Raw genomic sequence first — 71,439 nt, forward strand, 5'->3', positions numbered from 1 at the left:
CCTGGGGACCCTTTTGCCCAGACGGCATACTTAGTTCGCTATAGCAATCAACGAAGGGGTTCAGGCAGGGCCCTTTCTCTGTGGCATCTGCTTAGATGGCCCATCATGCTAGGGTCTGCCAGGGGCACAGCCAGACAGAGGCTCCCCTGACTCCCAATGAGGGATTGGTATGTCATCATTTACCATCTGGATATCTCCACCCTGTGTCCCCACCAGGCCCATAATGGGAGCTGCTGGTGGGCTTACTTCTCTGGTTCTGCCCGAGCAGCTGAAGGGGAGGGAAAGGCTGTTTTCATGGAAGACAGTATTGATTCCGTTTTTATTTTTATTTTTATTTTTATTTTTTTATTTTTTTATTTTTTTCGGTATGCGGGCCTCTCACTGTTGTGGCCTCTCCCGTTGCAGAGCACAGGCTCCGGACGCGCAGGCCTAGCGGCCATGGCTCACGGGTTTAGCTGCTCTGCGGCATGTGGGATCTTCCCGGACCAGGGCACGAACCCCTGTCTCCTGCATCGGCAGGCGGATTCTCAACCACTGCGCCACCAGGGAAGCCCTGATTCCGTTTTTAAAAAGGACTAAACCCCACGTCTGAAATCAGTCACTGTGGGAATGATTTGAAATGTGATATTTGTCTTTTCACCTCTTCTTTGCCTTCTGGAATGTCAAAGTTGAATCTGGCGATGGAAGCAGGTAAAGACTTAGCAAAGTAAGTTTGTAGGATGTTCCTTCTTACTTTTCCCTCTCATTCGCTTACTCATTCCCAAAGAAAAGTTTGAGGGATCTGTAGCCAGAAGACCTGGATCAGCGTCCCAGGTCAACACAATCTGGAGGATGTAGTCCCCCTGGGGGCCCCTGCAGAGATGCCCAACCCTTTCTGCTGCTTCTAGCCAAGCCCGAGCACAGGCAGTGAGAAGGAGGGCAGGATGGCCTGGCTGAGGACGTTGGCCTGTCGTGTTAGATCTCGCCGGGATGTACCACCGAGAAGCCAGTGCAGCTTCTCAGAACATTCCAACCAGCTGGGCTGGGGGTGGTGTGGGTGGAGAGCGGCCTCGTCCTCCAAGCTATGTCTGCGGGGGCTGTTTGATACTTCCTTAAATAGGCATCAAATTGAAAAATTTGAAAGATCCCTTAGGAAAGTGTTTCCATCTAAAATAGAAACTGCTTAATATTATTTTCAGCTTTCCAAGAAGGAACCCCAGATCCCCGCATGAGCCCCTTATCCAAGGAAGATGGGGGAAAGTTTGGGAAAGCAGAGACCCAGAGAGTTTGAGGTTATTCGTCTACTTTTAGAATCACAGGCTCCCCAGGTTAGAAGGACCCCCACCCTCGTTTTGGACAGTCCTCAGCCTCCAGGCAAGAACAACCTTAGCAGCGGAGGAGAAGGGCCTGTTCCCTATCCAGTACATTCGGTTAGGCGCCCGTGATCTGGGGGCTGCCGCGGCCTGTCATGGGAGGAGTCTGCATGCACTCTTGCCGTCTGAAACTTTGCCTGCGTCAGGTTCAAATCCTCCTGCCTCGCCACCGATGCCTCCTCACTCCTCTGCAGGGACACACTGGCAATTCCCTGCCTCTCCTCCACCAACCCGCAAACCCACAGTGCCAGGCAGACAGCAGGCGCTTAATCACCACTTGCTGACCTGAATCAGCCCATGTACCAACCAGGCCAGCCGGCTGCAAAGCCTCTCCTTGCACTTACCAGCTGGTCCTCACTTCTGAATCACCTGGAGCTGGTCAGCACTCTTGGCACTTCAAATCCTTGCCCCACCATCATTTCCAGGACCTTTGCCACCAGCAGGACACAGAACCAACTCCAGGGACCCCAGAAACCTGGGCAATTTCAAGAAGGAGAGGTCTCCATCTGGGGACCCCCCCCTGGAGGGCATGTTGGGCCTCCAGGCAGAGGAAACCTGAGGACACCTTCCCACATTACCTCTCCTGCACAGCCCAGATCCGAGTCCACTTCCACAAGGCGGCCTGGTGTGCACGCATCAAGGACACCTGCACAGTCCTGGCCTTTCTGACAGAGCTGTGCAGGGGATGCAGCCCAGTGAGATTCCAGCTCCAGCGCTTCCAGGGCTGCCGTTGGCACTTGCGATACGGCCACGGGAGCCACATGGCCTGGGGGTGAGGGGGAGCAGAGAGCATCACAGCCTCAAGAACTTCAAGCAGTAAAGAAGCATGTACTGGGGGCTTCCCTGGTGGCGCAGTGGTTGAGAATCCGCCTGCCAATGCAGGGGACACGGGTTCGTGCCCCGGTCCGGGAAGATCCCACATGCCGCGGAGCGGCTGGGCCCATGAGCCATGGCCACTGAGCCTGTGCTTCCGGAGCCTGCGCTCCGCAACGGGAGAGGCCACAACAGTGTGAGGCCCGCATACCGGAAAAAAAAAAAAAAAAAAAAAAAAAAGAAGCAGGTACTGGGACTTCCCTGGTTGTGCAGTGGTTAACAATCCACCTGCCGATGGAAGGGACAAGGGTTCGAACCCTGGACCGGGAAGATCCCACATCCCACAGAGCACCTAACCCCGTGCGCCACAACTACGGAGCCTGCGCTCTAGAGCCCGCGAGCCACAACTACTGAGCCCGCGTGCCGCAACTACCAAAGCCCGCGTGCCTAGAGCCCGTGTTCCGCAACAAGAGAAGCCACCGCAATGAGAAGCCCATGCACCGCAACGAAGAGTAGCCCCCGCTTGCCGCAACTAGAGAAAGCCCGCACGCAGCAAGGAAGACCCAACACAGCCAAAAATAAGTACAAATAAATAAATAAATAAATAATCTCTAGTTAAAAAAAGAAGCATGTACTTGCACTGAGTCAGGGCTGAGGCCCCCCAGCTACCTTCCCAGCCTGAGAGAGTTGCTGAGTACAGTAGGGCCCATGAGGATCCTGGTGTAGAGGCAGGTAAGGGATGATGGGACTCGGAAGTAGGGTGGTTGAATCTCTCTAGTGAGAAGCGGCCAGGTCCAGAACGCATTTAGGAGGTCGGGTGAATAGAATTTGCTGATGGATTAGATTTGGAGAATGAGGGATTGTAGTGGGTTAAATAGCACCCTCCAAAACTCATCTCTACCAGGAACCTCAGAATGTGACCTTACTTAGAATAGGATCTTTGCAGGTGTAATTAAAGTCCAGCCATACTTGATTAGGATAGGCCGTAAGTCTCTTTATGGTCTTCTGGCATCTCTTCAGAATTCAAGGTAGAGAGAAGCAGGAAGGAAGAAGTGTCAGGTCAGCCCCATCTGCTGTTGTTGTTTTCAATCAGGAGAGCTGACGCCCTTCCAGGAGCCTCCAACACACTCCCCTTATGTTCACTGGCCAGAATTGCCTCACATGGCCACCCCTAGCTGCCCCACCCAGAGGCTAAGAAAATGAGGTGCTGCCTTGTTAGCCTTGAGAGCTGAATATGGCAAGGGAAAAAGGATGGGGACAGTTGTTGGGTCATCCATCCAACAGTCTGCCACAAGGATAATCGTGACCTCGAGCCTTCTATCTGTATATGCTGGCTGCCTTTTAGAATCCCACATTCCCCAGCTCTGCCAAATTACCCCAGCTTGCGAGGTGGGAGGACCAGACATTACTTATTCCCATTTTACAGGTGAGGAAACTGAGGCCCAGAGCTCAAAAAGGATTTGTCCAGAGTCACAAAAAGTCCATGACTGAGTCAGCCCTCAAGCTTGGTTTCCTGGTTTCCAGCTCTGCCTTACAGCACACCCAATAAAATGTATGAACTAGATCACCTTCAGACAGGTCACTGTTTCTGGCATACAACCTTGCAGGGAGACCAGCATGATCGTGGGCGAGCTCCTAACCGCCTTTTAACAGAAGCTCTGCAGTCCTGCTCCCTTCAACAGCGGGTATAGTCAAAGCATTTCCTGCCGCTTGATAGGCTAATTGTTTAATTGAGTTAGTGCAAATTCCTGATGTCTCTGAGAGTTGAGTTCTCTACAAAATAGGCTGACTTGGCAGGTCCAATAGGCCGAGGCAGGGGAGGCAGCAGCAAAGAGCACATGTATCAATACCCTCTGCCTGGGTTGCTGGAGGCCTTCGCTCAGGTCGTACTTGTATGTGCTCTTGGCTGCCAGGGTGGGCACAAAGGGTGCGGTTGGTGCCAATGCCCAGCTGGTCCAGGCTACTCACACATGTTGCCTGGCTAAGTCGAGCAAGGAGCTCAGAGGCGGACAGGGTGGTAAGAGGGTCATGGCTCCTGTTCAGCCTGCATGAGCACAGCACCCGGGCCTCTTTCTCCCCCATCCAACCTCCAGCCCAGCATGGCCAGCAAAGCTTCCCTGTGTTAGGACAAGAAAGGATGCAGGACAAAAGGGACTGAGAATCTATTCTCTAAATGTCTGCAGGGAACATGGTGCCTTGCCCTGCCTCTACCAGGAACAAGAAGTGGCTTATCTGTTCGTGGCATTGTGCAAAGACTGGCTGATTTGCACTCTATCGGACCATCCTGGCATTGACTTTGGGCTTGAGTTCAGGTGAAAAGAAAAATATCCCTAGAGGTGAATTTGGGTGACACATTGTTATGTGTTAACCAATTCCTGTGTCCTGGGTGCATAGTAGGACCACATTTCCCACCCTCCTTTGCAATTAGGCGTGGTCCATGCAACTACATTCTGACCAATGGCATAACGTGTTTACCACTGACATGCGGGGTTGCCTGTTCCAGCAGTAAGCTCATCCTGAGTTAATAGCAGTGACACTGGCATTTATCCTACTTTGTGGTAGGCAGCGTGCAGTGGAGGCTTTGGAATGAGGTATAGCAGGATTCATTTCTTGATCCTGCCACTTACTAGCTGTGTGACCTCAGGCAAGTTACTTAACCTCTCTGAACCTGTTTACCCATTTGAAAAAGAATAATCTACCTACTCACAAAGTGGTTGTAAGAACTCAGGTGATACGTATAAAGTTCTTAGCACAGGGCCTGGCACACAGACAAGCATATGAATAGTAGCTGCTATTATTTTACTGAATTGAAAAAATTAATTATTTTAAAACTTAACTCTCACTATTTAAAATTGTATGATTTCTTTCATAAATACAGTAGTCCCCTCTTATCCACAGTTTCACTTTCCATAGTTTCAGTTACCCGCAGTCAACCATAGTCCAAAAATATTAAATGGAAAATTCCAAAAATAAACAATTCTTAAATTTTAAATTGTGCGCCATTCTGAGTAGAGTGATGAAATCTCTCATAGTCCCAGTCTGTCTGGGAAGGGACGTGAATCATCCCTTTGTCTAGCTTATCCTGCCAGTTAATCACTTAGCAGCCCTGTTGGTTATCAGATCAACTGTCAAGGTATCACAGTGCTGCTGTTTAAGTAACCCTTATTTGACTTAATAATGGCCCCAAAGCATAAGAGTAGTGATGCTGGCAATTCGAATATGCCAAAGAGAAGCCATAAGTGTTTCCTTTAAGTGAAAGGGGATGTTCTCAATAAAGAAAGAAAAAAAAAATCATATGCTGAGGGTGCTAATATCCATGGTAAGAACAAATCTTCTCTCCATGAAATTGTGAAGAAAGAAAAAGAAATTTGTTCTAGGTTTGCTGTCACACCTTAAACTGCAAAAGTTACAGCCACAGTGTGTGATAAGTGCTTAGTTAAGATGGAAAAGGCATGAAATTTGTACAATAAAACATATATATATAGAGAGAGAGAACACATTCACATCACTCTTATTATTATTGCTGTTATAATTGTTCGATTTTATTATCATTGTTCTTAATCTCTTACTGTGCCTAATTTATAAATTAACCTTTACCATAGGTATGTGTGTATAGGAAATATACCCGAGAGTGTATATAGGGTTCAGCACTATCTGTGCAGATAAAAGGGGGAACTACTGTAGCATAAAAGGAAATTGAGACGACCAAAAGGAAAGCAGTCACTCCCATGGAATCCTGGACTAAGTTACCAGGCTGGGAATTCTAAAATAAACTGATTTTGGAAACAGCTTGTCCTGAGTTGTCCAAAGAGGCAGACCAGGGAGCCTGGCTTCTAGCTGTATCGCGGGCAGCCGGACCATGGCCGGCTCCACACTGCGGGTGGTGGGGCTGCTGGATGCCACAGTGGGTGGCCAGGGCCGCAGGGGCGGGCTCTTCTGGACAGGGACAAGTCCACTCTCCGGACTGAATCCTCCCAGCCTTGACTTCAGAACAGCTCTAGCTGGACACCCAGAGACGCCTCTCTAGCTGTGCGACCATGACATCACTCTTTGTCATTTTAGCCATTCCGATAGGCATGTAGGGATATCTCATTGTGTCTTAATGTGCATTTCCCAATGATGATGAACATCTTCTCATTAACTTATTTTCCACCTCTATACCCTCTTCTCTGAAATGCCTCTTCACGTCTTTTACCCATTTTCTAATTGGATTGTTTGTGGGGTTTTTTTACTGTTGAATTTTAGGAGCTCTTATATAGTCTAAATACTAGTTTTTTGTTGGATATATAGTTTACAAATATTTTCTCCCAGTTTGTAGCTTGCCTTTTCACCATCTTAATGGGTCTTTCGTAGAGCAAACTTTTTAATTTTGATGAGGTTCACGTTATCAGTTTTTCCTTTTAAGGATCAAGGCAGCTTTTGCTGCCAAGTCTAAGAACTCTTTGCCTAGCCCTAGATCACAAAGATCTCTCCTATTTTTGTCTAAAAATCTTACAGTTTTACATATTACATTTAAGCTCACAATCCATTTTGAGTTAATTTTTGTATAAGGTGTGAGTTTTAAATTGAGGGTCATTCTTTTGCTGATGGATATCCAATCACTCCTGCACCACTTATTGAAAAGGCTATCCTTCATCCATTCAGTTACTTTTGTATCTTTGTCAGAGAGCAACAGGGTATATATGTGTGGGTCTATATCTGGGTTCTCTATTGATTTCTGGGTCTATCGCTTGCCAATACCATACTGCCTTGCTTACTGTAGCTATATAGTAAGGCTTAATATTGAGTAGAGTGATTGTTCTTACTTTATTCCTCTTTGTCAAGATTATTTTAGCTATTCTAGATTTCGTGCATTTCCATATAAATTTTAGAATAAACTTGTTTAAGTCTACAGGAAATTTTGCTAGAAATTTGATAGAAACTGCATTTAACCTATAGAGCAATTGAGGGAGAAATGACATCCTTACTATGCTGGGTTTCTCAATCCATGAACATAGGATGTTTCTCTATTTCTTTAGGTTCTGCTACCTTAAGAAAAGAAAAAAGTAAAAACAAAATAGCTGTATTAGTTTCTTTTTCCAATTATGTAGACAAAAAAGTAATGAAACAACGTCTTGTGCATTGTAGGTGCACGCTCAATCTTCAGTGAATGAAGTCTGGTGACTTTTATTGGACTCTACGTGAGTGTCAGAACCTACTCATTTAATCCTCACAACAGCCCTATGAGGTGGGTACAATTATTATCTCCATTTTATAGATGAGGAAACTGAGGCTCAGAGAAGTCAACTTGCCTGAGATTCTATAACTCATAATCAGTAGCGGCCTAATATTCCAGGTTTCACCTACTTTCCCCAGGGTAGACCCTCCCTTCACCATTATGGTGAGGATGGGAGAAGTAGGATGGGCCAGAGCACTGGTATCATCTCAGAGCTAGGCGAGCAGTCACTTACCCACCAGCCACCCTCCAGCCAATGGCCTGGGTGTGAGAACCTCAAGGTCCCAGAAGACAGTCCCCACCTTCCACAGGGAGGAAGAGTTCAACCGAGAGAAAGCAGATGCCAAAAGCCTTAGTAAAAGCATAGACCCCAAATGAAGGCCGAGACTAGGACCCAGACAACTAGGATTGTCCTCACTGACATCAGCAAATCGCTCTGCGGTAGGTTTCCTATAATTACCTCTTATATCTACTCCTACCAAAACTCAGTGGGGAAGGAGTTATTACCCCCATTTTACAGCTGAGGCACCACGCTCAGGAAATTCGATCGAGGGAACTGTGCTGGGCAGGCAGACCACACCTTGCTCAGAGAAGGGGGTGGTGGGCTTGGCTTCTCAGTCCCTCTCCTGTGACCAGCCGAGGTCGCACCACTGGGCAGAGGCCCATCCAGCGTAAGGGCGGGTGTCCTAGGTCCAGAGACCCAGTGCTCACCTTGCCCCTCCCCCACCCGCAGCACACACCTACTCTTGGGCCTTCACTTCCGTGACCCCTGCGCCGAGGACGGCCAAGAGCATAAGAAACTCTGAGGGCACTAGAAAGTGGACCCTGCTCAAGAGAGCCCTTCTGAGCCCGAGCAGGTCCTGGCAAGGGGTGGCCTAGACACACAAAGGGTGGAGAGAGCGTGGGGGGTGCTCAGAGAGCCCCCAAAACACCCTCATTGGACAGATGACAGCCGTGGCAGCACACGTGTTTCTAAAAGAGCCCAGTAAGAGCAATTGCACCCAGGCCCTTCAGGCCCCCGCTGCCCAGCAAACAGCTCCTGCTGGCAGAGGTTCGTGGCTGATTTTGAATATTTGGGCGCCGTGAAGTTTAGGAAAAGGGAAGCAGGGAGGTACCTGCCAGGCAGAGCTCAGGGCTGGGGAGCAGGGGGCAGGACCAGCATCTTTCAGGGCCCTGGGCTCGCGTGTCAACTTGCTGCCCCTTTCTGGAATGGCCATGTGGGGTGGTGAGAGGCGGGGATAAATATTGGTTTGTTTTCATGGGTTTGGGGGTGGGGCAGGGGATCTGGGGGTCACTCTGGAAAATGCAAGGGTTGCAGAAGTTGAGTTGCAGAAACAGAACCTCTCTGACACTTTCTGGGTGCTGGAGGGAGGCACCAGGTCACACTTTCCACCGCCCTGCTTGGCTGTGCAGTTGTGGGGCGCTCATCATGCCTTCTGCACACACACCCCCAAATTCATTCACCACACTTTGCCTAGCGGTTGCTCTGTGCCCTGCCCCAGGCTGGCTGCTGGCCGATCGGCCCAGTTTCCTCTCTGACTCCTGACCTACTCCTCTGTGAAAGCTGAGAAGCCAAGCTAAGTGGCCAGCTCTGCCCAGGGCAGCCTCAGCTCACAAGAAGCTCCACGTTAGAGGCCTAGGGTCCAGAGAAGGGCTGCTGGTCACAGGACTGCCAGCTCTGGGTGCTCTGCAGGGAAAGACAAGTGACCTATTTGGGTTGGAGACTCTCAGTGATGGCCGGTGTCTAACCGGGTCTGACCCCTTCTCTGTGGGTGGTCATTGTGATTCCTGGGATACCAGACCTGCTTCCCCCAGACATCCACCAACAGGGCGCTAAATGAGGTGCAAACAGAGGAACAGTTTGAAGATTTGTGGATTGTTCTTTTCTGAGGGGATTTCAGATTTGGGGGCTTTTGCTACATTGAAGAGACAAAACAAAATCGTAATTAGGGGCTTCCCTGGTGGCGCAATGGTTGAGAGTCCGCCTGCCGATGCAGGGGACACGGGTTCGTGCCCCAGTCCGGGAGGATCCCACATGCCGCGGAGCGGCTGGGCCCGTGAGCCATGGCCGCTGAGCCTGCGCGTCCGGAGCCTGTGCTCCGCAACGGGAGAGGCCACAGCGGTGAGAGGCCCACGTACTGCAAAAAACAAAACAAAACAAAAAATCATAATTAGTCATCCCCCACCCCACCCCCAGGTGAGAAAATTAAGCCTCTGGAGGCAAGGACAGTGCATTCCACAGGCAGCCTGGTTCCTTCTCCACCCAAGTGAAGTTTAATTCGTTTCCATTCACAAAGAATTAATGTCTAATTATTCATTAACCCCCGCTGGCTATTTTATTCCTGAGTGCCAAATCCTCTTCATTCTGGGGCAGTAATTTGGGTGTTACTTCGTTTCTTAGACACTTCATTCACCTTGAACTTCTGGCAACACTTGTGGCTAACCCGGGGAGACCTTTCCCAATAGAAAGGCAACTCCTCCGATCCCTAGGCCTCCTGGGGGATGACTGGGGAGGATGGATCCTGAATTTAGCAAGTGAGAGTGGCACCTCTCACCCAAAGGCCAGGAGTCAGGTTTGGGAGCTGTTGCAGGAGAGCCTGGGCATGCTCAGACTTTGGAGAAAGACCCAAAACGGTCCTTTGCCCAGCCCCCTCGCTGTTCAGTGGAGAAACTGAGGTCTGAGATGGCCGAGGCGGGGCACTTGTCAAAGCTTAAGAGCATGGACTCCTAGATTTTGAGAATCTAAACGTAAGCTCTTAAATGATGGGGTGCTAATGAAAGAAGCAATGTTTTCCCAAGGAAATGCATATGTGCTTTTATACTCTGAAATTTGCACAAATGACAGGGGATTCAGACTCCTTGAAGTCCATCTTTGCAATCTAGGTTATGAAGTCATGATCTTTACAAAAAAACAAATAAAACAAAAACTTTTTTTATGGAAGTATAGTTGATTTACAATGTTGTGTTAATTACTGCTGTACAGCAAAGTGATTCAGTTATATCAATTTTTTAAATATTCTTTTCCATTATGGTTTATCATGGGATATTGAATGTAGCTTCTCCGTGCTATACAGTAGGACCTTGTTGTTTATCCATTCTGTATATAAAAGCTTACATCTGCTAACCCCCAAATTCCCACTCCATCCCTCCCCCAACCCCCTCCCCCTTGGCAACCACCTGTCTGTTCTCTATGTCTGTGATTCTGTTTCTGCAAAACAAAAACTTTTGAGGGACAAAAAACACCATAAACAAATTTAAAAGACCAATGCAAAACTAGGAAAAATATTTGCAACTTATATAAAAGACAAAGGTTAATATTCTAATAAATAAAGAGCTTCGAAAACTAAAGGAGATAAGGACAATCCAATTTTTAGATGGACAAATGGCTCATATATATATATATATATATATATATATATATACACTTTAAAAACTACTCAACTGTATTCATAGTAAGAGATATGCAAACTATTAACAACCCTGAGATACTAGGAATGAAAAATGTTACAACCCCACAAAGGGCAGTGTCCAGGAAAATTACATGTGCATTTATTCTTTGTCAGAAATCCCACTTTTAGGGATCTATCCTAAAGATACATTGGCAAAGTTACAAAAAAGATATATGCACAAAGCCATCCATTGTAGGACAATTTATAATACTGAAAGACTGGAACAAACTCAGGTATTCATCAGTAAAGGACTAGGTAAATGTCCATCTACAAAGTGGGTTATTATGCAGCTGTAACAAGGAATGAGGGCTATCTCCATTGACTGCTGCTGAATGATCTGTCACTATATGGTTCAGGGGAAAATCTAGGTGTAGATCTGGGTTTGTACTCTACAACTGTTTGTCCAATAAACGAGGAATACAAATATCCCTAGATTTTGATCTCACAATACCCATTTCCCACTAAAAGGAACCAAGGCCACTTGGAGAAATGGCTGATTCCAGGTCTGAGGTGGAAAAGGTATGAGAGCCTAAAGCTTCTTGCCGTACCAAAGCCAGGATGTACTGAGATTGTGTCAGAAGGATTCAAAAGCTAACTTGAATAAGCTCCCAGCAGCTAAGAATGCAACAATTTGAACATAATTAGGAAAATAACCCCATTGGATAAAAGTACACCAGACGGGCTTAAATCCATGAGCTGCCATGGCTGCTTGCCTGACCAGGGACTGCTGTGGGGGTCTTGGGCAAGGACCGCCCTCCCCATCATCACCAGGAGTGAGTCACTCAGATGGGCGCGCCGTCATCCCTGATCTTTACAGCATTGGCAGGAAGAATCCTCACCTTTCCTAAGAGACATTTCCACTAAGCTTCTTGTCGGATAACCTTTGTCAGTTTTTTCAAGACCTTTGGGGGTCCACTGAGCTCCTAAAAGGGGAGGGGACAGCCTTAAGCATATTGTTGTACCGGGGCAAAGGACAGAGGGGAACAGCACACCCCAAATCCTACGTGCTCTGCCCGAGCCCCGAATCCTCCAGTGCTCCCCTCTCTCCGTTCCCACCACCCCCTTTCTTGTGCAGCCCACAGTGGCCTCCCACCTGGACTACTGGGCAGCCTCCAGTGCGCGTGTGTTCCATCCCGCTTTCCTCTACCCACGGGCAGACTCGCCTCCTGATCTTGTTCTCACCCTGCTCAAAACCGTTCAATGTTTGCTCAGCACTCACGCTATTCCAGCAGCACCTTCTTTAGGAAAGATTTAGGCTTTAAATTACAAATGCATCCAAACAATGAACGTGTCCACCCTTCAGTCCTGTAAACACCAGGCCCAAGGCCGCCTCTGCATTTTTGTTCACATCGTCCTTCACCTCCTAAGACACCCTCCCCACTGCACCTGCTCAAACCCCACTGCAGGGGGAAGGCTGAGTGCCCTGTGCTGCCAGCCCGAGGCAGCAAGGTGGCCGGGGAACAGGAAGTGGTCTGCCAGGCCTAGGGGGGCAGAGGCCATGCTCAGACCCATTCTGGGCTCTGCAGCTGCTGCCGTTCACAGCTGTGCCTGCTGCCTGGCTAAGGAAGGTCCCCAGAACCCTGCCTCTTCCCGCCACCCCGCAAATGGAGCGCAGAGAGGTAGCTGCTCCCATGAGCTCTCCACCACCGCGCTTCCACCTCGGCCTCCCCTCTTCTACCCTGTCCACCACCCAAACCTTGCTCCGGGGAGTGACAAGGGGCATCTGGAAGCCCGTACAGTTCCTGAAGGCCAACACAAATAGTCCCGCTGTAGAAAACAGCATTCCGTGGGCAGAAATTAACAGACGCCGAGATCACATTTCAGAGCAGTTTGATGCTTCCTGAAGTGTGAGCTCCTGTCTCTGGAGGAGGGAAGTGTTTGTGCCAAGAGCTTGATGAGTTTCCAATGAAGCCACGAAATGCACAAAGCTGCCAGGCAGCAGCCTGCTTCTGAGCCAGGCACCCAACTGCGTGAGCCTTCCCTGAGCTTCCGGGTGACCCCAGAGCAGTGCCTGGTGCCCTGGCCCTGCTCTGTCTCTCAGTGGGAGTACCGCAGGTGAGGTACGGTGAGGCCGCAGGCTGGGTCTGTTCCTTTTGCCAGGACATGAGTGCAGCTGGACAGACACTTCTACTACATGTCCTTGGAATTGCTTTTGTCTTTTCATCCTAATGAAGTAGAAACAGAATGGAAGTGAGGGAGAGAGAAGGGGTCTGTGCAAGTCTGTCTCCTGAACAAACCCTTCCCCCATCCTCCACCCTCCTCCAGTCCTGGAGCTGCAGCCCCTCCCTGTGCCTGCAGCATGATGGCGTGTCACTTCAGGCATCAGCTGGACTGTAAAGAGATTAGTCTGTCCATCTCAGCACAGTGAGTCAACTAGCTCCTCAACCACAGAACACAGAGATGAGGAATTACCAGTTGTTCCTCCAGTGAATGCCAAAATGCCCCTAGGGAACTTGCAGGACTCCTCTCTAGAAATAGAAAATGTATGTTGAGGGCATTAGAGCCTCAGGGCCTATCTGTTAATATAGTGCAGTGTTACAGAGCACAAACACTAGAGTCAGAAGGTGTGGGCTCAAATTCCGCCTTTTACATTTACATGCTGTGTGGCCTTGGGCAAGTGACTTAACTTCTCTGTGCTTAGTTTCCTCATCCGTAAAAATGAAGCTACTCATAGTACCTACCACTTACAATTGTCTCAAAACAATTAATACGTGGATATACTTAAAGTACCTATAACAATACCCAGCACAGTAAGGACTGCACATGTTGACTAGCTTTGGGGGGGTCAGTATAACAGCAGTCAAGAGCACAGGCTCTATAGATTACAGGAATTTGGATCCTGGCTCTGTCCTTTTCTAGCTGTGTGACTTTGGGCCAGTTATTAAATATTTTGTGCTTCAAGTTTCTCATCTGTAAAAGGGGGGTGATACTAGCTAAAATAGTGAAGGATTAGATGGATCAATGTTTGCAGAATGTTTAGAACAGTGCCCAGCACTATTTTCACGATAAGTTCTGTATTGGTTGTTATTATTATTAGTACTATCACTATCATTTCTCAACTCTGATTATGGTCATGGTTGCAGATTGAAGCTACCATGGGTCCTCAATTTCCCAGGAGCCAGGACTTAGGGGCCCGGAAGGTGATGGACTCCTTAGGCGCTGGGCTTAGGGATGGGTCAACACCCAGCTTGGCTGGAGGGTCCTCATTTGCCATTAGAGCAGAAGAGGGACCCGCTCACTGCTGGGTCCCCCTGGAGGGGAAGTGTTGCTGCCTAGACCATGCCCATCTACACCAGACAAGGGCACAAACTCTGGAGCTCAACAGATGTAGTTTCAAACCCTGACTCTCACTCAGCAGCCCATGACCCTGGGTGAGCTACTTTCTGAACCTCAGTTTCCTCATCTCCAACTGGCGGGAAGAGCATTTTCCCTGTGGACACAGCTAAACTCCGGGCCCAGCACCCTGTTCAGTAAAAGTAGGTCCTTCACCTGTCCTTTCCCTACCCTCTTAACTCTGCAGTTTGGGGCTACAGAGGCTGTTGAGAGTTTTGGATTTAGGGAGCAGTCACTCATTTCCCTTCACTTTGTCCCTCAGGACCAAAAGCTGCAGGTCACAGTCAATTTGACAAACTGAGGAGCCGTTTGACTTTCTTCATCAGGATCTCAAAATCCTGAGGAAAGGCACCTTTGCTGTCATGTGGAGCGTCTATTTCTGATGCTGTGTTTCGTTTTTTACATAACCCATGGATAAATATATGCTGGTGGTATTCTGTGTCAAAGAATTCAAACAATGCAGGAGTATTTTGCGTAAAAAGTGAAAGTCCCGTCTTACAATTACCCCCCTCCCCCTTCCTTATACCAGAAACCATCGTTAATTATTTCTAGAACTTTTTCCTCTGCATTTGCAGATATATGTAAGTATCATTCTACTAATACGGGTCCTACTGTATATATTATCCTAAGACATCCTGTTTTTGCTTAATAACATGTCTTCAGCCATGTGGAGCGGCTTCCTTCTTTCAATGGCTGCAGATTATCCATTTGTGTGGATGGACAATTCATCGACCATCCCCTCCATTTTTAGGCGTCTAGGCATCTACACGTTTTGCTCTTATGAACATCTGTGTGTGTCTTCACGCACGTGTGTAAGCATTTCTGAGCGTTTCCTAGAAGTGGAATTCCTATGCCAAAGGACTGAAGGAGCCACAACTCACCCTACACCCGATCTCCATACTGGATTTATTTTTACTGATAGCATTTACTATAAATTATAGTATAGACTTACTCGTTTATTGTCTGCTTTTCTCACTAAAATATAAGCTTCATGGGAGCAGATGTCTTAGCTGTCTGATTCACTTCTGTGCCCCCAACGCTCAACTGCAATAGTGTCTGGCACATAGCGGACTCGGTAAATGTTTGCTGAACGAAAGAACAGATGAAAAGACATGTACATTTAAAATTTTTATTTTATTTATTTATTTTTGGCTGTGTTGGGCCTTCGTTGCTATGCGCGGGCTTTCTCTAGTTGTGGCGAGCGGGGGCTACTCTTCATTGTGGTGCGTGGGCTTCTCACGGCGGTAGCTTCTCATTGAGGAGCACAGGCTCTAGGCGCGCGGGCTTCAGTAGTTGCGGCACGCCGGCTCAGTAGTTGTGGCTCACGGGCTCTAGAGCGCAGGCTCAGTAGTTGTGGCGCACGGGCTTTGTTGCTCCGTGGCGTATGGGATCTTCCCGGACCAGGGCTCGATCCTGTGTCCCCTGCATTGGCAGGCGGATTCTTAACCACTGTGCCACCAGGGAAGTCCAACATGTACATTTTGAATGTGGATAGGTGTTGCCAATTTATTTTCCAAAAGGCTGACCAATTTATACTCCACCAAGACAGCAAGCGGTTGCTTCCCCATGCCCTTGGCAACGCTGGAGATTATCAACTTTTAAAGTAATTTTTCTCATCTCTAGGGGAAAAATGTTGCCTCCTCTTTTTTACCGTTGCTTTACAAGTTCCTCCTGAGTCCTGTCCGGCCTCTCACCGTGAGCGGGTGTGAACTGCCAGACTGATTTGGGAAGTTCTGTTCGTTCGCAGTGAGCGTACAGAGGCACAAGCGTGGAAGGCCGCAGGGAGAGCTGGGGAAGGCTGGGGCGGGGAGCAGGGCGTAAGGGGAGCTGCAGCCCGACGCGAAGGCAGGAAGCGGTCTGGACAATGTCACAGCTGCTGCCGCAGCAACTGTGGGTGGATGACGACAGCTGCTACACAACTGGAGACAGAAGAAGAGAAGCTGCCCTGGGTAGGGGCCCTTTGGGAGCCAAAGGGCAGGGGCAAGCATCCATCAAAGCGGACTGTGTGGGGGCGGGAGGGGAGGCTGCCAGGCCCGGCCAGGCCCCTTCTCCCAGAGGTACCAGGGTGCCCGGCTTTGACAAGCTTTGAGTCATTGACCTTCATCTTCAAAGGTCCTTCCCAGAGAACTCAGCGTGATTCTTCCCTCCCAGAGGGATCTGGTGTGACTACGAATGTCTCAAAGCTGCATTCTCGGTCTAAGCCATCTTCCCCGGCCCCTTTTGCATGTCACAGTGGCTCCCCAAGAAGGGAGAGCTTCTCTGAGGATCTGGGCCTCAAAGCGGAAACACCTCAGGGCCACAAGGGACCCTGCACCTCTTCAATGTGCTGTCCGCTGGGGACTCCCAGGCCCAGGAAGAAAGGCCCAGGCACCTCGGCCTGGGAGTCTACAGGTCATGAGACTGGGTTTGACCTGCACAGCTGAGCTGGCTTCTTCAACCTGTCTATACCATGGGAAGGATGGTATAGACTTAGTTTAAAAGAGACTTAAGAGATATAATGACCTAATGCAAAGCATGGATCTGGCTTGAATTCTGATTTGAGTAAACCAACCACAAAAGACAGTTTTGCTAGCACTGCAGAAATTTGAATGGGACAGGGTATTAGACAAATTAAGGAAATGTTCATTTTGATGGATGTGACAGTGATATTACTATGTAACAACTCTTAGGTTTTTTTTTAGAGACACAGAATGAAATATTTAGGTATAAAATGCATGTCAGTAGTTTGCTCTAAAATACTTAAGCAAAAATGTATGTGAAGCAAATGTTACAAAATGTTAATAACTGTTATATCTAGGTGATGGGTATAAACTGTCCTCTCAACTTTCTGTATGGTTAACTACTTTCATAATAAAATTTTTAAAAAGAAGATGGAGGAGGAGGAGGAGGAGGACGGGGAAGGTGTGTGACTCTGGACAAGGCTGGAGCTTAGCATATAGAGCCTGGGGTCAACTTTGGCCACCGACCACTGTGAAGACCCAGCCAGAGAGCCCTAGACTGCAGTCTGACCCAAGAAAAGCCTCAGGATGAGGCTGCCTATTTCTCTACGAGTCGTGAGTAAGCACTTGGAATTTGGAAGGACCCCTCCGCAGTGGGCCTGGTTTCCAGAGCTACGGAGCTGAGTTAAGGAATCACAGACTTCCAGTAGGGTCAGCCCTCTCCTGGGAACAGAGACGGACACCCCAAAGTCAGCCTTGAAACTTCCCGTCCTAAGGATCAGAGGTCCTCGTATTAACAGGCTGCTCCTGGTGCAGTCCTGCCTGGAGAGGGCCCTCCCGGGCTCTCAGAGCTGGCACCCAGCAGGAATGGTATCACAGTCCATGACTTTGGGGGCCTCCTTTCCAGGAACCCCAGCCAGGCAAGTGATCAGCAGTGGTGCCTTAAGAAGTAGCTCAACGATTCTGGGCAGAAAAGCTGAGGGCCTGGCTCAGCTGGACGCCCCCCCCCCCCCATCCCCAGGAAGCTGCAGCCCATGCCATCGGCAATGCTGCCAAGCATGAGTTAGCCTGTCTGTGTTTGCAAAAATCAAGACCACACAGTCCTTCCCAGACATCAGAATTGGCCCGTGGGAGCACTGAGGAGTCATTCACAGATCCGGCGGCAGGAGCAGGCGGGCCAAGTTGGGTCTTCACGGGAATAGGACGCTCCTCATCGGACCACCGGCTTCGAGCCCTCCGGGAGAGAAGATAGGCGCACTCCTGTTTGGGGGGCTTTTGGGGGGTTTCTGATAAGACTTTTTAGAGAAGCTTTAGATTCACAGCAAAACTGAGAGGAAGGTGCAGAGTTCTCATGTATCCCCTGCCCCACACGGACACATCCTCCCCGGCCATCGACATCCCCCACCGGAGTGGGACATTTGCCACAATCGATGACATCATTATAGCCCAAAGTCCACAGCTGACCTCAGGGCTCACTCTTGTGTTGTATGTTCTGTGGAGTTTGACAGATGTAAATTGACATGCATCCACCTTGTAGTATCGTACACAGTATTTTCACTGCCCTAAACAGCCTCTGTGCGCCACTTTACATCACCCCTGCCAACCCCTGGGATCCTTTTACGAGCTCTATGCTTTTGCCTTTTCCAAAATGTCATAGAATTGGAGTCATACAGTGAGTAGTCTTTTCAGATTGGCTGCTTTCGCTTGGTAATATGCATTTAATTTTTCTCCATGTCTTTTCTTTTGATATTTCATTTCTTTCTAGCATTGAATAATAGTCCATTGTCTGGATGTACCAGTTTATGTATCCATTCACCTACTGAAGGACAGCTTGATGCACACTCCCTGTTCACCATCTCCTGTCCGACACACCTGGAAGCTGGCATCAGCCCTGCCGCCCGCAAGGTTGGTAGCATGAGTTCCACGGGGATCTCCCTACCAAGAGCCTGAAGATTAGTGAGATGTCAGAGGGGAGGACTCTGTATTCTATCCACTCAGTAAGCATTCACTGAGTGCCTACTTACTGCTGTGACCCTCCTGTTGTCAGGCTGAGGGCCACAGAGATGAATACATTATGAGCCCGGGGGCTTCCCTGGTGGTCCAGTAGTTAAGAACATGCCTTCCAAGGCAGGGGACGTGGGTTCGATCCCTGGTCGGGGAACTGAGATCCCACATGCCACAGGGCAGCTAAGCCCACGCGCTCTGGAACCCACACACCACAACGAGAAAGAAGCCTGTGTGCCGCAATGAAGAGCCCGCGTGCCACAACTAAGACCCAAGGCAGCCAAAAATAAAAAAAATACTAAAACAAAAAAATACACTGTGGGCCCTTCCCAGGGAGGCCCACAGCCCATGGAGGAGTGGGTTTGGTGCAGAACCTTCCCAGCTCAGCGTGGGAGTCAAAGCACAGGATTCTGTCCTGTGGGGCTGAGCAGAGTGAGAGTACCTCTGCAGCCATGACCGGCAAGGCTAGTCGGCTCCTGGGGCGTGGGGCTCTAATAGAAGTTACAGAGCACTTGTCCTCAAAGTGTGGTCCCCAGACCACCACCAGCAGCATCCCCTGGGAACGTATTAAAAATGCAAACTCCTGGGACTTCCCTGGTGGCACAGTGGTTAAGAGTCCGCCTGCCCGTGCAGGGGACATGGGCTCGATCCCTAGTCCGGGAAGGTCCCACATGCCGCGGAGCAACTAAGCCCGCGTGCTACAACTACCGAGCCTGCGCTCTAGAGCCCGTGCTCCGCAACAAGAGAAGTCACCACAATGAGAAGCCTGTGCGCACCGCAAGGAAGAGTAGCCCCTGCTCGCTGCAACTAGAGAAAGCCGCGCGCAGCAACAAAGACCCAACTCAGCCAAAAATAAATAAATTTATTTTTTTTTAAATGCAAACTCCCAGGCCTGGTTCCAGGCCTACTGAATCAGAAACTGTGGGTGGAGCCTAGCCAACTGTGTTTTAACAAGCCGCCCAAGGGATTCAAATGCACGGTAAAGTTTGAGAACCACAGTACAGAGAGATAGGAGAGTTCTAGGGATGAATTTCACCCCCTTGGGTTGGGAAATGAGGGAGTTTTGAGGAAGCAGATTTCAGTTCAAGGGGAAAATGAACTTTCTGACAGCTGCTCAGCAATGAACCCCAAAACCTCAATCATGGTGAATTCCCATTCCTATAAGTTTGGAACACATGCTGGGTATATTAGCCAGTATTTGAGGTTCCAGTAGCAATTTCAATGACGGGAGGCTCCCCGCTCCACCACCACCAGGCAATGCTCCAAACACCAGCTGTTTACCGTACAATTCAACTCAATTCTGACACTACCTACCTGTAGATAGCATCAGATACCACAGGTTAAGGGCTCAGTTCCCCAAGATTGTGCCTCCCCTCCCCCCAACTTCAGACACCAGATGAAACCCAGGCTGTCACCTGTACTTCTGACCAACTGGCTATAGACCAGAGGTTTCAATAACTGCCCCCTTTGGGTTCGATTAATTTGCTAGAGCTGCTCACAGAACTCAGAAAAACATTTTACTTACTAAATTACCGGTTTATTACAAAATTGTATAACTCAGGAACAGCCAGGTGGAAGAAACGTGTAGGGCAAGGTATGTGGGAAGGGGCGTGGAGCTTCCCTGCCTCCTCTGACCTACCACTCTTCCCAAATCTCCACATATTCAACAACCCAGAAGCTCTCTGAACCCTGTCCTTTTGGGTTTTTACGGAGGCTTCATTACATAGGCATGACTGATTACATCATTGGCCATTGGGTATTGAACACAATCTCAAGTCCCTTACCCCTCCCCCAAGGTTGGGGGATGGGACAGAAAGTTCCAACTCTTTAATCAGCTGATTGGTTCTCCAGGCAACCAGCCTCCATCCTTAGATGGGGGTCCAAAAGTTGCCTCGATAACATAACAAAAGCCACCTTTTCAGCTTTCTGCACTTAGGAAATTCCAAGGGACTTAGCAGCTCAGAGGGGCCAGGAATGGTGAGGAAGACCAAATATATATCTATCTCTTATTATAAATCACAATATCACAGCCAGGACAGGCTATGTTATACTGTGGTAACCAATGGCTTCCAAATCTCAACAAGTTTGCCTCTCGCTCACACAAAGGCTGCTGGAGCTCTGGCCTCTCTCCAGGGCACTGTCCTCCATGCCATGTCTTTATGACCCAAGTAGCTTTGATCTGTGGCCCTGCCATCTCAACACACACCTGGCTGCACCAATGCTGAGAGGGAAGAGGGAAACCAGAGAAGATGACTTTTCGGGGCCTCTACTTAGAAGTGGGACACACGTTCCTTGTGCTCGTATTTCACAGGCAGAAGTGCCACTCGGCCCTTCCAAACTGCAAGGGTGCCTTAAAGTGAGGGATCCCACAGATGCCAGAGGAAAGGAGAAGCTTGTCTACCACGAGGACAAGCTTCCTTTCACAGCGGCAGCAGATGAGGAAGAAAGGAAGAAGATGCATGAGGCCGCTGTGCTGGAAGAAGATACATTACTTTAATAATCTCTTCCAAATGTGAGGTCCTATTTTTCTGTGATGCTTCAAATGTTCTAAGAATGCTTTAAATTGCTAAGTGCTTCTGTTTCCATGAGGTTCCATGGCTCCTGAAAGGTTTACTCATAATTTAGCCTGCAACGCTACCACAGCAGCACCCACAGGTCCCCGGATGCTGGGCTTCCAGAAAGCAAGGTGCCGTGGGTGATGCTGGCAGGGAGAGCCTGAGCTCATAGGTCTGGCAAACCAGGTGAGGGGCTGCAGCTGTGACAATTCAGACAAGTCCAGGGCAGAAAGCAGCCTTGTCCCCAAGTTGAACTGAGAAAGAGCAATGACAGTTATCTCCTCTGGAAAGAAAAAGAAGAACGGATTCAATTCCACGTCCCTGGCCCTGTTCCAGCCCATGAGTCAGTGACTGTGGAGCAGCGTAGCAGCTGCTACAGAGCCAAGTGCCTAGGCGCCAACGTAGTGCTAACCACAGGAATAGTACCCCTCTACCCCGACCCCTATCCCCCTACTCCTTCAGGGCAGCTCCACAACTGCACTGAGGGCACAGAAAACCAGGGGAGTGAACACCCCGTGCCGGCAGGGGCACCCCTCTCCTTGCAGCAACCTAGAAGGGGACTCCGCGGAGCAAGAAAGGAAGAGGGAGACGTTGAGCCAATCAGCACAGGCTCCTGAGGTGGACAGGTCCCCCCTTAAAAAGGAGAGGTCACCCCTTGCCCAGCTCTCAGCCCCGGGGGTCCACGTGCATCCTTCCCCTGCCCGAGGCTCTCTGCCCTCTGAGCCCATTTTAGCTGAGATATCACCATTAGGGGAGCACCTCCAGAGACGTCCCTAATGGGGTCAGAGCCCCTGGTGCTGATGGGGAATGCTTCTTCTTTCTCATGGAGACAGATGGGACTGATGGCCATTGTTCTTAGGTTAAGTCACTGTGCACTTTGCTGAAAGATAAATTGCATATCTGCCCCGAGGGAGAATGAATGACATCAATAACTTCCTTGCTTAAAGCTCATTTATTTAGGATCCTGCTTGAGGTTGTTTTTTAATAGATAGATTAGGGAGTAATTTTTTTAAAGGGACGAAAGGGCACAGAAATTGGGTTTCCCTTTGACTTAGAAGTTTTTTTCCTCAGAGAAAGTAATAGTAAAAAGGGCTAGGGTTCTGCTTGTTTGTTCAGACTGTGGCTTGGGAGTCCTAGTTGACAAGAGGTGGGTGGGGGGGAGGTGGGGAGAAGGGGAGGGAGGGAGAAGGAGAAAGAGTTGAAAGAAAACGATACAGAGAGCAAGCAGCAGCCCTGTGGCCCAGTGTCAGGCCTTCGGGCATCCACTCAACCCCTTCACCAAGCAAATGGGTGCAGTGGGGGAGAAGATGCACCTTAGCAGATCTGCATGACAGAGCAGGGGACGAGCCCATTTCCCGAGGCTGCCCGGGGCTCCATCCCCCAACTGTGCTGCCCCTTTCACATTTCAGTGTTCTGCAGGCTACCTGAGCCTCCACATCACGGGGCACCCACAACCCACGCTCAAGAAGGAATGGACATGAGTACCACCATCTACGAGCCAGGACCCAGGCATCAGGCTGACGCTTTGAGTTGCTGCTGTGGATGCTAAGCCAGCAGCCCTCAGGCCCCTGTCCCACAGGCCCGGAGACCTGGACCAAGCCAGACACCCAAGAGGGGGCCACGGGCATGGAGGGGAGGCCACATCAGAGCACAGCAACCTAGCCTCAGCAGGAACAAGCCTGCGTCCTGCCCGGGAAGCTTAGGACCCAGACAGAACCGTTTGCCTCTCCTGGCCTCGGTCCGCCTGGCTGTACAACACACAGGGTGGGCGCTAGTGTGGCTAGGCCTGCTGGGTCACCTCACCTGACTGCTAAAAAGCTGCACCAAGCATTTTAAAATGCAGCCAAGGTGCTTCCCTGGTGGTGCAGTGATTGAGAGTCCGCCTGCCAATGCAGGGGATATGGGTTTGTGCCCCGGTCCGGGAGGATCCCACATGCCGCGGAGCGGCTGGGTCTGTGAGCCATGGCCGCTGAGCCTGCGCGTCTGGAGCCTGCGCTCCGCAACGGGAGAGGCCACAACAGAGAGAGGCCCGCGTACCGCAAAAAAAAAAAAAAAAAAAAAAAAAAAAAAAAAAAAAAAAAAAAAAAAATGCAGCCAAATATGTCAACACTTCCTGGGCATCTCGGAGGAGCAAGATCTCAGATCTGATTAAGCTTGTCCTCCCTCACCTGGAAGCAGGTCCAGCAGGGCTGGACACTTCCCTCTGGCTGTGCTCCCGGGCAGGAGCCAAACAGGGGACAGGAAGTGGGTGTTTGTGGGGAGGCAGGCCGGCTGCAGGGCTGAGCAGAGGGACGGGAGCGAGGCTGCCTCTTGCCGACGCAGGCTGGCACGGCCAGACAAGAGTCTGGGTGCGCTCCGAGTCCTATCACCAGCCCGGTCTGCTTCACAGCCACCCTCCCCGACAGGCCCCCATCTGCCCACTGCCGGGAACTCGTGCCTGCACCATTGTCTCAGTTTCCCCAGAACTCAGAGTGTAAGGTCAGCCCTTAGATAGCTCTGGCTGCCATAACAGAATATCATAGGCAGGGTGGCTAAAACAACAGACGTTTATTCCTCGCAATTCTGGAGGCTGGGTGTCAGCACGGTCAGATTCTGGAAAGAGCCCTCTTCCTCGCTTGCAGATGTCCTCTCACTGTGTCCTCATACGGTGGGGAGAAAGCTAGCTCCAGTCTCTACCTCGCCTTATAAGGACACTAATCCTACCACAGGAGCCCTGACTTCATGGCCTCATCCAAACCTAATTATCTCCCAAAGGCCCTACTTCCAAATACCATCTCCTATGGGGTTAGAGCTTCAGCATGTAACTTTGGGGGACACCTACACTCAGGCCATATCCGCCTGTGGCTCTTTCTTCCCAAACGCACATCTGTAGCCTGAACCCCTCTCCTGAGTGTCGGGCCTTCTACTTGTTCTACCTGGTGGACGCAGGGAATCCGAAGAAACAAGGGGCAGGGACAGAGCAAGCCCAGATTCGGGGCCATCCCCAGAGCAACACCCCTCCTGACACTGGCCACACCGATAATTCCCTAGTGAACTTCCTACCAGTCCCATCCTCTGACTCCGTCCTAACAGCCTGTCCTTGTATGTTACACCCACAACTTCTTTTGTGCTGTCGTGGCAGGTGCGGTGGTCCTGTAGATGCCACTCGGACATGGTCACAGGTGAGCAGAAGCATCCCTGGCCTCCCTCAGGCTTTGATCTCCCGGAGCCTGACGGCCCCTGCTCCTTGCTTGGCTATCACGGCAGTTGGAGGAGCTCGTGCGTGTGTGGGCACCTCACACCGGGCTTGGCTCCTGGACAGTGTGCTCAGAATAACCGTCCACCTCCTCTCTGACTGCCCCTGCCACGTGCCCATCTTCCCAGGCCCCGGGAGGGACAGAGACAGGAGCAGAACTGGTGGGTTCCTCAGTCCGAGCCAAGCCCTTAGGAACGGCATCAAGTCTCTCTCCTGCGTTAAGTCCAAGTTCCCACTATCGGCCTGGGCTGGGGTGCCGTTGGGCGCCTCCTACCCCTCATGAGCGAAATGCTCCCCCCACCCCCACGTTTAGGGTTCTCAAGAGGAAGTGCCAACAGACATGCCTCAAACTGATGGGCACTTCAGTCTCCTCTTGGCTGTCTTGGGAAGGTGAGGGACCTAGCAGAGAGGCCAAGCAGCCCCAGAGAAGAATGAACGAGTCCGGGGTCTGGGCTTGGTACCCAGACAGGCAGGCAGGAGGCCTTTCAGAAGTGTCTGGAGCCCAGGCCCTGGGCCCTGCTGGGAGGAGGGGTGTTGTGGTTTCTGCTTTTACTGAAGCAGCAAAGGTCATGGAGTAGTTTAGTTCAGGGCCTTCCCGGCGGCTGAGTGTGTCAGGGACTCCCCTTTGCCAGGACGCACCCGTGGCCTTGGGAGCCAGAAAGAGCAGGGTGTAGTCCTGTGGGTTTCTGTGTCTGCCTTTTAAAAATAACAACGTCGGCTGCAGCTGACACCCCGTGTCCCTTGCAAGTCCTTCTCTCCTGTGGGTCTGCCTCCCTCCCTGTCCCATGAAGGCTGGGCCCAGGCATCCCTTGGAGCTGTAGGGGCTCCATTCTGGATCTGTTTCAACTTAAGAAAAGTTCAAGGGCTTCATGACCAGATATTTGGACACACATAAATCAGGACACATACCACACACAGGCAGGCACCCTTACACACACACACACACACACACACAAACATACACATGGATCACAATTCACTTTTCTAAAAAAAAAAGCTGAAATGGATCTCAAATGCGTAGGGCCACTAGCATTTTGAAAAACATTTTCTTTCCCCTTTTTGGGATCGAGGCCAGGGGACACTGTTCCCAGAGAAGCAAGTTAGGGTCACATAGGTCTCTTTTTTCCCTTTCGATGTATTACCTTCCTTAAAAAGGAAAGGAAGTTGGATGAGTTTATTCTCAACAGTGAAAAATGCTATCTCTTTCCTCCAAAGTAGCTGGCTCGATTCTATTCAATATTTGGAGAAGCCAAACGTGCCAAATCTTCATGAAGAGATGAAAGGACAAGCTTCTTGTTTCTAGCCTGGCCCTATAATTTACAGCACAGGGAACAGGCAAGGCTGTTCCCCGAAGGGATACTTCTTGGGACACCAAACCTGACCTTTCCTGCTTAGTTCTGGGGAGACATGTAGACTCCTGGAAGACTGAGAGAACACATCAAAATGACAGGTCAAGTTCAGAATGAAGGGCTATCACAGGACGATGGGGTTTCGTTGTCCCATAAAGGGATAATGCAAGACCTCTCAGGAGCGACAGGTCACTTCAGGTTGGGATGTTTGGGGAAGACTTTACGGAGGGGATAAAATTCTGGCTGGCCTGAAAGATGTGTGCTATTTGGACAGGTCAAGAAGAGTGAGGTAAAGGCAAGGAGACCAGGACTGTTTAAAGGGTCCCCTGAGTTTGGAGTCCAGTGAGGGGACCATTTGGACCACAGAGGAACATTCTGGGGGAAATAATGGAAGAACAGGGGTTGAACTTTATATCCAGGATGCAATGGGGGTGGAAGGAGAGGCATTAAAGATTTCTGAGTAGGAAAGAGATACAATCAACTAACATTTTAGGACAATAACTCTTAAGACACCAGCAGGTGGCCTGAAGGGGAAAAACACATCAAGCACTTTCACACACAATTCAAGATGAAGAAGATTTCTCTTCAAGGTTCTGGGTAGCCCCAAAGTCAGCTTACAGCCAAGGCTTGCCTAGAGCTAGGGAGACAGATGCGCAAACTCCTAAATCATACTCCTCTTTGTAATAGCTCTGGATGACAGTTTCTTATCTGTCTATTCATAACTTTTATTGAATTAGTATGGAAATACAATGTCCACTATTTATTTTCATTCAACATTTTAAACGAGACTCTAGATCCTCAAAACTATCATCATTGTATTTTTCATTATGACAGGTTTGATGTCAGCTCTCCTACTAGATGGTGAGCTCCTCCAGACGCAGAAGCTTTCATCTGTGTCTCCCTGACTAGCCCCTAGCACAGAGGCCAGCAGAAAGAACTAAATAGGTAACCAATTGTGAAATCACATAATGATCTTTTTTAAAAATTAAATTAAATTTATTTATTTTATTTTTTGGCTCCGTTGGGTCTTCATTGCTGCGCGCAGGATTTTCTCTCTAGTTGCAGTGAGCAGGGGCTACTCTTCATTGAGGTGCGCGGGCTTCTCATTGCAGCGGCTTCTCTTGTTGTGGAGTACGGGCTCTAGGTGCATGGGCTTCAGTAGCTGTGGCACGCGGGCTCAGTAGTTGTGGCTCGTGGGCTCTAGAGCACAGGCTCCGTAGTTGTGGCACAAGGGCTTAGTTGCTCCATGGCATGTAGGATCTTCCCAGACCAGGGATCGAACCCGTGTCCCCTGCATTGGCAGGCCGACACCAGGGAAGTCCCAGGTAATAATATCTTCATTACCACACTGTTTGCTCTGGTCAAGGCATTGTAAATTATTGATTGTGCTTTAGGGGTTAAACTATAAAAGAGGATATCCTTCATTCACCTTAAAAATAAGCTTGGACTGTCAGGCCCTCTAATCCGCAAATTGTTTTTTTAAAGAAAAGGCTAACTCTGGGCTTTCCTACTAAAAATATGTTTAGCAAAACTTTGTGGCAAAAAACGTCCTTTAAATGGGTAAGAGCCTAGAGTCCATCAGATGGATCCCGGGCTTCAGGCCATGCTGACTGACGCCAAGGACACAAGAATGCCTATCATTCCTTCTGGGGACGCCACCCTCTTACAGACATTGAAAGTGCTTACAGAAGCCTGCGGGTAAATCTACAAACCCCCAGCTAGTATTGTAAAACATCTTTGTCACAGGGGGTGTTTCCCAGAAAGTGGACTCTGGCATGGAGAACAGTGTGCAGGAAGTTTCCTAGGGAGTGCCTTCAGGGCGACCACCTAGGTGAGAAGGGCTGGGCAGGAGGAGAAGGTGGGCTGCACTGCAGTCCCAACAAGGCCTCAGCTGACCCCACAGGGCACTCTGAAGTTGGGGTAGCCGTCAGAGTTGTACCCAGCTGAGGCAAGAGCCAGGCCTGTCTACTTTCCCCCACAGATCAGTCACTGGAGGTGGGCTGCGCCCTAGAAGGGGCACAGCCATAAGCAAGGCCGCTGCCTTCAGCAGAGGGCAATTGCCAAAGAGGCCGTCAGCCAGCTGCAGTCCCAGTAACTGGGGGATAAGTCCTCCTGTCCCGAGTGGGGGTCTGGTGGAGCACAGCATCCACCAGATGGTCCCGAATGATCTGTGCAGGCACCCGGGTGCAAGTAGGACAGCCGGATGCTCAGAGACCAGAGAGGAGGAAGAAGTAAGGGGCTGGGAGACAGATCTGGATTCACATCTTGGCTCTGCCACTTACGATCTGTCAGCTTAGATTCATATCAAACTTTCTGAGTCTCAGCTTCTTCATCTGTAAAATGGGGATAATAATATTCACCTTATAGGGTTTTTTATGAGGATCACAGAAGTATAAAAAATGTCCTGGCACAGTACTACAAATGGTGCTGGTAAATGGTGACCACAGTAATTGTCGTTATTTTAGAAGCTGCAGGGTCAAGGGTGATTCCCTGGTATTGGTACCAGATGCTCTCAGGTGGGAGCTATGCCAAAGTCTGGGTCAAGAGCCATCAAGTGTATGGACTGCTGGGCTCTAGGGGTCTGTGAGGATGGCTAGTCATCTCCTTACATCTCAGGCCAGTGTCCTGCTGGGATCAAAGACACGGCCGTAGGCGTCGTCAGGAACAAAGGACAATACTGGGAAAGGGGTTTGGGCTGTCCTCACCAGCAGAGCACATGGCAGCCTCCATGTGCCAGGCACCAAGAGGTTGGACATGGAGGCGGGTGGGGCAGTCACTCTGCAGGCTGTGGGCGTCCCCCTTCTGGTGGCCTGTCCAAGGGGTATGACCACATGACAGGGTAGAAGTGTTTGCGTTCACTGTTTCCTCTTTCAAACAGCCAGCGTGTAGAAAACCATCAAGCAGGGCTGATTCCTGCGCATATGGGAAGTTCAGGGTGTCAAGGCCACCAGGAGTGGATGCCAGAGCTTTGATCTTCCATCCGATTGTGAGTTTCCCTTGAGAGCTTGAAGCACTTTCCCGGGCTGAGGTTACTCATTCTCACCGCCCTCCTAGACTAGAAGTCCCATATGGTACTGCACAGGCTCCGGAAGCAGAAAAGTCTGATTCTTCAGTTTAAATCCTGTCTTCATCTTTCATCAACTATGGGACTCTGGACAAGGGTCAGTGCCCTCCAGGAAATCCACCAGGATCACAGCTGTAGTTGAACAAGTTGGGTTTATTACTCATTGCAGCAAGAGAGAACGCACACCAGGGGTGTCCCAGTAAGAGGGTGTTAGAAAGAACCAATTACAGGGTTTGGATTTTGTTGGGCGGCTTGGAGTTGGAGGGGGGTCTAAGGAAGAGGGAGTCTGGATGTTGTTAGAAAGTGGAACACGTCTGGGATTGTGATTGGGTCTCTCTGTAAATCTTTCTACAAGGAGGGCTGTCGAGGATCAAGCTGTAGAGAAGCTGCAGTCACTCTTTGGGGGCACAGCGGAAGAGGTATTTTGTGGGTGACACAGCGGGGTTTTTGTCTGTGCTTAGACAAAACTACAAGGAGGTCTTGCTGGGTCCATCTTAGCCTAGTCTCAGGGTGCCCTGTGAGAAGCTGGTATCCTGTGAGATTGTTTCTGTCCAACAGGAGAAGAACACCCCTGGCTGTGAATGGGAACCTAGCTTCCAAATGTCAGGGGCTGCTCTGTTTCTATTTCTCACCAGGTTACTAAATCTCTCCATGTCAGTGTTTCTCCATCCGTAAAATGGGGGTAAGAATATCTACCCAGAGGGTGGTTTTGAAGAACAAATAAGATAACGCGGAGCTCAGAGCAGGAGGCCACTGCGTGGGTCTCCGTGATACCCCCTAGAATATCACAGCTGCTATGTGGTTATATGGCAGCTGCTAATATGGCAGCTGCTCAAACACCTGTTTTATAGATTAAGAAACTGAGACAGAAAAAGTCGGGGCTTTGGGGTGAACATCAGAGGTGAAATAGCCATTCACCAAAGCTGCAACTGAGATTCCCACTCGGAGTCACGGCCCAGGCCATCGGCTCTGGCACCTGAAATGAATGTCCTGAGTAGCAGCAACTAACTGCTGGCATTGATTGAAGCTGAGCGTCAGGTTCAGCCCACACTGGGGCCGGAGCATTGCCCTGGGGAGGAGGGGGCGTGGCCACCGTGGGTCCTGGAGGGCAGTGGTCACCATGGGGACGTGACGCCCGAGTTTCACCTGGCAGCTTTCACACTGAGCTTAGGGAGAGTGAGCGGGCCTCAGACGTGGAATCCAGGGAGGAGCCCGAGGAGCACAGTGTACAGCATGACTCCGAGCCAGGGACAGAGTCAAAACCAACTGCTTTTGGTTCCCACACGTAATCTTGTCTGATAATAGTAGAGTTAATCCCAAGTGGGATTTCCAGAATAAAGCCCACCCAGGCTGAGTTCCCCAAATTATACCCTCTCCCTGGTAATTGCTGAGCTGTTCGGGACCTGCATCTGCCTTACAACAGCATGTCTGTGAGGACCAGATTGAGTGTCACCTCTCATTTGGTGGAGCAAAAGGAAAATTTTACACTCTGATGGCCGGGCTTCCCCAGCTTGGGGCAGTGGAAAGGCATCAGGCATGGAATTACCAACCAGTGCCTTCCCAGCTATGTGGATTGGGAAACGCATTCAGCCTTCACGTGCTCAGCTATAAGATGGGAAGAACAAAATGTCACCGTCCTTCCTATCGCCCAAGACTGCTGCAAAGATCAAATGCCATACTCACATGTGAACAAAGAGCTCTAAAAACAATTATAAAATTTTTAAAAGTAAGACGTTTCCTATAAAATGACTTTTAACAGTATATACAATGGATTTGAAGCAAAAAGGAAAAGGTCATGTTTTAACTAGAATGTTCTACAGTGATATCATTAACGCTCTTCCACAATGTTTGCTAATGATGGTTATTTCAGGACCCTGGAATTTTATTTATCTTTTTTATAAATTTATTTATTTATTTGTTTGTCTGATTGTTTGTTTTTGGTTGCGTTGGGTCTTCACCGCTGCCCGTAGGCTTTCTTTTTTTTTTTTTTTTTTTAATGTCAACTCAAGAAACATTTATTGAACATCAACTTATGCAAAGTACTGTAAAGTAAAGTAGGATGATCGTTCCTGCCCTAAGAGAGCATACACTCTAGATTGTCTTTTTTTTTAATAGATCTATATTGGAGCATAATTGCTTCACAATACTGTGTTACTTTCTGTTGTACAACAAAGTGAATCAACCATATGCATACATATTTCCCCATATCCCCTCCTTCTTGTGTCTCCCTCCCTCCCACCCTCCCTATCCCACCCCTCTAGGTGGTCACAAAGCACCGAGTGGATCTCCCTGTGCTATGCTGCTGCTTCCCACTAGCTAGCTATTTTACACTTGGTAGTGTATGTATGTCGACGCTTCTCTCACTTCGCCCCAGCTTCCCCCTCCCCTCCCCATGTCCTCAAGTCCATTTTCTATGTCTATGTCTTTATTCCTGCCCTGCCACTAGGTTCATCAGTACCATTTTTTTTTTTTAGATTCCATATATATGTGTTCGCATATGGTATTTGTTTTTCTCTTTCTGACTTACTTCACTCTGTATGACAGACTCTACATCCATCCACCTCACTGCAAATAACTCATTTTCATTTCTTTTTATGGCTGAGTAATATTCCATTGTATATATGTGAAACATCTTCTTTATCCATTCCTCTGTCGATGGACATTTAGGTTGCTTCCATGTCCTGGCTGTTGTAAATAGTGCTACAATGAACATTGTAGTACATGTCTATTTTTGAATTATGGCTTTCTCAGGGTATATGGCCCAGTAGGTTTGCTGGGTCATATGGTAGTTCTATTTTTAGTTTTTTAAGGAACCTCCATACTGTTCTCCATAGTGGTTGTATCAATCTACATTCCCACCAACAGTGCAGGAGGGTTCCCTTTTCACCACACCCTTTCCAGCATTTATAGTTTCTAGATTTTTTTGGTAATGGCCATTCTGACTGGTGTGAGGTGATGGCTCATTGTAGTTTTGGTTTCCATTTCTCTAATAATTAGTGATGTTGAGCATCTTTTCCTGTGCCTTGTGGCCATCCATATGTCTTCTTTGGTAAAATGTCTATTTAGGTCTTCCACCCATTTTTTTTTTTTTTTTTTTTTTTTTTTTGTGGTACGCGGGCCTCTCACTGCCGTGGCCTCTCCCATTGCAGAGCACAGGCTCCGGACGCGCAGGCTCAGCGGCCATGGCTCACGGGCCCAGCCGCTCCGCGGCACGTGGGATCTTCCCGGACCCGGGCACGAACCCGTGTCCCCTGCATCGGCAGGCGGGCTCTCAACCACTGCGCCACCAGGGAAGCCCCTTCCACCCATTTTTTAATTGGATTGTTTGGTTTTTGATATTGAGCTCCATGAGATGTTTGTATATTTTGGAGATAAATCTTTAGTCCATTGTTTCATTTGCAAATATTTTCTCCCATTCTGAGGGTTGTCTTTTCGTCTTGTTTATGGTTTCCTTTGCTGTGCAAAAGCTTTTAAGTTTAATTAAGCCCCATTTGTTTATTTTTCTTTTTATTTCCATTTCTCTAGGAGGTGGGTCAAAAAAGATCTTGCTGTGGTTTATGTCAAAGAGTGTTTTTCCTATGTTTTCCTCTAAGAGTTTTATAGTGTTTAGTTTTACATTTAGGTCTTTAATCCATTTAGAGTTTACTTTTGTGTATGGTGTTAGGTAGAGTTCTAATTTCATTCTTTTACATGTAACTGTCCAGTTTTCCCAGCACCACTTACTGAAGAGGCTGTCTTTTCTCCATTGTATGTTCTTGCCTCCTTTCTCATAAATTAGGTGACCATATGTGCATGGGTTTATCTCTGGGTTTTCTATCCTGTACCATTGATCTATATTTCTGTTTTTATGCCAGTACCATACTGTCTTTTTTTTTTTTTAACATCTTTATTGGAGTATAATTGCTCTAGACTGGTATGTTAGTTTCTGCTTTATAACAAAGTGAATCAGCCATACATATACATATATCCCCATATCTCCTCCCCCTTGTGTCTCCCTCCCACCCTTCCTATCCCACCCCTCTAGGTGGTCACAAAGCACCGAGCTGATCTTGATTACTGTAGCTTTGTGGTATAGTTTGAAGTCGGGAGCCTGATTCTTCCAGCTCCATTTTACTTTCTCAAGATTGTTTTGGCTATTTGGGGTCTTTTGTGTTTCCATATGAATTGTAAACTTTTTTGTTCTAATTCTGTGAAGAATGCCATTGGTAGTTTGATAAGGATTGCATTGAGTCTGCAGATTGCTTTGGGTAGTATAGTCATTTTCACAATATTGATTCTTCCAATCCAAGAACATGGTGTATTTCTCCATCTGTTTATTTCTTTTTTTTTTTTTTTTTTTTTGCGGTACGCGGGCCTCTCTCTGTTGTGGCCTCTCCCTTTGCAGAGCACAGGCTCCGGACGCGCAGGCTCAGCGGCCATGGCTCACGGGCCCAGCTGCTCCGCGGCATGTGGGATCTTCCCAGACCAGGGCACAAACCCGCGTCCCCTGCATCGGCAGGCGGGCTCTCAACCACTGCGCCACCAGGGAAGCCCTGTTTATTTCATTTTTGATTTCTTTCATCAGTGTTTTATAGTTTTCTGAGTTCAAGTCTTTTGCCTCCTTAGGTAAGTTTATTCCTAAGTATTTTATTCCTTTTGTTGTGATGATAAATGAGAGTGTTTCCTTAATTTCTCTTTCTGATTTTTCATTGTTAGTGTAAAAGAATGTTAGAGATTTCTGTGCATTAATTTTTTTAACATCTTTAGTGGAGTATAGTTGCTTTACAATGAATGTTGTGTTAGTTTCTGCTGTATAACAAAGTGAATCAGCTATATGTGTACCTATATCCCCATATCCCCTCCCTCTTGCGCCTCCATCCCACCCTCCCTATCCCACCCCTCTAGGTGGTCACAAAGCACCTAGCTGATCTCCCTGTGCTATGCAGCTGCTTCCCACTAGCTATCTATTTTACATCTGGCAGTGTATATATGTCAATTCTGTGCATTAATTTTGTATCCTGCAACCTTACCAAATTCATTGATTAGTTCTAGTAGTTTTCTGGTGACATCCTTAGGATTTTCTGTGTATAGTATCATATCATCTGCAAACAGTGACAGTTTTACTTCTTCTTTTCCAATTTGTATTCCTTTTATTTCTTTTTCTTCTCTGATTGTTGTGGCTAAAACTTCCAAAACTATGTTGAATAAGAGTGATGAGTGGACATCCTTGTCTTGTTCCTGATCTTAGTGGAAATGCTTTGTTTTTCACCATTAAGTATGATGTTTGCTGTGGGTTTGTCATATATGGCCTTTATTATGTTGAGGTAGGTTCCCTCTATGCCCATTTTCTGGAGAGTTCTTATCATAAATGGGTGTTGAATTTTGTCAAAAGCTTTTTCTTCATCTATTGAGATGATCATATGGTTTTTATTCATTAATTTGTTAATATGGTGTATCACATTGATTGATTTGTGTATACTGAAGAATCCTTGTATCCCTGAGATAAATCCCACTTGATCATGGTGTATGATCCTTTTAATATGTTGTTAGATTCTGTTTGCTAGTATTTTGTTCAGGAGTTTTGCATCTGTGTTTATCAATGATATTGGTCTATAATTTTCTTTTTTTGTAATATATTTTTCTGGTTTTGGTATCAGAGTGATGGTGGCTTCGTAGAATGAATTTGGGAGTGTTCCTCCCTCTGAAATTTTTTTGAAGAGTTTGAGAAGGATAGGATTAGCTCTTCTCTAAATGTTTGATAGAATTCACCTGTGAAGCCAACTGGTCCTGGACTTTTGTTTGTTGGAAGATTTTTAATTACAGTTTCAATTTCATTACTTGTGATAGGTCTGTTTATATTTTCTAATTCTTCCTGGTTCAGTCTTGGAAAATTGTACCTTTCCAAGAATTTGTCCCTTTCTTCGTGGTTGTCCATTTTATTGGCATATAGTTGTTTGTAGTAGTCGCTGATGATCCTTTGTATTTCTGCGGTGTCAGTTGTGATTTCTCCTTTTTCATTTCTAATTTTATTGATTTGCATCCTCTCCCTTTTTTTCTTGATGAGTCTGGCTAAGGGTTTATCAATTGTGTTTATCTTCTCAGAGAACCAGCTTTTCATTTTATTGATCTTTGTTACTGTTTTCTTCGTTTCCATTTCGTTTATTTCTGCTCTGATCTTTATGATTTCTTTCCTTCTACTGACTTTCGGTTTTCTTTGTTCTTCTTCCTCTAGTTGCTTTAGATGTAGGGTTAGACTTTTTATTTGAGATTTTTCTTGTTTCTTGAGGTGAGATTGAATTACTATAAACTTCCCCCTTAGAACTGCTTTTGCTGCGTCCCGTAGGTTTGGGGTCATCATGTTTTCATTGTCATTTGTTTCTATGTATTTTAAAATTTCTTCTTTGATTTCTTCAGCAATCCCTTGGTTATTTAGTAGTGCACTGTTTAGCCTCCATGTATTTGTGGTTTTTACAGTTTTTTTTCCTGTAATTGATTTCCATTCTCATAGCATTGTGGTCAGAAAAGATGCTTGATACGATTTCAATTTTCTTAAATTTTCCAAGGCTTGATTTGTGATCCAAGTTGTGATCTATCCTGGAGAGTGTTCTGGTGCACTTGAGAAGAAAGTGTATTCTGCCACTTTCGGGTGGAATGTTCTATAAATATCAATTAAATCTATTTGATCTATTGTGTCATTTAAAGCTTGTGTTTCCTTGTTTATTTTCTGTTTGGATGATCTGTCCATTGGTGTAAGTGGAGTGTTAAAGCCCCCGGGCTTTCTCTAGCTGCAGAGAGCATGGACTACTCTTCATTATGGTGTGTGGGCTTCTCATCGTGCTGGCTTCTCTTGTTGCAGAGCACGGGCTCTGGGTGTGTGGGCTTCAGTAGTTCTGGCTTGTGGGCTCTAGAGTGCAGGCTCAGTACTTGTGGCACACAGGCTTAGTTGCTCCATGGCATGTAGGATCTTCCTGGACCAGGGATCAAATCCATGACCCCTACATAGGAAGGTGGATTCTTAACCACTGCACCACCAGGGAAGTCCCTGGACCCTGTAATTTTAGAAGTCACGAAAGAAAGTCTGTGATGTCTGAGCTCTGCTTACTGAGATAGAGAAGTTGACTCATTATATATGATTTGATCAATCCATTCAGCAAAGATGTATGGAGAATCTGCTCTGTACCAGCTTCAGTTCTAGGAGCTGTGGATAAAAGTTGGGAAAGAGAGCCATCAAGGAGTCCTGGAAACCAACTCTCCAGGCCGCACCATGAATTTGCCCTGCTCTGGTCCTGACCACTTGCGGCCCCTGAGAGGCCCGCAGCTGCCCAGCTCTCCATCAGGGCCCATCTACAGAGTAGCCAACATCTCTGCTACTCAGGGAATAGGCCTGGTGGCAGCAGCCTAGATGGCAGCCTTGGTCTGAGAGTGGCTGGAACAAAGATAGGGCAGTTGCTACTAAAAGGGTCTCCCAATCACAAGAGGGTCCTCACCCTGAATGAGGCAGTGGCTGAGTTTGATGGGCTTTTCCTCTTCACACAGACCCAGGGATGAACAGAGCTCAAGCTCAGATCCAAGACTCTTCCTGAGAGCAACTCCAGAGTTCCACCTCTACAGAGTGGATCTCCCTCCCTACTTGAGGGAAACCCCAAGCCATCTCCTTGAGTGGACACAAAGTGGTCTGACCTAGGATGATCTGCCTCTTCCACTTTCTTCTTTATTTAAGTAATCTGGGAGACACCATAATCCTTGGCAGTCTACCTTCCAGGCTGAATTATTTAGTGTAACTCTAGTCCAATGCCATTGTTGGCCTAGCAGGATAATTCAAGTTGGGCTACTGATCAGCGGGATAATTCACATCAGCCTTGGGCTTTGGGATACTACATTTGGGTTTTTTCCTAGGTTGTCTCTCCACCCATGTACAGGACAAATAGCCCCCTCATTCTTGTAGGTCATCAAATGGAGACACACACACACACACACACACACACACACTCTCTCTCCCAAGCACAAACATTAATTCCCAGAGTCATTACCGTGGTTGATGGGAAGTGTAAATAGTAAAAAGCATTTTTCTTTTTTTTTTTAATGACATGTCACTTTAAATTATTTATTTATTTACTTGTTTTTGCTGTGTTGGGTCTTCATTTCTGTGCGTGGGCTTTCTCTAGTTGCAGCGAGCGGGGGCCACTCTTCAGCGCGGTGCGCGGGCCTCTCACTGTCGCGGCCTCTCTTGCTGCAGAGCCAGACGTGCAGGCTCAGTAGCTGTGGCTCACGGGCCCAGTTGCTCCGTGGCATGTGGGATCCTCCCAGACCAGGGCTCGAACCCGTGTCCCCTGCATTGGCAGGCAGATTCTCAACCACTGCGCCACCAGGGAAGCCCAACAGCATTTTTCTAAGTGCACAGGCCTGCGCAGCTACCTAGCCCACTGCAGAGCAGGTGAACTCCACTTTGTTCTTCCTGCTTCTAGATGGTGCCCCTATTGGTGCATAAGAAACAGGACACATGAAAGAGTTATCCACCCACCCCTCATGCTGACCACTTAATCCCCAAAGACCTCACAGAAGCTTTTCTTATTTTCCCCTGTACTTACTAGGTCAGGTCACATTCTTGAGATCGTTTATACTCTTGTCCAAATAACCCCTAGGGGTTTGCTCATCCAGTTAGGCAGGCAATCAAAGAATCGTTTTCGCCAGGATTACTCTGCTGAATATAAATGTTGCTGAGTGGGTGAAAGTGCCTGGGAGAGTTCATTAAGGAACAGTCCAGGAAAACACCGCCCAGTCCTCCAGGGTCACCTCTGGGATGTCAGGGTCACACTGTGTTCCGAGAGTTCCCCCAGATGCGCTGCAACCTGGCCCAGCCTTGGCCTCTGCCGCTTACCTGATGCCAGCCAAATGGCCGGTGGTTAACCATGAAGTCTTACATGACACTGGAGCTGGGGTTCCTGCCCCAGCCCACTGCTTCCCTGACCATGGGCTCCTGTGACCAGTGGCCCAGAACACAGTGCTGAGTGAGCCTGCAGTCTTGAATCCCCAAGCCGGAGCCCATAAAATCAACGGCAGCAGGCAGTACAGTGGTTTGTACTCTGGTTATTTCTAAAACACCTAGAAAACCCTCTGCCTCCAGCTAGAATTTATGTTGAGAGGGGGGACTCAGAGAGGAATAGAGTAGAGGCCAGCTCTGGGCCGTCTAACCGAGCTCCCAGGGTGAGAAGATGCACTTATGGCAGAGTTTGCAAGGCAGTAGGTAGGAAATCCCAATCGCTCTGTGGCTTCCATGTTCCATGTTGTCAAGAACCCTTGAGGCCAGGGAGACCACAGCCCTATTTATCTCTGCTTTGGTCAGTCTGCGACTGGACTTTTTGGCTTTTGGTTTTCCAGCAGTTCTGGAGCTCAGCCTTTCAGGAGCCCCCTGTGCAGAGGAGGGCGAGGGTCTCACATCCACGTCTCGGAGGGGTGGCCAGGCACTGACCTGTGGATGACTGGCCTGGAGCACTATACACACCAGACTCAAACCTGCTGCCACAGGGCAGCAGACAACAGAGAGCCGGGTGAGCTCCCCGGCTGCAGGGCTGAGACCCCAGATTGACATTACAGGAAAGTGGCCTTTCCCCATGAAAGCTGGAAATGGTGCTCTTGTAAAGGAGCACATGCCCTATCTCTGGAGGAGTGCAAGCAGCAGCAGAATACTCTGGAAGGTACTCATCAGTGGGAACTTGTACTCAGTCGACTAGGATGTCTCTCCCACTCAAGGAGCCCTGGGTTCTGAGACTGTGGATGGGTTAACTTACTTACCGAGAGAGGATCTGGCAGCAAAGCCTCCTGCCTCTGCAGGGCATGCCTGAGAGGCCTTTTATCACTGGGCTTTGAAGAGAGAACTATAATCCCATGCTTAAACCAAAACATCTTGTGGTGGGACCTGTGCTGTGAACACATCCTTCATCCTTCCCGCCACCCGGCCAGCTCCCCATAGGGACTCTATGGGCTGGAAGTGGGGGGAGATGGAAGCTTGCCCAGCACCTGCCCCAGCCCCAGCTGGGGTGTCTCAGGCCCCTGTCAGAGGGGGCAACTGACATCTGGGACAGTCTGATCTGACTTCCAGTCGCTTAGAATCCTCCCTAACAGCTGTGACTTCCTGGGGTTCTATGAAGGAACTGCAGAGACCACGGCCGCCTTGATGCCTCTCCAAGACGTTATCTTAGGAGCAGTGACATTTCAGATGAAGTCACTTCTAAGAGAAACCCCTTCCCATTTTCTAGTTCCTGAATAAACTAAAAGTTTAAATGGTTTAAGGAATCCACTAGCCATCTGGATTAACTAATGAACAAGTTAAGCAAGTGGTTAAACTACTCGGGGTCTCAATTTTCTCATCTGACAAAGAAGAATCATATAGTCCAGAACTAACAGTCTGTGCTTCTAGAACTCGTTCTGCATGGGGTGTGTGTGTGTGTGATTTCACATATGTTCATGTCTAATCATTGGCACAGACGCCTCCATCAGCCAGGGAGACAGCATGCTCAGGGCCAGTGAATCCTCCTCCAGCTCTGGCTGGAAATAACACAGAGAAAGACACCTTTACCTAATGGGACACTGGGAATGTTCACTCCTCTGACTTTCAAAGTCACTGGACCAGAGCTGTCGAAGCCAGTGTCCTAACTGGATGTGTTGAAGGCAAAGTGATCTCTTGTAAAAGATACTATGGACGGGGCTTCTAGCTGGGGGCACACGCATCCACGTGCACGAACACACACACGCACACGCTTTTGGTACAAGTTGCCTTTGAGAGCTTAAACCGTATCTGATTCTACTTGGTATTCCTAGTACCGACCCCAGGACCTGGCACAAAGCATTTGCTCACGAAATTGTTGGTGATCAATGATGAAATAAAAGAGCGATACGGATCTTCCTCCACTTACCATGGGTTTGTGTCCCGATAAACCCATCATAAGTTGAAAATATTTTAAGTAGAAAGTGCATTTAATACACCAACCTACCAAATATCATAGCTTAGCTTAGCCCAGCTTAAACACGCTCAGACCATTTACATTAGCCTACAGTTGGGCAAAATCATCTAACGCAAATAACAAAGTGTTGACTCTCTCACGTGATTGGTTGAATACTGTGTTGAAAGTGACAAACAGAAAGGGTCTGAGTACAGAGTGCTCGTAAGTGTGTCGGCTGTTTACCCTCCTGAGCGTACGGCTGCCTGGGAGCTGCGGCTGCTGCTGCCCAGTGTCATAAGACGGTATCACTGCATATCACTAGCCCAGAAAAAAATCAGAATTCAAAGTATGGTTTCTACGGACCGTGTATCACTTTTACACCATCGTAAAAGTCGCAAAAGCCAAAGTCGAAGCACGGTAAGCCAGGGACCATCTGTACTCATAAAATCCGCTGAGGTTATACTGCCAACATGTCCTGGAAACCTAGCATGCCCTGCTCGGGCTACTGCGCAGATCTTTAACTGTGAATGTTCAGTTAATAACTAAAATATCTTAAGAAATTTATGTTGGAGAGCGAGCAGGGCCCTGGGAGGGGGGGGGTGTTGGAGGGAACCAGGTTTCTTACTTCTGCTCCTAACGAGCTGGGTGACCTTGGGCTGCCCCCCACCCTCCATGGACCTCAGTTTTCCATCTTTAAAATGAAGGGGTTGGACTGAATAACCTGTGGTCTCCCTCCCACTTCTGGCAGCGTAGAGAAATTTAAGGCACTTCCCCGGTGGTCCAGCGGTAAAGAATCCACCTTCCAATGCAGGGGACTCCGGTTGGATCCCTGGTCAGGAAACTAAGATCCCCAATGCCGCGGGGCAAGTGAGCCCACAAGCCACAACTAGAGAAAAGCCCGTGTGCCTCAACTAAGACCTGAAGCAGCCAAATAAGTAAATACATTTTTTTAATTAAAAAAAAAAGGAAATTTACAACAATAGTAACTTACGGGAAACAAATCTTAATTCTAGTAATGGCATTGACTTTGAAATTGTAAAAATCTACCTTCACAATCTTTGTTTTCTATTCATGAACTTGAATTCCCAGTTTTTTGTTTTCTAAGCAGCAAATGTTAAGAAGTACTCTGGGGCAAATTTAAAAGTCTGGCATGCACCTGTCCTGTTAGCGAGCCTTGACTTCAGCCAGAAAAGTTCATGATAAAACAATGCCAGGGACACACAGTCATGACTGCTCACCAGACAACCAGAGTATATCTGGAAACTCACCAAAGCAGCCTTTCAGGGAGGTCATGAGCCTGCTGGTTCCATCCTGGGCCCTGCCCCAGGGCAACAGGAAACAGTGGGCAACAGGGTCTGGGCAGCATGGGTATGGCTCCTGGGATCCCCTTTTCAAAGCCCAGCCACCCTAACCGTCTTGTGTTCTAGGGACAGGGGAGGGTGGCTTTTCTCAGGATCAAGCGTGACTCTACCAGTGGCCAGCTCATCCCGCCAGAGCAGCAGGTACGGATCCCTGGGATAGAAGGTGCTCTCCCTGTGAAACTCTGCCACCACGTGCCTTATAAGCATGACAACTCAGTGGTGTCCCTAAGAGAAATGAGCAGGGCTCTTGGCATTGCAGGAGGGCTCCAGCCCAGCAAGAATCAAAGACCTTGAACCAGAGGGAGAGAAAAATCACCCCCACCCTGAGATGGTGCTCCCGTTGTCCGTAAACTCATCCTTAGCTAGAAGATTCCTTGGATTCACCCCTAAAGAACTGGAAAATGATACTCTGGGGGTGCCACTCAATGTCCTCCAACCCAGGAGGCAAAATGCCCCAAATTCCTTGAAAGGGTAGGGTGGAGAGTTCCTGTTAGAACCATACTGGTGAGGCCACTGTGTATGAAGCATGCCATAAAAGGGTGCAGCTGGTAGGGAGAGAGTCCTCCCCATGGCGGTGACAGCGCAACGGAGTGACAGGAGGTGTGAGTCACTGGCTGTGGGGCTCTGCCACTCCCTGAGGTCACTTCAGGGCACATGGAACAAAACAACAGAAACAGCTGCAGATTTGGACCAGGCAGAAAAGAGGAGACAGCACCTGAATGGCTGCCCAGAGTTCCCCTGAGCTGTCCAGAGTCCACAGGGCAAGTCAGTTTGCCAGGTGAGTGCCCAGAGCCAAAGAGTCTTCCTTCCTTCCTTCTGCCCAGGCTATGGATTGACAGTACCCCCTTCTGCGGACAGAATCAGCTACGTAACCTGTGGATCCAATGCAAAATTAAAACATGGGCTCCCTGTTCAAAAATTGAGAATTTCGAGATGGCAACAGCATCACATTATCTAAGATCAGGGCTCTTCTGAGCTCTGGCTCTGTGTGACTGCACAGGTCATGGGCCATGACGCCAGCGCTTTCTGCAGGGATTTTCTGATTCTGTGTGTTTCCTGTTGGAGTTCACCTTCATAGGCTGAGGACAAGTTAATCGTCAACACCATTTCTATCCGCTTTAAGAAAACTGAACTATAACAACTAAAGTGCCTCCATTCCATGAATATTTATTGAGCACCTACCTTGTGCCAGGCACCCAGCAGTGAACAAAGGCCATGCCCTCGTGACGCTCACATTCTAGCAGGAGAAGAAGCATCTTGCTTCCGTCTCTCCCCAGACCTTTCAGACATGGCTAGCAGGCCAGCAGACTCTGAGCTATCTCCTTCATGAACCAACCGCTGGGGCAGAAAGCCATACAGTTCAATATTAAATTGTTCCTTGAATTATTTGCACATGTGCTATTTTTGCCTCCCCAGTAGGGCCACAAGCTCTTCGTCTTACATGAAAGGTCCTCATTTAGTCCGTCATTCAACAAATGTTTACTCAGCACCTGTGCCAGGCCCAGGTCTATATGCCCGGGATACAAGTCATTGTAAGTAAGATACGGTCTCCATACTCTAGGAGGTCCCATCGAAAATGAATGAGAGGGACTTCCCTGGTGGTCCAGTGACTAAGACTCCATGCTCCCAATGCAGCGGGTCCGGGTTCGATCCCTGGTCAGGGAACTAGATCCCGCATGCCGCAACTAAAGATCCCGCACGCAGCAACGGAGAGCCCACGTGCTGCAGTGAAGACCCAGTGCAACCAAATATATAAATAAATAAAAATAAAAATAAGATAAAATAAAATGGATAAGAAATGGTAGGAAAGGAACAATGTGTTTTGGGCAGAAGAGGAAGGTAGAGGAAGTCTGAGCCCTGCTTTGAAGACTTAGTGGGAACAAAACTCAGGCTTGTCTCTTCATGGGGACCTCTCCAAGGAGCACCCCTAGTAACTCCCCTCCCCGCCCTTCCCCTCATCCTGTTCTTCTCCAGCACCTGGGAGCACCTTCAGCAGGTCTTGCCTCCTGAGAGCTCTGCCACCTGATATTTGAATTCCCTCTATGACATTTTGAACTGGGGTCATCTAGCTGTGGCAAGAACATGTTCAGTGATGCAGAGTTCATGACCTTTGACTCATGTTCTGACCGCTAGAGTATCTTTCTTTCTTTTGAGCCAAAATCTGCCCCTTGAACTTCTTCTGTTGGTTCTTCCCTTGAAGCCCCGCATAGACTGGACCAATCAACTCGTTCACCCACCAGACCGTCCGTGTCCCAGCCAGCATGCTGGACGTGGTCTCAGCCCTCCAGGGCTCACAGTCTGCTGGTGACTTCTGGAATACAATGGTACGTGGTGGGATAAAGGTAAGGCAAGGCGCTGGAGAGCATGTAGGTGCGCTATCCCACCCAGTCTTGAGAGGTCAAGAGAAGGCTTCCCAAAGGAAGTGATATTTACCCCAAAGCCTGCAAAGCAAACCTGTCTAGGCCCCAGAGGCACAGAGAAGCCACCACCCACGAGAAATGGAAAGACAATTACCCTTTAAATACCATGTTTATTCCCAAGACACAAATACTAGAGGATTCTAATTTTGGCAGCCCTGCCCTCTATTCTGTTTATTGAAACACTCAGATGGTGAAGGAAGCGCTACCACAGAGAGCTCCTAGAGATGGGAATTTCACCCGGGGCTCACCCAGGCCTGGCACACAGTAGGTGTACAAACCATGCGTGTGAAATGGACCAGGCAGCCTTTGGGTGATTTCCCACACCTGGTCCTGATGCTCCCCAGCCAGCTTTGCTGTGAAAGGCTGATGAAGCCAGGGTAAGGGCAAAGACACAAGGGGGCGATGGGGTGGGCACCAGACCTTCGTTTTGGGAAGCAGGGGAGGGAGGGTGTGGCTTCCCGCCTTCCTCCTCCCACCAGCTCTGGGCCCGGAAGGATGAGCTAGATCAAGATGGGGTTTATGGGCTTCCCTGGAGGCGCAGTGGTTGAGAGTCCGCCTGCCGATGCAGGGGACGCGGGTTCGTGCCCCGGTCCGGGAAGACGCCACGTGCCGCGGAGCGGCTGGGCCCGTGAGCCATGGCCGCTGGGCCTGTGCGTCCGGAGCCTGTGTTCTGCAACGGGAGAGGCCACAGCAGTGAGAGGCCCACATACTGCAAAAAAACAAAAAAACAAACAACAACAAAAAAAAAGATGGGGTTTATCACTTGAGGGCACACAGCTGTGTTTGAGAAGAGGCAGGAGGTCTCCCCCAGAGAGGAAGCCCAGCTCTCCTTGAGGAAGAGCTCTCGAGGGTCCTAGCCCCGAGCCCGGAGCCCATCCTCCTGCACTCGCCCCAGGCCTGCTGCCCCAGCCCGCTCGTTAGCTGAGCACACTTCACCAGCCACGCACACAGGCAGGTCGCAGGGCCCATTATGATGGGGGGACCACATTAATTAGCAGGGATCAGGGGTCCAGATGTGAGCTGGATCAAATCCCACGTGTAGATCTTTAGCCTGTCTGTCCTTGTGAGGGAGCCCTCAAATTTTTTCATCAGGGCCTAACCCCATTCCTGGTAGCCCTAACTGGTTGAGTTTCTTGCTCTCTGATTCCTGGACTGCCAGGATCTGATGGCTACTCCCACCATATGGGCTAGTCCACCGCCCTTCAGAAAGCAAGTTCAGATCCAGCGCAAGTCCTGCCTCCGTGGACTCAAACGGCATTTCAGCCCTTGGCTTATTGACCAAGGAGGGACCTCACAAACCTTAGTGTGGTTTGAAGAGGATGTGCCATAAGCCAGCTCATCCTAATGTCTGCTTCCAGCCCAGTCTCTGAAATTAGACCTTGCTTCCAAAGATGATAAGGCAAGTGACCATCCCCGACCTCGCCTTCTACCACTTACTGCCAGAGTGCAACCTGCCCAGGCCTGGAGGTCACCAGACCACAAACCCCCAGATCTGGCCCAGACTCCTCAGAATCTGGAAGTTGGCACAGTTGAGCCGATTTAAGCATCTATTTCCAAGTCACCTGGAGAAAACCTGCCAAAGTGAGATGGGAACAAACAAGTCTCCGTTCAGCAGCCGGCCCTCCCCAGGACACTAACCCAGATCCCATCAAGGTCAGGCATTACCAGGAACTCAAGTGCAAGGTCAGCTTTCTGAAAAAGCCAAAAGATGGGAAGGGTGAACGGGGACGGATTCACCTTTGAATGGGAATTCCCATGCTGCACCCCTCCTCCTGTGCTTCCATCCCTGACTATACAGTCTGTGTTGTTGTTCTCACTTAATGAGAAAGTAAAAAAACAAACAAACCTGGAGCTCACTCTGAACAAAGGCCTCTGCTCCAGTCTAATCCTGCAGGCTAACGAAGCTTGGCTCCTACCTCCGTGCCAGGAGAACCAGTTTGCCCAGACTTAAAGCACTTACCGTACCAGCTCACGTGTGGTAAGTTTGGTAAACCCCCCGCAGAAATAAAGCTGTGGGCTCTTGCTCTCAGAGGCACCGTGATCAGATGATCAAGTCTCCTCATTTCTTTGTTTTCCCTTTCAGGGTGGGGTGTGGGGTCTGCTGGTTTTGCTGAGCTGCATAATCGGCAGGGACTCTCTTTCTCGGGTTACAAATGCAGCAGCTGAGCCCTGGCTCTTGCACACACAGGACTAATGGCTGGATCTTTCTAGCGTACGTTTCCCCATCACTTAGAGGTTGTCAGCAATTTTCCCGGTATTTGCTTCGCCTGGAGAAATTGCTGATCCTCCTTCGCTCTGTGGCCACGTCAGCAAGGCGAGGGTGTACAGGCTCTCCTTGGCTCTGCGCCCTGTCCAACCTGCTCCTCCTTATGTGTCACTGGGTCAACAGACTGGTATAGTGCCCGTACAGCCTCTGCTGAGGACACACAAGCACCGTGCTCCTAGGAAGAAAGCCTCCTGCTCCCCAGACCCCATAGCCTTTCCCTTTGGCACCCAGACGGCTCAGATTCTACCACCACATCCTCTGGGATCTGCACGGTGGGCACTTCCTCCCTGAGTGCGAAATTCACCCTATGCAACCCTGAGAACCTCCAGTTTATCAAGGACCCTCTGAACTCGAGCTTTTATTCAGTAACTTAGTAGTTACTAAGTACCTACCACGTGTCAGACCCCGCGCTGGATGCGAGGGCTTTAAAAATGAGTATAGGGGCTTCCCTGGTGGCGCAGTGATTGAGAATCCGCCTGCCAATGCAGGGGACACGGGTTCGTGCCCCGGTCCGGGAAGATCCCACATGCTGCAGAGCGGCTGGGCCCGTGAGCCATGGCCACTGAGCCTGTGCTTCCGGAGCCTGCGCTCCGCAATGGGAGAGGCCACAACAGTGTGAGGCCCGCATACTGGAAAAAAAAAAAAAAAAAAAAAATGAGTATAAGGTGATACCCTGAGGAGCTTACAGTTGAAAAAGTCCTTGACAAACAGAAGAGTGGTTATTCCTATACACTCATTTATCCAGTAAAGTTTATTCCACCTCTACTTGTGCTTACGGTGCTAAGAGGAGTCCAACAGAGGGAAGGGAATCAAGATTTATTGAGGACTTAGAATGAGCTGGGTCTGTGCTGAGTACTTGGTTTGATCTTGTTTAATCTTCAGAATTATTTCCATTGTACAAGTAAAGAACCTGAGGCAGTGGAGAGAAAAAATACTTGGGTCAAGAATGCCCAGACAGGGGCTTCCCTGGTGGCGCAGTGGTTGAGAGTCCGCCTGCCGATGCAGGGGACGCGGGTTCGTGCCCCGGTCCGGGAAGATCCCACATGCTGCGGAGCGGCTGGGCCCGTGAGCCATGACTATTGAGCCTGTGCGTCCGGAGCCTGTGCTCCGCAATGGGAGAGGCCACAACAGTGAGAGGCCCGCGTACCACACAAAAAAATAAAAATTAAAAAAATACAAAAATACAAAAAAAAAAAAAAGAATGCCCAGACAGTGAAGGACAGAGGGCTGCTGCCTGTAAACCTTGATTTTGCCACCATGCACACTGCCTTTACTGCAGGTGACAAAGATGAACAATACAGGGGGGGAAGTGACGTGACGGAATGGGGGACACATCTGCACTGCTCCACCCCTGTTCCTTTTTCTTGAAGTCCCCGGCAAACTCCCAGAGCTGCAATTTCTTCCCACACCCGCGATTTCTTCCCACACCCAGCTGAGGATGAGAGGGTTACACTTGCCCAGAGTCGGGCCTCTTCTGCACCGCACTCATGGCAGTGCTGGGCCTTCTGAATTCCCTTGGCTAACTGGTGAGACTGCTTACTAGTTGGTCACTAGGTCATGGACGGAGGTTGGATCCTATCAGCCTGCTAGAGAACTCGTGGCATTTGAAGCCCGATTAGTACTCTTTTTCCCTTTGAATTGTTTATGCCTTCACTGCATTTCATCTTTGTTCTCTCAGATTTGGCAGGTAACCAACTATACAGTCTGTAATTTCTACCATTACCCATGAAGTAAAAACTTTGAACAATTCTCCCTTGGCACAGATAAGAACAACTTCAGAGATCCCGGGCTGGTGCATTTATGTTGGTGTTTTCTTATGCGTGTCGGCTGGATCTCCATTTGGCCTACAATGCTCGACTTTCTTGGAGGAAATCTGTAGCCACAAAATTGCTCAACCAAGAGGAAGAGGATGGATGGACAGAACTTCTCATTTACAGAGCCAGCCTGGTTATGCGACCAGATCTCACACTTTCCCATATTTGGCCGTTACAGACAAGTGTGTATTTTACAAGTGACTTTTTTTAGCACTCATATAAATAATACTTTTTATTCTGTCAGAGTCCCATTTATAATCTCTCCAGAATGAAATAGCACATGCATTCCTGCATTCCTTTCAGGTGCCTCCAGAAGGTTTCGATTGTTTATCCAAAGGTTAAACAAGTTCTGGAATCAAATTAAATCAATCATTAACAAAGTGACGAGAAACTTGCTTCTGGGAACGTTTGTTTCTTCCCTTTTCAGGACTGAAGGGAGAAGAAAAATAGCTCCAAATGACAGCCAGAGGACAGAGGTCACACAGAGTGATAAAAACCCGAGGCTTAGTTGCATAGCCCTTAGAATTGTGCTTTCGGTGTTGTATGAAAGGAGAGAAGGTTAGAACTCCCCCTGACAAGGATGGAAGAGGCCCTTGGGACTGACAACACACATACGGTTAAGGCACTGCCACCTACTTTGGGCATCTAACTACTGTTTTGTGAATTGGGAGATTGGGATTGACGTACATACACTGTTGATACTATGTACAAAATACGTAACTAATGGGAACCTACTGTATAGCACAGGAAACTCTACTCAGTGCCCTGTGGTGACCTAAATGGGAAGGAAATCCAAGAAAGAGGGGATCTGTGTCTACGGAGAGCTGATTCGCTCTGCTGGACAGTAGAAACGAACTCAACGTTGTAAAGCAACTCTACTCCGATAAAAATTAAAAAAAAAAAATCTATATAAAGAGATCCTGACACATCAAAAGAAAGAAAAAGAGAAGAAAAGAACTGTGCTTTCGGATCATGGTTTCTAAAATGAAAACCGTGGCCAGCTGTGCCAGGCTCCCACCCCAGAAGTCAAAACTGCCCAGCTTCCTCTGATGCCTGAAGCTCAGCCCCGGCATCAACCAACCGCTGAGTACTGCTAGTCCCCCAGGGGACCCTGCAGAGGGTGGCCTGCAGCCCCAGAAATGTGCTTCCACCGCCTGCTCATCTCAGGATCACTGGGAGGACTCCCCCAGAGATCTCTCTGCACCTGAGGACCTTGGGATTCCTGCAGGGGTGGGGTCCAGAGAAGGCCTTCCCTCAGCTGGTGTTGTCAGCGCCCAAAGCCTGGCCTCACAGGAGCCCTTGCTTAACTTCCCTGGACTCAGCCCCTGCGCCAAAAACAGTTGGTTACTTGTCATTGCTGTGTCACACATAACTCATGTCAAAACAGAGTGATTTACCTGCTTGATTCGGAGCATGCAGTATCGGAGGACTGTTGGACCCTCCATGCAACGCAGTCTTTTTTTTTTTTTTTTTTTTTTTTGCAGTACGGGGGCCTCTCACCGTTGTGGCCTCTCGTGTTGTGGAGCACAGGCTCCGGATGCGCAGGCTCAGCGGCCACGGCTCACGGGCCCAGCCGCTCCACGGCATGTGGGATCTTCCTGGACCGGGGCACGAACCCACGTCCCCTGCATCGGCAGGCGGACTCTCAACTACTGCGCCACCAGGGAAGCCCACCCAGTCATTTTTTAACTGACCTTCCTCTCATTCCCCAGAGCAGCTGTTCCCAGCCTTTGTCACTTCCTTGGGTCTCTTAGAAGTTGGCACTCCCTAAATTTCTGTCCTTTCTTTAATCGATTCATTCATTCTACTACTACTTATTGAGATCCCTACGGAGAGGCCCACGTGGCAAGGAGCTCAAAGGAGGCCTTGGCCAGTGAGGACCTGAATCCTACCAGCAACCATATGAGTGGGCTGGGGAGCAGACCCTTCCCCAGTCAAGCCTGGAGATCAGCCGAGCTGCAGCCAACAGCTTGACTACGGTTTCAGGAGAGACCCTGAGCCAGAGGACTCAACTAAGCTGTGCCTGGATTCCTGACTCACAGAAATGGGGAAGAAATAAATGTTCTAAGCCACTAAGTTTGGGGATAATTTGTTATACAATGATAGATAATTAATACACACATAAAACAATACAGATGAAGAGCCTAGAACAGTGCCTGATGCCCACATTAGCTACTGTCATCATCATTATTATTTCTGTGCAGACACACATAGAGATTGAAAGCTCTGTGAGGGGAGGGACCGTGCCTGCCTATTTGTCTACTGAGTCCCAAGCTCCTAGCACAGTGCCAGGCACAGAGTCCTTTAGTCAACAATAAATATTTGGAAGGAATGAACTGGGGTCCTCTAGACAACTCTTACCGCCCAGCCCAGGGAAGGGGCTGCTGAGAGTGGAAGGGGCAGCCTGACTACCCACTTTCTCCGCTCAGCTAGAAGATGGACCAAGTAAAGTGGTTAAGGTCTGTCCCCCAACAAGCGGGGGTACGAGGTCCCTTTGTGGCGTCGCGGCCTCCTTGAGCCCAGGCTGCGCGTTTCCCAGGAGCGCAGTAATCACAAAGCCAGCCCTGTGTCTGCCCCCCCATCCCTGGGAGGCACAGAGAGAACAATGAAACCATCATCACCAACCTCTCCCGGCCTGTGTGTGGACAGGGAGGGCCGGGGAGCGGCGGTTTGGCTTGGCTGGGTAACATCATTTTTCTTGACTGAGGAAATGTACACCAGAAGGGCTAAAAGTAGAAGGTAGTTCTCACCCAAGAGAGCCTTATTGCCCAGAGGCCAGGCCCCACAGTAATATAAAGAAGCTGTATCTTCCATCTACACATCGCCCACCCCTGCTTTAAGACTTAGGTCAAATGTGTCCTCTTCCATGACACCCTCCCCACCTTCCCCTGGGCTCCTGTTGTGCCCTGGGCCTAACACCCCCATTTGAGCATGCTCAGTGAACGCATTCCCAGGACGGCCTGGCCCACCAGGGCAAGGATTGTATCCCGTTTGCTTTTGTATCCCTTGTCTCAGCAGAGCAGAGTGCTGTTGCGTTCTGAATTCGGAATGGTAGAAAGAAATCTCTAGAAGGGCATTAAACCCCCAGTTGCACAAGAATGTGGAGAAGAGAAGATAGGGGTTATGTATGGGTCATCCTGGGAGGGAAATTCTCTGAAAGTGTCGTGCTCTTTAAGGTAGGGCAGTCGGGACTACAGGGCACTACAGCCTCAGCCTCGGGAATGTGATTTACTTTCCTGCCGAAACGACCTCCCTCCTCTGTGCAATGACATGAACTCTCCTTTATTCTAAGCCAGTGTTTCTCAGAGTGTGGTGCCCAGACCAGCAGCATCAGTGTCACTTGGTCCCCACCCCGGACATACTGATCAGAGACTCTGGAAGCTCGGCCCAGCCATCTGTGTTTTAACCAGCCCTCCATGTGATTCTAATGGCATACTTAAGTTTGAAAACCACTGTTCTAAGTACACTGAAACACATGTGAAAAAGACTCTAGAAATACAATCCAGATTGATTTCAAATTAAGATTAAACAAGAACCCAAACCAATGCCCCTTGCTAGGAAATGCCCAGGATCAATGAAACCCTCCACTATTCTCCACGAAATCATTCAACAGGCAATTAAACGAACTCAGCACATTTATTTTAAATGTGCAAAATGAATTTTCATATCCTAAGAGTAACACCAGATGTTTTACCTCTTTTTTTCCTAATTGATTTTCCAGCCTACAGCAATTCGTCTTTATATTTTCCAGTTGGATCTAATGCAGCAAGAAGAGTGTGTTCCGGCAGGATTATTAAATGCCATGCATTTTAAAACAAGCATAACCCAGGCTGCCACGTGTCACCTGGGTTGTTGTCTTCCTAAAATTAAAAAAAAAAAAAAAAAAAAAAAAAAGGCAGCTATAGGCACCAGGCAGATTTGAGCAGGCAGGGAACCCAGAAAAGGCCCTTTCGGGGGCTGGGACTCCAGGCTCTTCGCTGGTTGCAAAGCTGAGTCCTGGGCATTGAGCCCAAGCTTGAGCTCTTCACAGAGTCGTGCACTCCCTGGTACCAAAGGATTTGTAAGCTGTAAAACTTGCAAATCAACATTTTGTTTTTCTGTGGAAATTTTTGCCTTTCAAATGAAGAAGAAAAAGTAGGTTGAGGGCTAGAGGTGAGGCCAGGAGCTGAGGAAAGGATGAGGCAGTGGCTTAGAGAAGCCAGCCTGGGTGGACCCTCTCCTTGCTCTGTGCCTGGAGCTGCCCAGACAATTCCCCTCTGTCCCGCCAATGAGCCTGGCTGTGCAGGAGGCCCTGTTAATGTTTTGTTTTGTTTCTTAAGTGGGTGAAAAGTCACCAGCAGCCAGGCTTGCCTCACTCAACAAAAGCTCTTGGGAGTCTAGGGAAAGACAGGGAAACAGAAGCCTCAAGTTTTAAAGCAAAGGGATTCAAAAGGGGCCTTCTCTGCTTCTGCCTGGAGGAGGCAGGCTGGCGGGGGGCGGTGCAGGCAGTGGCAGCAGGCAACTTAAGGGCTAGAAACGCAGAAAGTGTTGATTGCAAAAACAAAAACCACGTCTTTGGTAGTTGGGAGAGGTTGCCAGTATCTGCTACCTTTCCTCGAAGCTGCTGAGGCTGACAGATTTGAGCCATCATACCTGTAGTGGGATTTTAATACGGTCTCTGAAGATAAATCTGCCTGTCTGGTTCTGGGACCCACTGCAGCAGGCTAACTGTCTGAAATTAGAGCTCATCATGATTCCATGTCAAAGTGTGCCTGCCCCAGCTTTCAATAACAGCCACCCAAAACCTCGTGTTCTGTCCGTAACGCAGCCACTCCTGGCACTTAGAATAAAGCATTTTAGGCTCCATATAGACCTTCAGATGAAACTTTAACGATAGAAGAATCAGCTTCTGATCTGGGCTCTCCCCAACTTCCACCCAGGAGCTCAGGCCAGAGATAACACCCTACAATCTCAGGGGGTATTGTGTAACCCCATGAGGATCTGAAGGGAACCCAGGAACCAGTCTTTTAGACAGAGAGCCTGGTCCCACACCGTGACTAACAACAACAAAAAGTCATCTAAATTTTAAATGCACAAATGACACCTTTCCGAGTTTCAAAGAATAGGAAGCAAAGGCCCCATGATAGACTTCGACACAAGTGCTTAAGACATACAAACAGTACGTTAGGTCAAAGGTTTGGCCACTGGGTGCCGGGGTAACCTCTGGGACTGGGACGGGAGGAACCTGGTCTCCCATGGCCACGCAACTCCACACATCCTCGAAGGGATTTCATCCCCATTTCCTACAAACACTATGAGGGAAACTGAGTGGGTGGGACCTCCACTGCAGAATTCTGCCCTTGCCCCCAAATTCACAAGAATATTTTTACACATTATTAAACCACAGGAGCCGTTTTATAAATGTCATCATCATAGTCTTTTAATATTTTACATTAAAAAAATGTATACACAGCTTATAGAACTTTTATGTAAACATCATAAGCTCACCACTTTGTCATTTGTCAGTTTATTTAAAAAATAAAAAACAAGACAACAATTTAGTAGAAGTACCACTGGATGGGAAAGGGAGGGGGAGAAAAGACACTAGGGGCAGTGTCTACAGAGATGCAGAGAAAATTTCACACAGCTTTAGAGACTGCCTTGTGGGGGAAAAGAAAAAAAGATTTTAGATAGGCCCTAAGACTTGTTACTGCTCTTTCTCAAAAGAGTGCGCATACCTGCACAAATAAAATCGCAAAACAGAACAGTGTTGCCACTTTTTTCCAAAGAAAAAAAATTAGTGGTTTCTTTTTCTTCTCCTTGTTTTTTAAGTCATCATTTTTTAAAAAAAAACATCAGAAGTAGATGAGGTTACAGTGTACAAGTGTGGTCAGAATGCTACTGTCTTATGCAAATGACAAGTGCATTAAATGTCAAACAATGAAACAATTGTGCAAAGAATTCTTCCCCCCCCCCAAAAAAAAAACCACCCAAGTTTTAGTCTTTAAATAAATCAAATAACATCAGTTTCTTGGACTGAACGATTTTCACTTGTAGGACAGGCACAAAGTTCGCTTATGGCAAAAACAACCTGCAGCACACTTTCCCTCCTCCAGCCTGTGTCTGGTGAGGGGGTTCGCAGTGGGGGGAGGGGGGGCTGGCCGCAGGAGCCATGAGTCTAGAAGCTGTGTCCTCTCATCCCCAAGTCGGCTGCAAACGTCTTCCCCAGGGTTTGGAAAGATGGCCAAGGCTTGTTCGTGCTGGGATGGACGCCTGACCCAGACTGGGCCGGAGCTGTTCCAGCGCCCCGTCACTCCACCCACCACCACCATTAAATAACACCATCCTACCTCCGAAAATAAAATTATATCTATATTTATATAACACCCCATCCTCCCCAGCCCTCCCCTCCCGCAGTTCCCGAGGTCTATGTTACAGACAGGGGATAGCAGGCGCTCGCTGGTTATGGACGAACATCTGATGGGGTGCGGCCACACCCCGGTGCCAAGCTCGTCTCCGGGAGGCAGAGGCGGGCATGGGGTGAAAACCTGGCGGCGGGGAGTCGAACATACACACAGCCACACACTCTGAAGAGGCTTGACTCTTCAGTAAAGGGTGGTCAGGGGACCCTTGGCACTCAGCGGGGCGGCCAGGCCTGTGCAACACAGCCGGACGCACAGACACTTGGAAAGCGGGCGCCCGGTGCCTACCACGCGGATTCCTGGCGCCAGAGCCTGAGCCGCCGGGCCACATCTGCCGGGACTGAAGGCAGACACCAGCCAGTCCGGTGGGGTCCTTGGGGCACGCGGGTCTCCCCTTCCCCGGGCTCGTGGGGGCTGGGCCCGGGAGGGGGAGGCGAGCCGGCAGGGGCAGGCGGGGCGGGCGCGGCTCTCATAGCACCTTGCAGCAGTTGATGCAGCCGTTCTGGGAGCCATAGCGCTTCTGCAGCGCGGCGCGCGTGGCCGTCTCGAAGACCTCGCGCACGCCCTCCTTGGTCTTGGCCGAGCACTCGAGGTAGTCGTAGGCTTGGATGCGCACGGCCATGGCGCGGCCGTCATCCGTGCGCACCGGTTCCTGCTTCATGCGCGCCAGCTCTGTGCGGACGTGCTCGTCGCTGCGGAGGTCTTTCTTGTTAGCCACCAGGATGATGGGCACGTTGGGGCAGAAGTGCTTCACCTCGGGCACCCACTTCTCGGGGATGTTCTCCAGCGAATCCGGGCTGTCCACCGAGAAGCACATGAGGATCACGTCGGTGTCCGGGTAGGAGAGCGGCCGCAGGCGGTCGTAGTCCTCCTGGCCCGCCGTGTCCCACAGCGCCAGCTCCACCTGCTTGCCGTCCACCTCGATGTCGGCCACATAGTTCTCGAAGACGGTGGGCACGTACACCTCGGGGAACTCGTCCTTACTGAACACGATCAGCAGGCACGTCTTGCCGCACGCGCCGTCGCCCACCACCACCAGCTTCTTGCGGATGGCCGCCATGAGCGGGCCGGGCCCGGGCAGCAGGAGGGGGCCCGCGAACGCCTCGCTGCCGTCCCGCTCGCCGCTCACTGCTCACCTCGGGCTGCGCGCTGGGGGAAAGGGTTGCTAGCTGCACCCAGGCCCCGGGGTGGCGCGTTCTCTCGCTGTGCTCGGGCTGCCGCGGCGGGGTAGGTGGAGGCGCCGGGGCATAGACGCGCCGTGCGTCTCCGCGCTGCTCCGGAGCGGTGGCCGCTCGCCTCGTCCCAGGCCCGGGGTCGGCGCCTTTGTGCGCAAAAAGTGGCTAGAGCAGCTGACCCGGCCTAGCTCCCTCCCAGGTCCCTCTAGGCATCAGCAAACGTACAAGAGAACACACGATCGCAGCCAGACTGCGGTGGCAGATGCGGGCTGCGGCCCCAGTGCCCGCTATTTAAAGAGTTCGGCGACTTTCTTAATATAGCCGCCCAATGGGAAGCAAGCCGACTGAGCTCATCGCTGCGGAGCTTGGCTCTGATTGGCCGTTCGTTGCAGCCCAGGGGCGGGGCCTGGAGAGCTTGATTGACGGCCCAGGCCGCCGGGCTGGGAGAGGCGGCGACTGGGGAGTCTTAACGCCGCGGCGGCTGGCCCTGCGGGGCTCGGGCGGCACCTGGGTTCCCGTCTTCGCCGCAGCTTGTGCGCGCGAAGCGGGAGGGCTGGAGCTAGCCGCGCGGAGCCCGCGGAGCCTGGACGAGCGGTTCCGAGAGAGGCGGCACTTTGCGGGCCGTTGATGACTCCCTTCCACTCAAAATTGCCCCCTTGCTTCTCAAACTCCCAGCGGGTGGTCGGACCTGTGGGGGAGGGAGCGGCTCCTTTAATGTGGTTTTGTTTTTAAATACACACACACGCGCACACACACACAGAGGCACACATATACACACACACACACGTTTGATTCCAAGCAAGGTTGTCGGGGTTTTTTGTTTTTCATTCAGAAGCGGCCCCTCCCCTGGTCGAGTCTGCAGCCCCCATCCCTCCACCCGGTACTCGCCCTGAGCCCTGGGTTTGGAACTCCGAGAGGGTGGCTGTAAGCTGGGTAGGCCTGGGCCCAGCCTCTGGCTCTAACAAGTCCTGCCTCCTACCCGCTTCTCGGCCCCCAGGCTAGGTCCCTAGGTGAAGACTGGGGGAAGGAGGGGCAGTGAAAAGCGAAGGGCGAGGCTGGTTGCAGAACTTCAGGTCCACTTGGAGGAAGTTACCAGGCAGAAAAAGGCAGACTCAGCCCTGGTTTGGCAGGATTAATTCGGATCCTGGTCATAAGGTTGAGAACTGTCTGGAGTAAGTAGTACAATAAAATCCAACCACCCCACACCCCGTTGGGCAAGAATAGGCTGCGTCCCCAGGGAGTGGGAGGAGAAACTTGCAGGCTGGGACACAGCAGATTAGTGTGTGGTGGGGTGCTAGATCCCTAGTCTTCTGCCCCCACCAGGAGTTAATTCATCTATTCCTTGAATTCTGCAGGAGATGACACCTATGTCTGAGCTAGAAGAACCTAAGCCAATGGATCTCAATCGACAGAAGAGGTAGGAAGGGGGAGGGAGGGAGGGAGAATCTCCCAGGAAGGAGGAACAGCTTGAACAAAAGCAGAGATGTGGGAGACAGTAGGACACATTCTAGGAACAGGGAATAGCTTAGTGTGGCTGCCCTCGGTGGAGAGAGAGAGGTGAAACTCAGGATGGAGGCCAGTCATGGGAGGAACCAACTACCCAGGTTGGGCCATATCCATTCTGGAGACAGTGGGATGCTTACTGGTTTTTCAGAAAGGAGAGACCCACTACATCATGATGAGGCTATTGCCTCATATTTCTGCCTCCCCCTCTGACTGGAAGCTGTTGGAGGGCCTGGATTCTGTCTTATCTCAGCATCTTGAAGCCCTAGCACAATGCCTGACCCTATGCAAGAATCAGTAAACGACTGTGGAGAATTTGCCTAAATGCTCAGGAACTCAGTTGGAACTTTCTGGAGTCTCTTACCTCAGACTCCAGACTGCTTTACCAACCATCCCACCAAACCCGGGCAGCCAGCTGTAGCTGAGCCATGGTGTTTTCACACATGATTCGTATGTTGAGATGTAGGTCCCCGAATGGACACCGCAGATATAAATAATCCGGTCAAATACGACATTAGTGCTACTAACCCCCAGAGCCCATCCTCATTCAAGTGACCAAAACTGCTTCCCTCACATTGGATTATCTCCACTACAATGCCTAGCATTTTTGTTTTATTGATTCTCAGATCTAAGGAACTGAACTGTCAGTAAGTAAATAATTTCTCCAAGTGGAATCCCGTGGGAGAAGGTAAGGGTTTTTTTTTTTTTTTTTGATCATTTGTTTAGGGCTCCAATCTAGCAACTTTTTCTTTTCTTTTCTTTTAATTTCAGTTTGCCTGTTAGAAAAATCTAAAATTTTCTTCCTTTAATCAAAACCTTTTATAGCTGTACTGTTAACACTGCTTTCCTTTATCTTAATATAGCTTGGGAATCTTGGCTATGTCCTTAAGCTTCAAATATTAAGAAAGTATCAAACAATTAAAGTTTTCTACCATGTATTTTTTTAAGAACTGGAATACAAAGAATCAGGAAGAGGGATTCAATTCACTCATTTCCTGACTCTCAGACATATCATGTGAGGTGTTCCAAACTTGAATCTCAATATTGCAGTAATTTCTAAAAATATTCAGTTGGTAAATTATGCCAAAGTAAACAAATAGAAAATTCCGTGTTCTGCAGCAGCTTCTTTTCATGGTCTTCATTTTCATGTCCAGGATCCTTTGACAAGCTCTGTGAAGACTGGCTACTTCAAATACTGTACCACTCACGGGATAAACTCTCCCAAACTTGGGGGTGTGCCTAACGGCCTCCTCACTGCCTCTGCTCTCACTTCACAATACACTGGCAAAGGGTTGGGGTAAAATTGACTTGTCAAGGAGAGCAAATCATTTTAATAGTTAACTTTAGTAACCTATAGATTCGTTGTATGACAGATACCCACACTAGTGAGAGAGGGAAGTTATCCTTCAGACAAAAGGGAGATGTTAATCTACCTCCAATCTTCCTTCAGCTTTATTTATTTGGCCCTTTTTGTCCACTGTCTCCTACAGATCTCCTGTAAATCACCCCCCAACTCTTCGGAGACAAGACCAGCCAGAGACTGGAGTGTTCATTAGATTTTAGTGCCACCTTGTGGCAATCTTTACAGGGTTTTTTAAACATATATATATATATATATATATAAAATTATATTTAAATATTTTCTATATATTATATATATGATTATATAAAAACTTATCTAGCCAAAAAGCATGCATTTTATGACTATTTTTATTTTAAGATGTTTCACATGATGTAAAACCCCTATTTGTTTCACAAGCAGCTTCTTTAGAAATTCTTCACATATATATTTATACACACATAGCACTTTTGTCATATACACTTTAAAAAATTAATTAATTCCTTCCTAGTTAAATAGTAACTTCTAAAAGAGATTAGAAGAGATAACAGCTGTGGAACCTTACTAATTTATATAACAATGGACTTTCTTTTAACAGAAAGTTTTACAGAAAGTTGTAAAACAATTTGAACTGCAAAAATCATCTGCTTTCTTCCCCCCAGTTAAGAAAGCCATTATTGGATAATCTGGTATAACTGGAAGTAATAATAATTCACTTACCAATTAGCATTTACTGGAAACCAGCAATACCATAGACATTCCTGGCAGTCATTTAATTTTTAAATTATTTCTAATTTAAGCAAGTAGCTTAGGGTCTCTAGGAAAATTGTCAACCTTCTTTCTCAAGGCGATGAGTTTTAAAAAGGGAAAGGCTCTTCTAGACCTAACCGTACTATTTCACCTGGAAAAACCGAAGTGGTCCTATATGGTCCGTTTGGGCCCATTCAGCCATGAGTTACATAGCTGAGCCTTCAAACTGCTTTCTGGGGTCTTCAAGCTATAAGCAACAGCAGTTCAAACACCCCTCCCCTGTCCCGAGATTGTGACCCAGTTTGACCCAGGCCTAAGACAGAGAGGCTGTGCTCACAGAAGAATCATCATAGCTAGAATGTTAAACTTTGGAATGTAGGCATTGAACGCTGATCAGACTCCCTGTCTGTCCAGCCCAGGGTCATGCTAAGGGGAGTTGGCAGTGGGCAACAGGGCCTAGCTCCTGATCACTCTAAAACTGCACCATTCAATCCAGTAGCCGATAGCCACGTGTGAAATCCTGCTGATACCACTTTCAATGTTATGTAATTTTTTTGTTGTTGTTGTTGTTGTTGTTTTTTTTTTTTTTCGGTATGCGGGCCTCTCACTGTTGTGGCCTCTCCCGTTGCGGAGCACAGGCTCCGGACGCGCAGGCCCAGCGGCCATGGCTCACGGGCTTAGTTGCTCCGCGGCATGTGGGATCTTCCCGGACCGGGGCACGAACCCGTGTCTCCCGCATCAGCAGGCAGATTCTAAACCACTGCGCCACCAGGGAAGCCCAATGTTATGTAATTTTAATAAATTTAAAATTTAAAAGCTGATATTCATGGTAGAGGAAAAGGGGAAATGTTGGTAAAAGAGTATAAACTTCCAGTTAGAAGATGAATAAGTTCTAAGGATCTAATGTCTAGCATGGTGATTTTAGTTAATAATACTATATTATATACTTGACAGTTGCCAAGAGAGTAGTTCCTAAATGTTCTCAGCACAGGTTGGGAATTCTCTGGTGGCACAGTGGTTAAGACAATGAGCTCCCAATGCAGGGAGCTCGGGTTCAATCCCAGGTCAGGGAACTAGATCCCACATGTGTGCCACAACTGAGAGTTCGCATGCCACAACTAAGGAGCTGGCAAGCCACAACTAAGACCCAGCACAACCAAATAAAAGTAAATATTAAAAAAAAAAAGAAATGGTAGTGATGTGATGTGATGGAGGCATTAGCTATTGCTATACTGGTAATCGTTTTGCAATATGTAAGTGTATCAAATCAACACCACTGTTGTATACCTTAAACGTATACAATGTTATATGTCAATTATATCTCAATAAAGCTGGAGAAATAATTGATTTAATACTGATATAGTACTCAGAAAACTATAAAATACTGTTGAAAGAAATCAAAGATGACATAAACAGATGGAGAAATATACCATTTTCTTGGATTGGAAGAATGAATATTGTGAAAATGACTATACTACCCAAAGCAATCTACAGATTCAATGCAATCCCTATCAAACTACCAATGGAAGTCTTCACAGAATTAGAACAAAAAATTTTACATTTTGTATGGAAACACAAAAGACCCCGAATAGCCAAAGCAATCTTGAGAAAGAAAAACAGAGCTGGAGGAATCAGGCTCCCTGACTTCAAACTATACCACAAAACTACAGTAATCAAGACAGTATGGTATTGGCAAAAAAACAGAAATATAGATCAATGGTACAGGATAGAATGCCCAGAGATAAACCCACACACATATGGTCACCTAATTTACAACAAAGGAGGAAGAACGTACAGTGGAGAAAAGACAGTCTCTTCAATAAGTGGTGCTGGGAAAACTGGACAGCTACATGTAAAAGAATGAAATTAGAATGCTACCTAACACCATACACAAAAATAAACTCCAAATGGATTAAAGACCTAAATGTAAGACCAGACACTATAAAACTCTTAGAGGAAAACATAGGAAAAACACTTTTTGACATAAACCAAGCAAGATCTTTTTTGACCCACCTCCTAGAGAAATGGAAGTAAAAAGAAAATTAAACAAATGGGACTTAGTTAAACTTAAAAGCTTTTGCACAGCAAAAGAAACCATAAACAAGATGAAAAGACAACCCTCAGAATGGGAGAAAATATATGCAAATGAAACAATGGACTAAGGATTAATCTCCAAAATATAAAGACAGCTCATGGAGCTCAATATCAAAAAAACAAACAATCCAATTAAAAAATGGGCAGAAGACCTAAATAGACATTTCACCAAGGAAGGCATACAGATGGCTAAGAGGCACATGAAAAGATGGCTCAACATCTCTAGTTATTGGAGAGATGCAAATCAAAACCGCAATGAGCTATCACCTCACACTGGTCAGAATGGCCATTATCAAAAAATATAGAAACAATAAATGCTGGAAAGGGCGTGGTGAAAAGGGAACCCTCCTGCACTGTCGGTGGGAATGTAGACTGGTACAACCACTATGGAAAACAGTATGGAGGTTCCTTAAAAACTAAAAATAGAACTACCATATGACCCAGCAATCCCACTACTGGGCATGTACCCTGAGAAAACCATAATTCAAAAAGAGATGTGTACCCCAATGTTCATTGCAGCTCTATTTACAATAGCCAGGACATGGAAGCAACCTAAATGTCCATCGACAGATGAATGGATAAAGAAGATATGGCACATATATACAATGGAATATTACTCAGCCATACAAAGAAACGGAATTGAGTTATTTGCAGTGAGGTGGATGGACCTAGAGTCTGTCATACAGAGTGAGGTGACTCAGAAAGAAAAAAGCAAATACTGTATACAAACTCATATATATGCAATCTTAAGAAAAAAAATGGTACTGATAAACCTAGTTGCAGGGCAGGAACAGAGACATAGACCTAGAGAATGGACTTGAGGACACGGGATGGGAGGGGCAAGCTGGGGCAAAGTGAGAGTAGCAGGGACATATATACACTACCAAATGTAAGATAGTTAGCTAGTGGGAAGCAGCATCATAGCACGGGGAGATCAGCTTGGTGTTTGCGACCACCTAGAGGGGTGGGATAGGGAGGATGGGAGGGAGGCTCAAGAAGGAGGGGATTTGGGGATATATGTATGCATATGGCCGATTCACTTTGTTGTACAACAGAAACTAACACAGTATTGTGAAGCAATTATCCTCCAATAAAGACCTATTAAAAAAAATACTGATATAGACCACCAAAAAGTTTTTTAAATAAAAAATCAATAAAAACTGATATTCGATTCAGTTATTGGGAAATGTTTATGTATGTTTGAAACAACTTGAGTATATGAAGCTACTTTTTCTTACCAGAAATTTTTTGAAATCTAAATACAGATTGAGTATCTTTGATGAAAATTCAGCATCTGAATTGAGATGTGCTGTAACTGTACAATAAACACTAGAATTTAAAGGCTTAGATTGAAAAACATGTAAAATAGTCCACGAAATATTTTTATATTAATTACATGTTGACATGATGATATTTTGGATAGAGTGTATTTTTTTTAATATGTTAGATATATTTGGATATATAATTCAAACAAATTTTACCTTTTTCTGTTTGTTACTGTGACAACTAGAACATTTTAAATTACATATGTAGTTTACATTGTATTTCTCTTGGACAGTACCGCTCTAAAATGTCTACAAGCTCATGTGGCTTCCTGGCTACTCCCTCCCTCACCACCCTTTTGGGGAGTCACCTTTATATGAACCCCCTGGATCCCCTTAATCTTCCTGTGGGGGTTAGAGGTAGGAGTTCCTTTTGTTTGTTCTAAACTCACTGCTGGATTTCAGACAGGCTCAGACACTCAGATAAACAGTGTGCTTTGGGGCCATCTGGGACCTCCCTGTCCTACTTTCCATCACTGCTTTCCAGGCCAGGCACCTCTAGGACTTTTCATCTGTCCCCCTAAACCGCAGCCCCCTCCCCAGTCTGTCCAGCTCTCGCCCCAGCACTAGGCGATGTTTTCTTGAACACTAGAGGCTATCTGGGCCTTTTTGCACGCATCTTATTTTCCTTTCCAGAAAAGGGAATAAACATCTAGTCCTTGTCTGATTTTGGTAGAAAAGTGGCAGGTGTAGATTGTTTTCTGGAACTCTCATATCAACCTCAATTCTCTCAATTCAATTCAATAAATGTAGATTGAAAGGAGAGTGGAGATGGGGAGGTGAAGACACAAAAGATAAGTAAGCTTAGGACTAACAGGTAGTGAAGTCTTGTCCCTCCCCCACCATGGGACAAGACCTCACTAATATGTAAATGAAGGATGGAGCCAGCTTCACACCGGTGTTCACGGATGAGCAAGGCTTTGGGTAACCAGTAGGATTTTTCCAGAAGAGGTACCCATTTGCATCATCTGAAACATTTACTGCGTGTAATATGTGGAGAAATGTTCCAATCAGAGCCATCTGTTGAGAGGAAGAAGTAGGAAAATTTTCCTCTTTCCATGCCTGAGTTTGTCTGAAGACATTGCAGGGTGAGGTTTGTCTCACCCTGAGGAATGAGAAGGCAGAAAGGAAAGAGGAAGGTCACAAGAACTCACCCTTACATAAGCATTGTTATTACAAAATCCACCCCAGCAACGCTTGCTGTTTCTGTGACAGATGCTGAAATTTCACACAGATTTGTTAATTTCCCCAAAGCCACTGGAAAGTTGTGAGGAGATGTAGTAAGCAGAAGAGAGAGAGCCTCATACCCGGAACCTGGAAACCTACTTTTTAGGTCTTCCAGTTCCTAGCTGTACAGCCTTGGGCAAATCAACCTTTCCAGGTCTCAGTTTCCCCATTCGTAAAATGAGAGAGAGAACTCAGAGGTTGGAAACTCAAATGTCCACAGGGGTCCTGCAGTTAACTGTGTGTGAGACATAATGGCAGTGGTAGAAACTGTGGGGAACCAGAGAACATGCCCTATCTAAGCAATAAAAGTTCAGAATTTAAAAACCAACTACTGTGCTGTCCAAAAAAGGCACAAACAGAACAGGCTGGATTTGGCCAGGCAGAACAAGTCTGTGGCCCCTGAGTAGATGAATTTCATTTTTTACAGATCAAGAGGGCTCACCTGTAGAAAATAATATTGTTAATCCTTTCATAAACTGAAACAATAATTTTATAAAACAAAAAGTCCTTTTTCTTGAATTTTATTTTTCAAAACTTTCTTTTCTTTCAGTTACTTATACCGAGGTCCAAAAGATGAAATATTCCAAAGGATGGAAAGTAGGACTTAAGACTGTTTAGTCTTAAGTAAAAATAAGTTACTCTCGGACTTCCCTGGTGGCGCAGTGGTTAAGAATCCGCCTGCCAATGAGGGTTCGAGCCCTGGTCCGGGAAGATCCCACATGCCACGGAGCAGCTAAGCCCGTGTGCCACAACTACTGAGCCTGTGCTCTAGAGCCCGTGAGCCACAGCTACCGAGCCTGCATGCCTAGAGCCCATGCTCAGCAACAAGAGAAGCCACCACAATGAGAATCCCGCGCACTGCAATGAAGAGTAGCCCCCGCTCACCACAACTAGAGAGAACCCACACACAGCAACGAAGACCCAACACAGCCAAAAATAAATAAATAAACTTATTTTTTTTTAAAAAAGGAATAAGTTATTCTCACAGCTGTTAGCTGTGAGGGTTAGCATTGAACAGGGTGGGAGGTGTTACACCCTTATGTCAGTCCAGAGGGCAATAACACCAAGTTTTTTTCTCTTCCTGTTTTTTTTAGTCTTGAAAGCAAATGATCTAATCAAAGTATTTATACAGGGATGAGTCACTCCTTTTATTCTCTGATGATGTCAAAATTTTGCAATAGGGAGGAGTTGAATACACAATGGGTTTCCACACTCCAGTGTGTTATCACTGAAGATGGCTCCGTGACTATTTATAGCATGAGACAGAGCCTATATTAGGAGCCACTGCTCAGAACCAGGCAATCTAGGAAGCAGATGTCACAGTCGTGGGGAGTCTAAGAAGGCTACAGTTCACCCCACCATTCCAGGACCTCTGCTCTGCTCCAGCCACACAGGATGGTGGAACATCGCTCAGCAAAAAAGACTATTCTTCATGAGGGTCCTCAATCAGAAAGGAAAACACTGAAAAATCTCTTTTCGACAATTCTCTCATGGAACTGTTTCACCTCTGGAAAGTGGAGTTGTGTGATTTCTGATCAGCTTGGTCACAATGTATGTTTAAGAAAGAAGTTGATGCATTTGTAGCTTGGAAATCTCAGTGACATGCCTAGGAAATCCACTCACACATTCATTCATCCATTCATTCCACTAACATGTGTTAGGTGCCTCCTGTATGTCTGGACCTCGCTATAGGGCTAGCTGCCATGCTTTAAGGCACTCAAGGACCTGACATAGTTGGCGTCTCACAGCTGTTGAACTTCCTATGTCTAAATTGAGGTAGGGCTTGAACCAGGCAGATATGAAGGAGGTAATGACAGTTGCTGCTCTCATTCAATCATTTATTCTGCAGACGTATTCTGTGCCAGGGAGCAATTTGCCAGAGTCCCAGCCCTCAGAGCAGCTTCAGTCCATAAATACAAGTGGCAACACAGTACAATAGTCATAACAATTAAACTATTTCAATCTAGTGTGCTGAGTGCTATACATGGGTAGGCACAGGGGAGGGGCCAGAGTAGGCTTGAACTAAGAGCTATGTTGGTACTTTGGTGGCCCTCAATGAACCACACCCCCCCCCCCCAGTATTCATCTCCTTGTGTGGTCCCTTCCCATGATGAGTCTGAGCTTGACCATGTGACTAGCTTAAGCCAATGGGACATCAGCAAGAATGACGCAAGCTACAGCTTGATAAGTACTTGCATATAGGGGCTTGCCCTTTGGGAGTGCTTCTTCCTGGAACTGGGCTGCCATGCTTTATGGAAACTCAATGAGCCAAGTGGAGACACCCAAATGGAAAAGAATTGGGTCCCTGGCCAATAGCCACAGCTAAACTACAAGCCGGTGGCCAGCACCAACCCTTCCTAACATTCCAGCCAACACCATGGGAAAGAGAAGAACTGCCTAAGTCAACCCACAGAATCGTAAGAAATAATACATTGTTGCTGTCTTAAGCCACCATGTTTCAGGATGGTTTGTTTCACAGGAATGGATAACCAAACAGGCTGTCTTGATGGCTGCGTACAAGTTAGCCAGACCAAGAAAGGAAAAGAAGGGCATTCTAGAGTAAGGAGGCATGAGATAGCACAGCATATTCAGGCACTAGATAGATCAGTGTGGTGGGAATGTGGGGTATACGGTGGAGAGAAGCAGGCGCTGGAACTGAGGAGGCTGGCCAGGCCCAATAAGAGCATCTGAGGATGGGTTGGGAATCCCCAAGGTGACAATTCACTAAGAGGACTCACAGGACTCAGTGGTTAGCTGTACTCACAGCTGTGAGTTATTAGAACAACAGGAGGCAAAACAAGATCAGCAAAGGGAAGGCACATGGGGCGAAGTCAGGGGGACACCAGGTGCAAGGGAACTTTTTCTTGAGAGTATGCAGTCAGAGTCCTCTCCCAGGGACCCACACAGGACACACCTACTTCCCCCAGCAATGAGTTATGACAACACGCATAAAACACTGCCAACCAAAGAAGCTCGTTAGAGACTCAGGGCCTGGGATTTTTACTGGGAGCTGTGACGGTTAACTTTTTATGTCAACTTGGCCAGGCTACCATGCCCAGTTTGGTCAAACACCAGTCTAGATGTTGCTGGTGATGGTATTTTTTTAGAGGAGATTAACATATAAATCAGTGGACTTTGACTAAAGCTGATTATTCTCCATAATATAGATGGGCTTCATCCAAACAGTTGAAGACCTTAAGAACAAAGACTGAGATTTCCCTAAGAAGGGAGAATCCTCCTGAAGACTGCAACATAGACATCCCGCCTGTTGCGCTGAGAATATGGGCTCAAGGCCACAACATCAACTCTGAATTTCCAGCCTGCCAGTCTCCCCTACAGAGTTCAAACGTGACAACCCCACAACTGCACGAGCCAATTCCTTAAAATGAATCGCTTGCCCCCTCTCCATCAATATATCCTGTTGGTTCTGTTTCTCTAGAGAACTCTGACTAATACAGGGGCTGATCCCAGAGGCACCCTCTGCCTGGCACGTACCCAAATTCCAGACTAGAATTTGGAAAAGGAAAGCAGGGGTTCAGCATGAATCATATTGGCTGTTTCTACAGACAATTTAGAGACAAGGAGCCACTCTTCTCAGTTAATGTGTAGGAACGCCCCCGACTCGAAATCTCTGTCCCCAGATGCCAGACAAGAGGCAGCCTGGTGAGCAGGTCTTTCTAAGGATAAGCAGTCAGACCTAACTCCTTTCTGTATGGAAATTAAGTAGTTTATACTGTGGGCAATAGAAAGTCTTTGAATTTTTTTTTTTTTTGGCCGTGCCACGTGGCTTGTGGGATCCTAGTACCCTGACCAGGGGTTGAACCCATGCCCCCTGCCTTGGAAGCATGGAGTCTTAACCACTGGACCGCCAGGGAAGTCTCTGAGTTTTTTTTTTTTTTTTTTTAATGTAAATATGTTATTCCATTAGAGATTTTAAAGTGTAGATGGCATGTTATGTTTTGTGTCATAAGGCCATGCTAACTGCATATGGGAGCCAGCCCAAGTAGGGGAAGTAGAGAAGCAGGCTTCAGATTAGGAGGCCCCTCTGGTCATCCAGGCAGAGTAAGGATGGAGTAGAAGGGGGAAGTTTGAGAAAACAACAGGACCTGTGGGAGGTGTCACTTCCCAGGCTGTCACCTCCTCTCCTGGTCAGTGGGAGCCTTGGAGAAAGGCCTTCTGCAGGAGAGGTTGCCATGTGCACTCTGTCTAGTCCCTGGAGAGATCTGGCCTGCCAGGCCCAGCAGGGGTTGGGTATGTGTCTGTGTCTATGTACCTAGGTCTGTCTGTATATGTGTGTCTGTGTGTCTATTTGTGTCTGTGTCTATGTGTGTCTGTGTGTGTCTGTGTCTGTGTCTGTCTGCATATGTGTGTCTATATCTGTGTGTCTGTGTTTCTATGTCTGTGTGTATCTGTGTGTGTGTGTGTTTGTATGTGTCTGTGGTGCGTCTATGTGTGTGTCTATCTATGTATGTGTGTCTGTCTGTGTCTGCGTGTCTATGTGTCTGTGTGTTGGGGCCGGCTCACCTCCCACGGCCACCCTCCTGGGAGAGGTATGCCCTAAACCGGGCACCTGCTGTGGCTACGAGAGGAGTGGAGGGGAAGGCTGGCTCTGTGTCCGTCTAGAAGGAGGGGGAGTCCACTCTCTGGAGACCTGATGCCCCAGGGCCCTTGCCCTGCTCTCTTCCCTCCCACCACAATCCAGACAGGGCTCCAGCTCTCCTGGATGCCCACAGGGCCTGAGGGCACACGTGAACCTTATAGCTGCGAAGGATTCTGTGGGCTTCAAGGCTTTTGCTACTCAAAGTGTGGTCAGGCACCAGTAACATTAGCATTTCTTGGAAGCTTGTTGGAAACGGAGAATCTCAGGCCCCAACCCAGCCCAGGCCCCTACAGACTCAGAATCCAGAGTTCAGCACGATCTCCAGGTGATTCATTTGAACATAAAGTCCGAGAAGCACTGCTTGTCCTCACCTTATGTTGGAGGAAGCATGGTGGCCGTGGGTTGATGGAACGTGTGCTGTGGCCAGGTTGCAGCTTTCCTCCTGCTGACCATTGTGTGATCGGGGCAGTATCTCCCTCTGCCTCAGTTTCTCATCTATGCATCGGGGCATTAGCACTGCCTCCCTCACTGGGCTATTGCAAGTTAAATGGGCTATCGCGTGTCAAGTGTTTACAACAGAACCTGGCACGTGGTTAAGTACCTGGAAACTCTTAGCTGTCACTCCTAAGTGAGGGGTCGTCGAACCTCGCCTTGCCCCCCCCCTCCCAGCTACATGTGTGCCCGCAGCACGGGGGACAGTATCCCATGCTTAGACTGCCCTGAGGGAGAGCGTCCTCCTGTGGCTCCTGGAAGCTGGGTCTGTGGGGACACAGGAGTCTCTCCCTTGTCACAGAACAGCCTTCAGTTCTTGGAAATTACTCTCTGACCAGGTTTTCCTGTATTCAGGCTGTTCTAGTCCCCAGAAACCCATAATTTCTGCAGGTCCCGGCTGCCTTCCTGGGAGCTGGCCTCTCGGCGCACATCGGTTTGCCTAAGCCCTTCTTAAGGGACACTCCCAAGGCCAGGACACTGAGCCAGGGGTGGTCTTCAGACCTGCCGGTTCTGCAGCCAGGCCAGTCAGATGGCTGCAGGGTAAGGCCCTCTGCAGAGGTGGTGCCATCAAGGTGTCCCACGTCCAATGGATGCTGAGCTGTCCGAGATGGTCCATACAGCATGGTGAGGGTGTAAAGCACCCTGGCATCCTGGCCAGGACGCGAGGGGAGACCAGGGGAAGGCAAAGCCCTTCAGTGGGCTCCCCAGAACCACGAGAGGGTGGCCCAGCAGACCCCTCGCATCTCCATGCACCAACTACAGCCAATGTCCCTGGTCACAGGTAGGAGAGGGCAAACGGTTGCTCATCCCCAATGCAGAACGTTCCACAACATCTTGACTGCGATTGGATTTTTTTAAACTTTTGGCTAAAGTTCTTGGAATTCAAGCAAAGTAAATAAGTCCTTAGAAATAATAATACCAATGACAGGGATTATAATAATAGGATTAATAAGTAACCGTTTGAGGACTTATGTGTTAGTTACTATTAAGTTCTTGACATGCATTATCTCATCTAATTCTCACAAAAAGCCTGAGCAAGGTGTGATTGTGGCGGAGACAAAAGGTGTCTGATACTGGGAGTCTTATCCAGCTGCCACCTCCCCTTCACCCCTTTCCAGAGCAATTCTGGGTTTGCTCACTGGACCGCAGACTCTTCTTTGTGATCGTTAGTGGAGAGGAGAATTGAAAGGAGCCAAAAGGCTAAGATGATTTACATTTTAAAAGGTCCTGGAGCTTCTCCCAGAAGGAAACAACTTGTCCAGAAGGACAGAGGAGAGGTCCAGAGAGAAGTGGGTGTGAGAGGAGATTGAGAGAAGAGAGATTTGGGAGAGGGGCTGCTACCTCGAGGACAGGGCTCTGGGGAATCTGCTGGGGAAAGAGGATCTTCAGGGAATGTTTCTTGTGTGTTTTGCACTATTGCTCCCCTTTGCCACCTCTTTGGGGGATTTATATACATATTTACATTTCTTTTCAAGATTTTTTTTGAGCTGGAGTTATGCATCTTCTAGAGGCAACCCAGAGCTGAGCTAGAAGTGAGCCCGTCCCACTTTTGTTTGCATTACACTATGATTAGCTCCACCACTCAGAGATAAGGACGCAGAGATTAGAGAGTTTAAGTAAAGGGCCTAGGGTAACACTGCCAGTAAATGTTGAAACCAGCATCTGGTGAACACTCTGTGCTGGATACAGCAGCCACCTACCCCACTGGCTCAGAGGAGCCTAAAAACTCGGAGCTGTTTCCAGGGTCCTCCGGTGGAGGGTCTTCTAATTGCCCAGGTCACACAGAGAAGTGACTCCAGAACTCTTGGGCTGTGACTGCTGTGTTGTTCACTCCCTTCCTTGAAGTGGGTTTCCCAAATTGTCCCCTCATCCCCCTGTCCCTCAGCAGTGAATCACCTGCTCCCTTCTAGAAGCAGGCCTCTGCGTGAGCTTCTCTAACCAGGCATTGTCTGTCTTTAAAGCCAGCAGCTGCCTGCCGTGGCTAATGAGGGGCCCGCAGGCCTGGCAGTGCCCTGTTGGAACAGGAAGTACTGCCAAAATCATTCACTCCCTCCGCAGTCATTTCTTGAGCTCACACTGGGAAAACAGCACTCCCTGGAGGCGACTTCCCTTTCCTTCTGAAACTCTCCGTGACTTAAAGTTCTATTGTCATAAAATAAAACTAAGCAGGTCATTGACACCTTTATGTTTTTACTTTATCCCAAGTGGCAGAAGGGCTGCCAGCAAAGCAATATTGAAAACCTTGGACTGTAGAAAATATGTACCTGACCAGAAAGAAGTGGGGGGGGGGTGAGGGTGGGAGCTGGGTGCTTTATATTTTTTGTCACATAATGATTCAAACGTAAGAAAAACATATAGAGAATAATATCTGCCACCAGCTTTGCCAATCTTTGAATGTTCCGTGTTTATTTCAAATCATTTTAGTTCAGATGAAACTCCTGTGTACCCCTATCCAATCCTGTTCCCCACCCTCTCTCCCTCAGATATGCTGTACTTACATATTTACTACATATGAATGTGTCCTAAAGAATAGTTGGTGGAGTTTTGCATGTTTTAAATTTTTACACAAATAGTATTATACTTTACATAACTTCGGCAACTTGCGGTTTTCACTCAATGATATGTCTTTTGAGACATAGCTATTGTTCATTCACTTTACCTGTATAATATTCCACTGTGTAAATATTTACCCGTTGTCCTGTGGTTGGGCATTTGGTTTATTTCAAGTTTTTTCTGATACAATCCATGCTGCAGTGACAAGTGCTGCAATTGGACAGGCTGATGTGTTCACGTGGAAGGGTTTCTAGGAGGCCCACCTGTGTCATGGGAAGGAGCTTTTCATACGACAGAAATCCTGGGTTTCATTTCAAGTTTCAAAATTGCAGCCAAGGGCATATGAAGTGTGCACCGTGACTCTGCCTCCTGTTTCCGCCTGGGGAGCTCCATGTC

At 48.2% G+C, this 71,439-nt stretch overlaps 1 protein-coding gene, 1 long non-coding RNA gene and 1 other non-coding gene across 3 annotated transcripts; 2 read left to right on the forward strand and 1 right to left on the reverse strand.

The window, feature by feature from the left end:
- Positions 1–48,123: 48,123 nt before the first annotated feature.
- Positions 48,124–48,248, forward strand: LOC131766083 (U6atac minor spliceosomal RNA). Its single transcript, XR_009338384.1, has one exon. It is a non-coding gene; the product is annotated as a U6atac minor spliceosomal RNA (small nuclear RNA).
- A 4,731-nt stretch (positions 48,249–52,979) lies between these two features.
- RHOB (ras homolog family member B) lies at positions 52,980–55,446 on the reverse strand. The gene has a single exon (XM_059079141.2). It carries the CDS (start codon positions 55,046–55,048, stop codon positions 54,458–54,460), a length of 591 nt encoding a protein of 196 aa, XP_058935124.1. The 5' UTR covers positions 55,049–55,446; the 3' UTR covers positions 52,980–54,457.
- A 173-nt stretch (positions 55,447–55,619) lies between these two features.
- On the forward strand, positions 55,620–58,247 carry LOC131765296 (uncharacterized). Its single transcript, XR_010835258.1, has 4 exons — positions 55,620–56,335; positions 56,519–56,580; positions 57,293–57,354; positions 58,157–58,247. It is a non-coding gene; the product is annotated as an uncharacterized lncRNA (long non-coding RNA).
- Positions 58,248–71,439: the final 13,192 nt, after the last annotated feature.

This window comes from Kogia breviceps, chromosome 11 (assembly GCF_026419965.1).
Source record: "Kogia breviceps isolate mKogBre1 chromosome 11, mKogBre1 haplotype 1, whole genome shotgun sequence".
In the NCBI taxonomy this organism is placed as follows: domain Eukaryota; kingdom Metazoa; phylum Chordata; class Mammalia; order Artiodactyla; family Physeteridae; genus Kogia; species Kogia breviceps.

Coding starts and splice junctions, on each gene's coding strand:
- RHOB (XM_059079141.2), bottom strand. CDS start 55,048: ATGGCGGCCATCCGCAAGAAGCTGGTGGTGGTGGGCGACGGCGCGTGC.